Source organism: Engystomops pustulosus, chromosome 4 (genome assembly GCF_040894005.1).
Source record: "Engystomops pustulosus chromosome 4, aEngPut4.maternal, whole genome shotgun sequence".
Taxonomy (NCBI): domain Eukaryota; kingdom Metazoa; phylum Chordata; class Amphibia; order Anura; family Leptodactylidae; genus Engystomops; species Engystomops pustulosus.
The window spans coordinates 89,972,393-90,044,481 of NC_092414.1; the positions used below are offsets into that span (position 1 = coordinate 89,972,393).

General features: G+C 42.4%; 3 protein-coding genes across 7 annotated transcripts in view; all 3 read left to right on the plus strand.

Moving 5' to 3' along the window:
- The first annotated feature begins 19,138 nt into the window (after positions 1-19,138).
- Positions 19,139-55,196, plus strand: FRS2 (fibroblast growth factor receptor substrate 2). Of its 5 annotated transcripts, XM_072146690.1 has the most exons (8): positions 19,139-19,323; positions 22,677-22,760; positions 44,098-44,199; positions 45,599-45,690; positions 47,443-47,629; positions 50,811-50,966; positions 51,584-51,747; positions 52,461-55,196. In XM_072146690.1, exons 4-8 carry the CDS (start codon positions 45,625-45,627, stop codon positions 53,415-53,417), a joined length of 1,530 nt encoding a protein of 509 aa, XP_072002791.1. In that variant the 5' UTR covers positions 19,139-19,323; positions 22,677-22,760; positions 44,098-44,199; positions 45,599-45,624; the 3' UTR covers positions 53,418-55,196. The 5 variants fall into 5 exon arrangements, with proteins under 5 accessions (XP_072002791.1, XP_072002790.1, XP_072002792.1 ...); XM_072146689.1 differs by lacking the exon at positions 22,677-22,760; XM_072146691.1 differs by lacking the exons at positions 19,139-19,323; positions 22,677-22,760 and adding an exon at positions 22,790-22,895.
- On the plus strand, positions 32,499-35,690 carry LOC140126812 (uncharacterized). Its single transcript, XM_072146688.1, has 2 exons — positions 32,499-34,608; positions 34,875-35,690. The coding sequence occupies exon 1, from the start codon at positions 32,499-32,501 to the stop codon at positions 34,347-34,349; it is 1,851 nt and encodes a 616-aa protein (XP_072002789.1). The 3' UTR covers positions 34,350-34,608; positions 34,875-35,690.
- A 6,533-nt stretch (positions 55,197-61,729) lies between the features above and the next one.
- The window catches only part of CCT2 (chaperonin containing TCP1 subunit 2), an 18,308-nt gene continuing 7,948 nt past the window's right edge, over positions 61,730-72,089 (plus strand). The window contains exons 1-9 of the mRNA XM_072146694.1: positions 61,730-61,885; positions 63,853-63,927; positions 68,105-68,170; positions 68,392-68,503; positions 68,593-68,669; positions 70,001-70,113; positions 70,844-71,046; positions 71,307-71,407; positions 71,491-71,618. Of these exons, the coding sequence (XP_072002795.1) occupies positions 61,883-61,885; positions 63,853-63,927; positions 68,105-68,170; positions 68,392-68,503; positions 68,593-68,669; positions 70,001-70,113; positions 70,844-71,046; positions 71,307-71,407; positions 71,491-71,618 (878 nt within the window). The 5' untranslated portion in view covers positions 61,730-61,882. The remainder of the gene's footprint in view (positions 61,886-63,852; positions 63,928-68,104; positions 68,171-68,391; positions 68,504-68,592; positions 68,670-70,000; positions 70,114-70,843; positions 71,047-71,306; positions 71,408-71,490; positions 71,619-72,089) is intronic.

A 72,089-nucleotide genomic window follows, 5' to 3' on the forward strand; every position in this document is an offset into this window, starting at 1 on the left:
GCGGAAAACTGTCTGGTCGCAGAGATTACACTAAGCGGAGAACTGTCTGGTCGCAAAGATTACACTAAGCGGAGAACTGACTGGTCGCAGAGATTACAGTAAGCGGAGAACTGACTGGTGGCAGCGATAACACTAAGCAGAAAACTGACTGGTGGCAGTGATTACACTAAGTGGAGAACTGACTGGCGGTAGACATTACATTAATTGGAGAACTGAATTATGGTAGAGATTATACTAAGCTGACAACAGACTTGGGGCAGCGATTACACTAAGCAGAGAACTGACTGGTGGCAGCAATTACACTAAGCGGAAAACTTAGTGGTGGCAGCGATTACACTAAGCGGAGAACTTAGTGGTGGCAGCGATTACACGAAGCAGAGAACAAAATGGTGGCAGCGATTTCACTAAGCAGAAAACTGACTGGTGGCAGCGATTTAACTAAGCAGAGAACTGGCTGGTGGTAGAGATTACACTTATCAGAGAACTGACTAGTGCTGGCGATTAGACTAAGTGGAGAACAGACTTGTGACAGCGATAAGACTAACCGGAGAACTGACTGGTGGCAGTGATTACACTAAGTGGAGAACTGACTGGCGGTAGGCATTACATTAATTGGAGAACTGAATTGTGGTAGAGATTATACTAAGCTGACAACAGACTTGGGGCAGCGATTACACTAAGCAGAGAACTGACTGCTGGCAGCGATTACACTAAGCGGAGAACTTACTGATGGCAGCGATTACACGAAGCGGAGAACAAAATGGTGGCAGCGATATCACTAAGCAGAGAACTGACTGGTGGCAGCGATTTCACTAAGCAGAGAACTAACTGGTGACAGCGATTATACTAAGCGGAAAACTGACTGTGGGAATGATTTCACTAAACGGAGAGCTGACTGGTGGTTGAGATTACACTAATCAGAGAACTGACAGGTGGCAGGGATTACACTAAGCGGAGAACTGACTGGTGGCACCGATTACACTTAGCAGAAAACTGACTGGTGGCAGTGATTACACTAAGCGGAGAACTGACTGGTGGCAGCGATTACACTAAGCAGAGAACTGACTGGTGGCAGCGATTACGCGAAGCAGAGAACTGACTGGTGGCAGTGATTTCACTAAGCGGAGAACTGACTGGTGGCAGCGATTACACTAATCAGAGAACATACTGGTGACAGCGATTACACTAAGCGGAGAACTGACTGGTGGCAGCGATTACACTAATCAGAGAACATACTGGTGACAGCGATTACACTAAGCAGAGAACTGACTGGTGGCAGCGATTACACTAAGTGGAGAATTACTGGCGGTTGACTTTACACTAAGTGGAGAACTAACTGGTTGTAGATATTACACTAAGCAGAGGACTGAATGGTGTTAGAAATTATACTAAGCAGAGAACTGACTGGTGGCAGTAGTTATACTAAGCAGAGATCTGATTGGTGGTAGAGATTACACTAAGCAGAGAACTGACTTGTGGCAGCGATTACGCTAAGCGAGGTATGTGAAAGATAGTAGAGATTACACTAAATGGTACAATGACTGAGTATTGGCTGTTGATTATACTTAACGGAGAACTAATTTACACTGGACTGTGGACTGACCGACAATGATGTACAAGATTGTGAAATAGCTGAGGCACATGGTTGATGTTGGAGCTATGTTATGTAGGCCACAAGATACTTTAGAACTAGAGATGAGCGAACATACTCGTCCGAGCTTGATGCTCGTTCGAGCATTAGCGTACTCGAAACTGCTCGTTGCTCGGACGAATACTTCGCCCGCTCGAGAAAATGGCATCTCCCGCCGTTTTGCTTTTTGGCGGCCAGAAACAGAGCCAATCACAAGCCAGGAGACTCTGCACTCCACCCAGCATGACGTGGTACCCTTACACGTCGATAGCAGTGGTTGGCTGGCCAGATCAGGTGACCCTGGAATAGACTAGCCCCTGCCCGCGCTGCTCGGATCATTCTGTGTCTGGATGCCGCTAGGGAGAAAGCTGCTGCTGGTCAGGGAAAGCGTTAGGGTGTTCTATTAGAATAGTGTTAGGCAGGAGTGATTCTACAAGAACCCAACAGCCCTTCTTAGGGCTACAATAACGTTATACATTTTTTTTTTTTATTTGCTTGTGGCTGGGCTTGCTGGCACTAGTAGTGCAGCTACTACCATATTGTGAGGAATTTGCTGGGAGACCTGCGACCGTTGTGTTTAGCTCTTAGTGACACACATATCCACCTCAAACACCGAAGTGGGACAATTTATTAGGGGTTTGATTAGAATTAGGCAGAGTCTGCTGATTTATTTTTTTTTTACCTTTATTTCATTTTATAGCTCAAACTCATCTTGCAAAGCAGTGTGCTTTCATTGTAGGCTACAAAATAGCCATAGGAGAACCCCAACGGCTTACTTAGGCCTACAATAGCGTTATATTTTCCTTTTTTTTGTTTGCTTGTGGCTGGGCTTGCTGGCATTAGTAGTGCAGCTAGTACCATATTGTGAGGAATTTGCTGGGAGACCTGCGACCGTTGTGTTTAGCTCTTAGTGACACGCATATCCACCTCAAACACCGAAGTGGGACAATTTATTAGGGGTTTGATTAGAATTAGGCAGAGTCTGCTGATTTATTTATTTTTTACCTTTATTTTATTTTATAGCTCAAAGTCATCAGGCACAGCACAAAATCCAGTTGTGTGCTGTCAGTGTAGGTTAGAAACTAGCCATAGCAATAGGATAGCATCTTTTTGTTAAAAAAAAATTTAAAAAAATAAACACAAAAAAAAAAAAAATTAAAAGTTTACACTTTAATTTGGAAAATGTTTAACCCGAGGGCTAGGGGTAGAGGACGAGGGCGTGGACGTGGGCGTCCAACTACTGCAGGGGTCAGAGGCCGTGGTCCTGGGCGGGGTGAGACACCACCTGCTGATGAGGGAGTAGGGGAACGCCGCAGAGCTACACTCCCTAGGTTCATCATGTCTCAAGTTACTGGGACTCGTGGTAGAGCACTGTTGAGGCCAGAACAGTGCGAAGAGGTGATGTTGTGGATTGCGGACAATGCTTCTAGCCATTTGTCCACCAGTCAGTCTTCCACGCAGTCCACCCATGTCACCGAAATCAGCACTCCTCCAGCTCCTCCACCTCAGCCGCCTTCCCCCCAGTCTGCCCCCTCCCAGCAAAATTTGGCATTTGAACCGGCATACTCTGAGGAACTGTTTTCTGGACCCTTCCCACAGTCACAAACCACTTGTCCGGTTGCTGCTGAGCAATTTTCCGTTGCCCAGGTTTTCCACCAGTCGCAGTCTGTGGGTGATGATGACATTATTGACGTAGTGGAAGAAGTGTGTAAATAGGTGTCGGACGATGAGGAGACACGGTTGTCAGACAGTGGTGAAGTCAGGGCATGAAGTCCGACGGGGGAGCAGACTGAGGGATCGGAGGATGACGAGGTGACAGACCCAAGCTGGGTTGATAGGCCGGGTGAACACAGTGCTTCTGAGACGGAGGCGAGTCCTATAGCAGAACAGGTTGGAAGAGGCAGTGGTGGGGCCAGACGGAGAGGCAGGGCCAGAGCTGGTGCATCAGCGCCAAATGTTGCCCGTAGTCAAGCTCCCGTGGCGAGGGCTAGATTTTCAGAAGTCTGGAGGTTCTTTAAAGAAACACCGGATGACCGACGGACTGTGGTGTGCAACCTTTGCCAAACCAGGATCAGCAGGGGTTCCACCACTACTAGCTTAACTACCATCAGTATGCGCAGGCATATGAATGCTAAACACCCCACTCAATGGCATCAAGCCCGTTCACCTCCGGCCGGCCACACCACTGCTCCTTCCCCTGTGTCATCTGCTAGTAAGCCCCCTGCCCAGGACCACGGCCCAAACACCTCCCGTGCGAAAACCCCATCTTCGCCTCCACGATCCTCCACAGCATCCACCAGCGTTCAGCTCTCCATACCCCAGACGCTGGAGCGCAAAAGGAAGTATAGCGCAACCCACCCACACGCCCAAGCCCTCAACGTCCACATCTCCAAGTTGCTTAGCCTGGAGATGCTGCCCTATAGGCTGGTAGAGACCGAGGCCTTTCGAAACCTCATGGCGGCGGCCGCCCCTCGGTATTCGGTCCCCAGCCGCCACTACTTTTCCCGATGTGCCATCCCAGCACTGCACAAGCACGTGTCAGAGAACATCATCCGTGCCCTGACCAACGCCGTTTCTGACAAGGTCCACCTGACCACGGACACGTGGACGAGTGCTGCCGGGCAGGGCCACTATATATCGCTGATGGCACATTGGGTTAACTTGGTGGAGGCTGGGACCGAGTCTGACCCTGGGGCTGCTCATATACTGCCGACACCGAGGATTGCGGGGCCTACCTCGGTCCAGGTCTCAAAGGCCTACTATGCCTCCTCCTCCACCTCCTCCTCCTCCGAATTACCATCCGTGGGCATGGCGCCATCAGTCGGTAGCTCTAGGCACAGCAGCAGTGCCATCGCTAAGCGACAGCAGGCGGTGCTCAAACTGCTGAGCCTAGGCGATAAAAGGCACACCGCCCAAGAGCTATTACAGGTCATCACGGCGCAGACTGATCTGTGGCTGGCACCGCTGAACCTGAAGCCAGGCATGGTTGTGTGTGACAACGGCCGTAACCTGGTGGGGGCTCTGCAACTCGGCAGACTGACACATGTGCCATGCCTGGCCCATGTGTTAAATCTCATAGTTCAGCGTTTCCTCAAGACATACCCCAATCTGTCTGATTTGCTCACGAAGGTGCGCCGCATCTGTGCGCATTTCAGGAAGTCCAGCACAGATGCTGCCACTCTCAGGGCAGCGCAGCGCCGCCTCCAACTGCCCGCTCACCGACTGTTGTGCGACGTGCCCACGAGGTGGAATTCAACATTAACCATGTTATCCAGAGTTTACCTGCAGCGCAGAGCGATTGTAGACTGCCAGATGTCAACTTCCACCAGAACTGGTAGTCAGGTCAGTCAGCTTCCTCAAGTCTACAATGAGGAGTGGACGTGGATATCTGTCAGGTGCTGAGTAACTTTGAGGAGTCAACACAGATGGTCAGTGGCGATGCCGCCATCATCAGCCTCACCATCCCGCTGCTTGGCCTGTTGAAAAACTCTCTGGTCAGCATGAAGTCGGAAGCGTTGCGCTCGTCACAAGAGACGGGGGAAGAAGATTCCCTTGTTGATAGCCAAAGCACCCTTAGGTCTGTTTCTCAGCGCATATCGGAGGAGGTGGAGGAGGAAGAGGAGGAGAATGTTGGTGAGACAGAAGAGGGGACCATTGTTCAGTCCTTCACTGTTCAGCGTGTATGGGCAGAAGAAGAGGAGTTGGAGGAGGAGGAAATGGGCAGTCAGGCCAGTGAGGGGAGTGAATTCTTGCGCGTTGGGACTCTGGCACATATGGCAGATTTCATGCTAGGCTGCCTATCCCGTGACCCTCGCGTTCAAAGAATTTATTCCAGCACCGATTACTGGGTATTCACTCTCCTGGACCCACGGTACAAGCAAAATCTTTCCACTCTCATCCCTGGAGAGGAAAGGAGTGTGAGAATGCATGAATACCAGCAGGCCCTGGTGCACAAGCTGAAACAGTATTTCCCTTCTGACGGCGCTAGCAGCAGAGGGTGTACTTCTGCGGGACAAGTAGCGAGGGAGAGTAGGCGAGCAGGCAGCTTTTCCAGCACTGGCAGGGGTACGCTTTACAAGGCCTTTGCCAGTTTTATGTCACCCCAGCAAGACACTGTCACCTGTCCCCAGTCTCGGCAGAGTAGGGCTGATCTTTACAGAAAGATGGTGAGGGAGTACGTAGCTGACCATACCATCGTCCTAAATGATCACACAGCTCCCTACAACTACTGGGTTTCAAAGCTGGACATGTGGCACGAACTGGCGCTGTACGCCTTGGAGGTTCTTGCCTGCCCTGCCGCTAGCGTGTTGTCCGAGCGGGTTTTCAGTGCAGCTGGTGGCATCATCACCGATAAGCGTACACGCCTGTCGACTGACAGGCTGACGCTTATCAAGATGAATAAAGCCTGGATTTCTCCGGATTTTCATTCTCCACCAGGTGAAAGAAGCTCAACCTGAATAATGTATGCACTCCTCCTCCTCATTGTCCTCCTTCTCCTCCTCTTTGTACACTAAAGCATAGGAAACTGGCTATTTTTTGCCAGGGCCAACTGGCTCTAGCTATAATACTCTATGTATTTAATTTTTCTGGAGGGCCACCTACCCGGTCCTCTGTTTTAAGCAATTTTTGGGAGTGCCACATACAGGCACTCAATCTATTTAATTTTTCTGGAGGACCACCTACCTGCTCCTCTGGTTTGAAAAATTTTTTGGACTGCCACATACAGGCACTCAATTTATTTTATTTTTCTGGAGGACCACCTACCTGCTCCTCTGGTTTGAAAACTTTTTTGGACTGCCACATACAGGCACTATCCAAATTAAATTGTCTCCATAGCAGCCTCCACATGTCGTCTTTTTAGCTGGCTCCACACGTTGTCTCCATTGCTACCTCCACACGTCATCGCCATAGCTGCCTCCAAAAGTCGTCCATATAGCTGCCTCCATACATTGTCTCCTTATCAAACGAACTGTGTCAGGCAGAATTTTGGGTTGTTTTCATGGCTTCCACATCAAACTTGTTAACTTTGTCGCCACCCTGCTGTGTAATCCACAAAATATACTGGCAAACTTTTATCATTTACCAATATTATTTCAGCGCTTCTTGCACATCTGTTTACATTCCCCTCACCCGCTATATCTTAAACTTATAAGAACGCTACTACACTTGATCTTATACAAAAGGTTCTTAGAAGTGCTGTTTGGGGAGTAGCCTAGAGACAGGGGCTTGGATTGGCGAAAGCTCGCCTGGCAGCGGAGCGCCAGCTCCATCTCAAAATCCAACTAACATAGTTTTAACTGCAGCACCTTTAATCTACTACTAGTTCACTGCCTCCATACATCGTCCCCTTATCAAACGAGCTGTGTCGGGCAGAATTTTCAGGTGTTTCACCAGATACATAGTGGAACTCAGCCCATCTGTCGCCGCCATGCTGGAGACCTGAAGTTGCAATCATAGCAGCGCAATATGGATGCCCCATACTGTCGCTCTTAATCATGGAACCATTTCCGTAAAACAATTAAAAATAGAACCACTATGCTATTCCATTATTCCTAGGTGAAATATTCAAACGACCCGGCCTGATTTGAAAATTATAATTTTTTCAAAGTAAACGCTTCTGGCCCCCAGGCCCATTTTGGGTGGGGAGGAGCCGAGAGACAGGGGCTTGGACAGGCGAAAGCTCGCCTGGCAGTGGACCGCCAGCTCCATCCCAAGATTAGGCAGTCTCAGAGGCATCCATGCATGCTGCCCCTGCTGTTTCCTGCCCATTTTGCCTCCACGATCCTCCACAGCGTCCACCAATGTCTCATTTCAACTCTCTATACCCCAGACGCTGGAGCACAAGAGGATATGCAGCACATCATCCCCTTATCAAACGAGCTGTGTCAGGCAGAATTTTCAGTGGAACTTGGCTCATCTGTCGCCGCCATGCTGGAGACCTGAAGTTGCAATCATAGCAGCGCAATATGAATGCCCCATACTGTCGCTCTTAATCATGGAAGTCGTCTCCATGGCTGCCTCCACATGTCGTCCCCTTATCAAAAGAGCTGTGTCAGGCTCATTTTTCGGGTGTTTCACCAGATACGTTATGGAAACTTGGTCACTATGTCGCCACCATGCTGTGTTATCGACTAAATATACCGTCAACCTTTTGTTCACATAGGAAATCATTTCACCTCCGTTGATGAAACCTGAGTCCATTTAGGGTATGTCGCCATGAGACTCTCTAGCCTGCCACTGCTGCCGCTGCCTCTGCATGCCGTCCCCTATAGTGTCAGGGTCAATTATTGGATGTTTTAGATGCTATCTAGCTTCATTCTGTCACTCTGTCATGGCCATGCTGTTGCCCATAATTTTGGCATAATGGTGCATTTAAGCAGCCTCAGAGGCATCCATGCATGCTGCCCCTGCTGTTTCCTGTCCATTTCCGTGGTGTTTCCATCCTTTTCTGAGGTTCCCAGGTGTTTGGCCAAGCTTCCCTGTGCAGAGCCTTGGTCCCCTTGAAAAATGCTCGAGTCTCCCATTGACTTCAATGGGGCTCGTTATTCGAGACGAGCACTCGAGCATCGGGAAAAGTTTGTCTCGAATAACGAGTACCCGAGCATTTTAGTGCTCGCTCATCTCTATTTAGAACCCCTCTTTATAGGACTCCAGAACCACAGAATGGATTTTTGCTTCCCAGTGTAGGTGGTGCAATAACATCACACTTTTGAAACCAAGACATTGAGGGGACACTTTTACCACTGTACTGTATTACACAAATATTAACTGGGGGTGCCCGCTTAAATGTTCTTTGCTCCCACTGTGCTGAACCCCTAGCTACTAACCCCTGTCCCCACCCCAATGATTTATGCAGAGAACGCTGTCCTTAATTCCCATGCTCCAGTGCTCCCCACGGCTTCTTCTCCCCAGGCTTTCAATGTTGCAGTTTAAGCAGAAGCATATCAGGCAGACCACACTTTTGTATACCTGTGCCTCTCTTGTCATGAATTGCCTGTGTCTTAAAACATGTAATTGTCTCTCCCTCTACTGTGGGCTGGCGGGTGCTGGCCCCCTTCATCTCCTAGCATTTTTGAACTCCTGTGACCGAGGTCTGTACGCCCATGGGTTTACAGCCGAGTGTTGTGAGATTCTGTCAAGAGTTAGACACAAATCCTGTGCATAATTCTTGTCCTGAACATGTTTTTTCTCTTTAGGATGTAGGCTATTCACACCTACACAACAGTATATGTTGCCAGAAATAAGAAAAAACATAATTTGCTAACATAGTCAGTTAACCTCTTTGAGAAGCAGGGGATTCATAGTTAATCTGTTGGCAATACTAACTAGTCATCCGTTTTTTTAGAGAGACTCCTGTGTACTGTATTACCAGTTTTTTCAGCGAGTCCCTTTATGCCAACATTTTTACACATAAAAAGGGAATGTATGCAGAGGCGGTGACTGTAATCTGCTGTGTGGCCTCAGGCAAAGATTAAATTCAAGCTGTTCCCTAGATCCCAGAAAAGTGTAGGTGTATAAGAAACTGGCAGTGAGATTCAGAGAAAAAGAATCGAAATGCTCAGCAGTTTTTTTTTACCACCCTCCTCACAGTTAAACTACAGTAAAATGTCATGAAGATGTTATATAGGAAAAGTACAACTGCAGGAACGTATACCCTACAGCAGGGGTGAGGAATCTCTGGCCCGTGAGTCACTTTCTGCTCTTTTGATGCCTGCATGTGGCTCGCAGGCTCCCTCCCCCTGTGGGCCGCAGAGCACAGGAGCCAGTCTCAAATGTGCCCTTCTGCAAAGAGAGACCAAGTGGAAAGTGATGCTCAGTACACACTTTCCTTTTGGTCTCAGTGAATCTGTGAGTTTTAGACCATTTTTGCGAATTTTCTTTGTGAATTTTTTTAGAGCTCCATTCCTAATTTGTGCTATATTCTTTATAACTTTTGGTATTTTTATATTTTTTCGGAAGCCTATGTTTTGTTTTTTGTATGTTGATATTTTGTGTCTCTTTATTAGGTTGTTCTTTTTCTATCTGGGACATGCAATGATTTTTGTGATGTATAAGACAACTTCTAGATCCAGAGAATCCCTGGAATGAGAGATGCCTATGAACAAATAGATAACGAGGAGGATTAACACGTTTTAAGAAGTATCACTGTTGTAGTTATAATCATTTTTTATCATAGTATGATCACATGTTGCACAATAATATACCACTTTATGCACTATATTGCACTTTAATTGTACTATAACATGTTTGCATATAATGAATTGTTGTTAAGTATTAGCTATATATGGAATTGTCTGTATAAGTACACAGTTTTATTAATCTTTATATTGTATTAATTGTGATGATGCTTTCACGTATCACTTAGTCCTTTTCACATGTATTAATGGTTAGGTGTGCTATAATCTTTATATTCCCATGTAGGAAAGAGAGGCATATTATTTTGCCCTTTCCTCTCTTTGTTTCGGGTATCCAATTTTAGGGCTCCACATTTATTGTAACACATATCACACATTTGCTGTCTTGTAGTAACACTAACCTATGTTGGGGTCGAGCGCGCTCCCCACGTTTGCCCGATGCCGGGTCTTGTGTCTGCGCCACTTACTAGTGTTGCCAGGTTACACCTGGTGACGTCACCCAGAGGCCGGCTCTTGGTCCGGTCATGAGCGCGGTCATGTAACTGGGCTCAAACATCACAGCGGAAGTGCGCCATCACATCCCAGCACAGGTGTAGTGTATCCACCAGTTTATTCAGTATATATGCTTCCGATTTTATCTTTAACCCCTTAAGGACGGAGGGTTTTTCGCCTCATTTCTCGCTCTCCAACTTCAAAAATCCATAACTTTTTCATTTTTCCGTGTACAGACCTGTGTGAGGACTTATTTTGTGCGTAACAAATTTTAGTTTCCCGTAATGTTATTTATTTTAACATGCCGTGTACTGCGAAGCTGAAAAAAAATTCCAAATGTGGAAAAATTGAAAAAAAAACGCACGTGCGTCACGTTCTTGTGGGCTCAGTTTTTACGACTTTCACTCTTCGCTCCAAATAACACGCCTACTTTATTCTTTGGTTCGGTGCGATCGCGGTGATACCAAATTTATATAGGTTTTATTGTGTTTTAATACATTTTCAAAAATTAAACGAATGTGTACAAAAAAGAAAAAAATTTTTTTGCCATCTTCTGACGCTAATAACTTTTTCATACTTTGGCGCACGGAGATGTGTGAGGGGTCATTTTTTGCGAAATGAGGCAACGTTTTCATTGCTACCGTTTTGAGGTCTGTGCGACATTTTGATCATTTTTTATTTCATTTTTTATGTTATGTAAAAAGGTGTAAAAGTCGCATTTCGGACATTTGGGCGCCATTTCCCGCCTCGGAGGTCACCGCCGGCCGTAACCGTTTTTATATTTTGATAGATCGGGCATTTTGGGACGCGGCGATACCTAATATGTCTGTGATTTTTACTGTTTGTTATGTTTTATATCCGTTCTAGGGAAAGGGGGGTGATTTGAACTTTTAATATTTTATTAATTTTTTTTATTTTTTAAACTTTTTTTTTTCTTTTTTTTTTCACTATCTTTTAGACCATCTAGGGTACATTAACCCTAGATGGTCAGATCACTGCTACCATATACTGCAATACTTCTGTATTGCAATATATGGCATTTTTGCAGCACATTCATTACAATGAGCCACTGGCTCATTGTAACGAATATGCAGCTGCCAGATAGCCTCGTGTCAAAAGAAGACACGAGGCTACCATGGCAACTGATCGCCGCCCCCCGATGACGTTCGGGGGCGTGGCGATCGAAAAAAAGATGGCGGCGCCCACGCGCCGCCGTCTTTTAAACGCCGCCGGCGACTTTGCCGGCGGCGTTTAGGGGGTTAATAGCCGCGATCGGTGCAAGCACCGACCGCGGTTATTAGCGGTGGGGGTTTTGTGCAAAATGCAAAAACCCCCACCTCTGTATGAAGAGGACTCAGCCCGTGAGCCCTCTTCATACATCCCTTATACCTCTGCGCCGTAGAGCTACGGCGCAGAGCGTTAAGGGGTTAATACAAAAACTGCCTGACAAAGCCGTAGAGTGAAATGTACGTCGAGGTGTTCTTGACCGCGGCGTGTCTGTGTTCTTACTGGCAGGATAACGCAAGGTATACATAGGACTGGATTATGCGTTTTTGGGTGGATTATGTGACTTTTTGGGTGTATTTTCTTATATAGAGATCTCCCTCTTTTCTTGGTTCCAGCAAATATGATAAAAATACAGCTTTCTGGATATTATGTATACAATATAGAAATATCATAGATGCTAGTAGTTATGTATTTTATCATCTTATGATGCCTATGTTTCATCCTTTGGCCATCGCTACTTTCCTATATTTAACCCATTCATGGTGAGTGTAAACCTTTTTATTTTCAATCTGCACGGTGGGGTCGCTGATACTACTGGGAGCATGACTTCAGGCTACTGGGTATAATACTTCTGGCTACTAGGGGTATGCTTTCTGGCTACTGGGGATAATACTACTGGCTACTAGGGGCATGACTTCTGGCTAATGGAGATAATACTACTGGCTACTAGGGGCATGACTTCTGGCTACTGGGGATATTACTACAGTCTACTAGGGGCATAACTGCTGCCTACAGTGGATATGACTACTAGCTACTAGGGGCATGACTACTGGATACTGGGGATATTACTTCTGGCTACTAGGGGGATGACTGCTGGCTACTGGGGACATTATTGTGGCTACAGCGAACATCACTGTGACTACTGGGGGCATTATTGTGGCTAGTGGGGGCATCTCTGTGACTCCTGGGAACATTATTGTGGCTACAGTGGGCATCACTGTGACTAAAATGTACTGGGGGCAACACTGTGACAAATGGCTACTGGGGACATCACTGTGACTAATGGCTACTCTGGACATTACCAATGACTACTGGGGGCAGGCACTGTGGCTAGTGGGGACATCACTGTGACTAATGGCTACTGGAGACATCACTGTGACTAATGCCTACTGGAGGCATCACTGTGACTAATGGCTACTCAAGACATCACCATGACTACTGAGGGCAGGCACTGTGGCTATTGGGGACATCACTGTGACTAAGGGCTACTGGCCACATTTCTGTGACTTATGGCTACTGGTGGCATCACTGTAACTAATAGCTACTCGGGAGACCTACTATATTTTTTAAACATCATCAGATTCTATATAAACTATACAGTTATTGGATGCCACATAAAAGGATTTAAGTCTACCACAAATGCCAACACTTTTATATGGTGACCACTTGAACTCATGGCACGCCTGGGAATCAGATGAAAATCTGTTCACAGTAGGGTAACTCGGGGCAATAGGATTACAGAAACTTTGCTTACTAACCTGTATTACCAGTTCCTTTGTGTCTCTGAAACGGACCAGTATTTTATCACAATGGTTTAGAAAAAGTGCCATAGACATTATTTATTCAATAGAACAATTATTTTGTATCCACAGATAATAATGCAATAAGCATTACATATACTGTGCAGCAGAATGATCAATCATACCGTGCATTTCATCATTTTATGCCTGTAGGCTACTTAGCAAAAACTATTTGCCAACAAGTGTAAACAGAACTCAGCGGCGGCAGAGTGGTAAAAAGCTGCCAAGACACACATATTCCTGACAGGATCAGACCATAAAAGGTGCATCCTATTGCACTAGAATTTCTCTAGCAGTCCCAGACAGAGACGGCATCATTTGCAAATTAATTATACCATACAGACTGTCTGCAACATATGACCACCCCCTCAATAATCAAGAATATTCCTGTAAGGTGAAGAGGGAGCAAGAATATACTGTACTGCTGCGACCTGATTTTATAATGTCTAATAATATCTAATTTTCTCTGGACAAATTATATTGTATATTGATGACATATGTAATTATGAAATAAATTTCACTCATCCATTGCCTTTAAAGGAAGTCACTCGTAAGCTAAAAGGTCTTCTCAATAGACCCATTACAGTTAATGACCCAGAACAAAGGGTCTCTGCCAGTTGCGACAATTGATATCAAAGGACACAATTTTATCTGATGATAAAATTGTTACTAAATATGAAGTAGCTATCTCTGAGCACTATTGACTCTACAACTACTGTATTATGCACAGTCAATCCCTCAGTGTCCGTCCTCAAAAATCGGAGCAGTATTTGAAAATAAATGCTAAAATGACCCATTTGGCAGGGAAACAATCTCACTGTTATACTCTATTTTCAATGTTCCTCCACTTGACGTCAAATCTCGCTTTATGGATCAGTGGGAGTTCCATATAGGTTGACAACTCTCATTAGGAAACTTGAGACACTGTTGCAACACATTGGCAAAGGGTAGCCAACGGGTTTTATTAACGGACATCTCCTTTGGGTTACTATAGGGAGCTTATTATGTTCCCACCCGCATAGCTAATATGTACCCACCAATTGCAATTGGCTATAACGTGTTGGGCGACATTTGGTCCACATTTAGTGGCGTTGCGCTATTGTAGAGTCTCTCTGGAAAATGTGAAATCCCTTAAAGGCTCTGTGCTGGGAAGCACAGTACCGGTGACCCCTGAGGTGCTCCCACTAGAAGACAAACCAGCCACAGTACACAATAGGGTATGCCCCCTGGTTCAGTTGTCCAGTTCATAGCCTTAGCAACCAGTATTCACATAGCAGCAAAATGGAAAACAGCAGACCTATCTTTACAGTGGTTAAATATTGGATTACCCGCTTATTCGATAGACTAGGATGGACACACGCCTGCTAATGGAAAGAATTTGGAACCGGTAGATTGTTTAACAAGGGTCACCGGTTCTTGCAAGGACCTTGGTACTATCGTTCTGAACCCACTATTGTTCTGAACTTGGCCATGATCTCCCCCCCCCCCCCCCAACTATTTTGAATTGTTATCACTGCTGCACTACTTGTATCAATTGTTACAATTATTGTCATTTCATTTTCCCTTGCTCTATTGTAAGGCACTATCCACTTTTAAAACATTAAAACTTTTGTAGAAACTAAAGTAAATGGCCCAGATATATTATTGTGTTTGCTCCAGTTGTTTGTCCATGTTTGCATGAAAAAAAGGGTCTTTGGAGCTTGCACATGTATGTACTATGTCAGTGCACCACAATTGTGTCCCAGTTGGATTTTTGAAAACTGTGCACCTAAAGGGACGTGTTGGAGTGTGTTCCTAGTTTGTGCCACATTTATTACTGTGACTCAACACAATTGTGTTGCAAAAGCATGAGGTAAAGTGCACCATGAAAAAAACTATCCACACATCCTGAAAACACTGATTTGGCAAGCTCTGTGTAGCGCTGCATAATCTGTGTGTGCTTTATATATAAAGGAACTATTCTTATTAAAACAGACCAGATTTACTAAGAGTGGTGACTCTATTTATCCCATTCAAGCTCCACGCCGTACATATACAGTGCAGAGGTGCGGGGCCTGTATGAAGAAGGCCCACGGGCTGGGCCCTCTTAATACAGAGGTGGGGCTTGCTGCATATTGCAGCAAACACCCACCGCTAATACCCACGGTCGGAACTAGAACCAATAGCGGGTATTAAAGGGGTATTCTCGTCTGGGCACTCAGATTCAGTTTCATTAATCTGCCATATAAACATTTCTTCAATTGGATGTTATTAAAAAAAATGTTCCTGTGTGAAGATAATTTCTCATAAATGTAGTCATTTTGTCCCTTAGAAACGAGATGGCTTCCTCGGATACGGCCACCTCTACTGGAGGGATTGCACAAAGACACAAAAAGTTTCTGTATATGAAATGTCTGGGAGTTACTGCATGTCCCGAAGCCGTCCTGTGGTAATGATCGCTGAATCCTGTTGGTCCGGCAGAACTCTATAGCGCAAGTCTGGCCACCGCTGCCAGAGTGTGACGTGGTCGTATCCGAGGAAGCTATCTCATTTCTAAGGGACAACATGGCTACATTTATAGGAAATTATCTGCACACAGGAACATTTTTTTTATTAACATCCAATTGAAGAAATGTTTACGTATGGCAAATGAATTTAATTAAATGTAAATGCCCTGATGGGAATACCCCTTTAACCCCACCGATGCCGCTGGTGGCATTTAAAAGACGGCAGCAAGTGTGCAGAATGTCATCAGTGAGCGGCGATTGGTTGCCATGACAGCTATCAAAATATAAAAATGTTTATTGTCGGCGGTGAACCCCATAACGTAAAATAGAGCCCAAATAGATAGATAAAAACTTTATCTATCAAAAAAGGGAAATTGTATTTAACACAACAAAGAAAACATATATATATACACACACACACACACACCAGTTTTAACCCCTTAACGCTTATTTAACACCAGCTCAGAGGTATAAGGGATGTATGAAGAGGGCTCACGGGCTGAGTCCTCTTCATACAGAGGTGGGGGTTTTTGCATTTTGCAGAAAACCCCCACCGCTAATAACCGCGGTCGGTGCTTGCACCGATCGTGGCTATTAACCATGTGATTGCCGCCGGCCCGAGGCTACCATGGCAACCGATCGCCGCGCCCCCGAACGTCATCGGGGGGGGCGGCGATCAGTTGCCATGGTAGCCTCGGGTCTTCTTTTGACACGAGGCTACATGGCTTCTGCAGATTCGTTACAATGAGCCAGTGGCTCATTGTAATGAATGTGCTGCAAAAATGCCATATATTGCTATACAGAAGTATTGCAGTATATGGTAGAAGCGATCTGACTATCTAGGGTTAATGTACCCTAGATGGTCTAAAAAATAGTGAAAAAAAAAAGTTTAAAAAATAAAAAAAATTAATAAAATATTAAAAATTCAAATCACCCCCCCTTTCCCTAGAACGGATATAAAACATAATAAACAGTAAAAATCACAAACATATTAGGTATAGCCGCGTCCCAAAATGCCCGATCTATCAAAATATAAAAACTGTTACGGGCGGCGGTGACCTCCGAGGCAGGAAATGGCGCCCAAATGTCCGAAATGCAACTTTTACACCTTTTTACATAACATAAAAAATGAAATTAAAAATGATCAAAATGTCGCACAGACCTCAAAATGGAAGCAATGAAAACGTCGCCTCATTTCGCAAAAAATGACCCCTCACACATCTCCGTGCGCCAAAGTATGAAAAAGTTATTAGCGTCAGAAGATGGCAAAAAATGTTTTTTCTTTTTTGTACACATTCGTTTAATTTTTGAAAATGTATTAAAACACAATAAAACCTATATAAATTTGGTATCACAGCGATCGCACCGAACCAAAGAATAAAGTAGGCATGTTATTTGGAGCGAAGAGTGAAAGTCGTAAAAACTGAGCCCACAAGAACGTGACGTTTTTTTCAATTTTTCCACATTTGGAATTTATTTTCAGCTTCGCAGTACACGGCATGTTAAAATAAATAACATCACGGGAAAGTAAAATTTGTTACGCACAAAATAAGCCCTCACACAGGTCTGTACACGTAAAAATGAAAAAGTTATGGATTTTTGAAGTTGGAGAGCGAGAAATGAGCCGAAAAACCCTGCGTCCTTAAGGGGTTAATACACCTGGAGCAATGTGGTAATGTTAAGGCCGCTGCTCTCTCTCGGATGTTTAGGTCTGAAGAGCTTGGATATTGTTGGGGAAGATCCTGCTCCCAGAAATATCATTCCTCCTGAACGGTTTGTTCTTGCTGCTCCAGTGGACCTTCGGCAACTTCCTCCTGGTAAGATTTATGTCCGACCTGCCCTCCGCAAAAGGATACTGACTTGGGGACATTGTTCTCGTGTGTCTGGGCACCCTGGGGTGCACCGCTCTGTTGCCCTCATTTCCCGTTTCTATTGGTGGCCAGATCTGGTCAAGGATGTACGGGATTTTGTGGGCTCCTGCACTTCCTGTGCCCAATCAAGCCATCTCATCTTAAATGGTTATCTTGGTTCCCATCTCTGTGCATTCAACTACAAGTGAAGCTGGACTTCTTATCTGCATACCATCCACAGTCCAATGGACAAGTCGAGAGGGTTAATCAGACTCTGGGCTGCTATCTCCACCATTTTGTCTCCGCCCGACCGGACGACTGGTCCACCCTGCTGCCATGGCTGGAATTCTCGTACAACTCTATGGACACTGAATCTGCTGGCTTCGCACCATTTTTTATTGTGTATGGACTACATCCTCTCCATTTTGCTGAGAGCTCTAATGTTCCTACCGTAGAGGAATTAGTCTGAGATCTCAGAACCATCTGGGAGCAAACACATTAATTTTTACTTTGGGTATCTGCCCACCCCAGAACCCAGGTGGACAAGAAGCGCAGGTCTCCTCCAGTCTTCTCTCCAGAAGACAAATTATGGCTATATCCTTACTAACACCAAAGGTGCAGCCACCTGTCACAGACCTTGGGGCTGAAGATCTCGCCATCTACTGGAAAGATAAAATTGACTTCATCCGTCAGGAAATAATTGCTCGATCCACTCACCCCACTAATCCCTTTCCCTCTGGTACCCTAGCTTGTGCGCTCTCTTCCTTTGAGCCAGTCACAGAGGAAAAAGTGTCCAGGCTCCTTTCTTCTGCTGGAACCACTACCTGTATCAGTGACTTCACATTGGGTACAGTCTCTCTCCCCAGCAGTCACTTCTCACCTCACTTAAATCTTTAAGCTCTCTCTCTATTCTGGTGTTGTTTCCTTTTCTTTCAAGCATGTGGTTGTTACCCCATTACTAAAGAAAGCTTTCCTGGACCCACCCAGTGCTAACTACCGACCAGTTTCTCACCCCCCTATCATCTCCAAACTCCTGGAACGCCTGGTCCATTCTCGAATAACCTGCTATCTCTCATCTAACTCTCTCTTTGACTCCCTACAATCTGATTTTTGCTCTATCCACTCCACTGAAACTGTTCTTTCTAAAGTCTCCAATGATCTCCTCACTGCTAAATCCAATGGTAAGCCATTCGTTCCTCTTTCTTCTGGATCTATCGGCAGGAACATGTGGCAGAGCTGCTGCCTGAATCTATTGTATGATAACATTTCTTATGTGTATTTCCTTGGCTGGCCCAGACATTTTGTCAAGGTTTGTGTATTGAGCCTGGATTGTTGGAGCATTGTCATTTTAATTAGGTGTACAGAATGACTGATTTGTTTCTCACATCCGACTCTTGTTTTAATTTTCTTTGCCCTTAGATTCTGTGGAGTTATTTGCAACATTTTGCAGTATATTTAGTCCTTTCTGCAACATTTGACAAAAAGTAGCAAAAAAGGGGATTAATGGGACCAACAAATAAACCTACTTTGATAAATATGGCTGGGGAAAAAACCACAAATAAGCACCAGACAAAAGTCCCCCAATATCTTGAGGGGTTTTTTTGCGCTCCCTCCACTAGTTCACACACGGCGGCTTCTGACATCACAGACCGTCTTACACTGTAACTTTAAGAAACTTGCGGCAGGCGGTCGCTCTCGCGCCTTCCTACGTCTCGGCCGGTGACGTCACAATGCGAGCGCGCACGTCCCTGCGTTGTTCTCAGCTGGTCTGTGCGCGTCCCCGCGGCCGGTGTTCGTGTGACCCGGAAGCAGTAACGTTCGGAATCTGCGCACAGCGAGCAGCGTCGGTCCAGCTGGCGGCCTGGAGCCCGGGGAGCGAGTCCCGGCTGTGAACGCAGCCTCCCCGGTCCCCGATGGAGAGCCGTAAGTAACTTTGGGAGAGAGAACGAGCGGGCCGGATTACTCCTCCTATCGTGTAGCCTGCACTAGGGAGACACGGTGGGGAGGGGGAACATGGCTGCCCTGTGCACTCCTGCTATCACCAGTGCAGCCTGTGGGCAGTGCTGGGAGTGGTGAGGGCGAAATTTCGCTGGTTTTGCTGCCCATGGGCGCCGAATGCCTGATGAGCTCATCCACGAGCTACAAGCTTACATCTGGCGGTCAATTATGACGTCATCAGTGTGTATTTGCGTCACTGTTATAAGACCTTGGCTGCTTCTGGTTATATTTTCTATCATCTACTTTCAATTATTGGAATTTTAGGAAATGTTGGGGTTATTTACAAGGGTGAGGAGACACGTAGCTAGAGCTGAGGCAAAGGCTTTAATAACAAAATTGTTGCACTCTGAAGTCATCATTAATCTGCAGTAGATATACCAGCATGTGTGTGCATGCAGCTGATATCCCCCCTTCATTGTATAGTGGTAAATGGGCATCTAACACACTGATTGTCCTTATAGGTGTGATAGATTATAGATTGATGGTACATGCAGCGATTGCTATTGGATGCTGTACTGATGTGTGCTTCTTATAAGGGAATGTATGACTTTTGTTGTGCTCCTGGGGATCCACAAGCCCATGTGCTTCTGTTGCTACCTTGTGGCTGGCTCGTAAAGTCCAGTTTTCAGTACAAACCTTGGCAATGTTGTCATTGTGCAATCTATAGATTTTGGCATGCTTGCTCTGCTTGGCCTCACCCTGATCACCTATAGGGCTGGGTTCATGTGTGGACAGTCATTGCAAAAAGTTGTATCATGAATAGGCAATGCATCCTTTGCTACACGCATGATTTTATGGTGTTTTTTTTTTTTTTTTTAACCTGAGGTTTTTGGTAAAACCACCACAGTGTTTGTTTCAAAACATGCCCTGGTTAAACACAAAATTCTGGAAATGTCTAAAACTACTCCTAAAACCAATGGACAGTGTGTTGTGCAATTCATATGTAAAATATCACACAAATGCCCAGTGGGCATTTGATGACCTTTTTTCATCTGACAAATAATTTCTAGTGCTATGGGCAGTGATGTATTCCTACTGGATCTTCCAAGAGTTTTGCATAGTGACATTTTTGTTGCTGTGTTGAACACTGTAGTGTGGTGTATAGTGGCACTTGGCAAGTGATTTTTTTTTACCTCAGTGAATCTCTGTATCATTGCCGAATTTTAGAGCTGTACTGTAGCAATTTATGCAATGCAGACCTTTTCTGTATCCAGCTGGCAAAACTTTAAGGGGTTTTCCGTGAATATAATGTAACAACTCATAATGCTGTAAATAATTGAATACAACAAAACTCATGTCGTTAATCACAAAGCGAAGTTTAAAAAGTTTGCTTTTAAGATATACAAAATGTTATGGCTGTTCTAAAGTAGGCAGTTATCTACAAGTCCCATGATCCCTCAGTTCTCAGTAACAGCTCCTTCCTCTCAGGCTTTGCTAACAGTGATGTTGTAACAGACTCTCCAGCTCTGTTACTGAGAAATGATGTGTAACCCCCATCACCACACACTGGCCATATTGGATGCGTTCCAGAGTTCAATTCCCATCCAGGTCAACATCTGCAAAGAGTTTGTATGTTCTCTCCATGTTTACGTGGGTTTCTTCCTGTTTCCTTCCACACTCCCAAACATACTGGTAGGTTGATTAGATTGTGAGCCCCAAGGCGAACAGGGGCCGATTTTGGCAATCTCTGTGCAGCGCTGTGTAATCTGTGTGCACTATATAAATAATAATAATTATTAACTGCAACCAACAGAATGCAACCAAACATAGTGATGATCATATGACCTGCCCAGGCAGGTGCAGGACATGTGATGTGGACACCTGACCAGCGGCCATCTTCTGTCCTGTGTTTCCTACACGGGGACAAAGTCACAGGACTGATTAAAGGGCCAGTAGCATTTTAATTCTTAGAGTGTATGTCTATAAAATTTTTCTGCTAAGTTGCAAAGTAACCCTGGAGAACTGAAACCATACAATATACTCAAATGAGGTATGTAGCAGTAGGACTTAAAGCCCAGTGATATCTCTTCAGAAACCTGCTACAAGACTAATCCGCTCTTCTCTGAGTAATTGCTGTCATATTCAGTTAGATGGCTGCTATAGCACAAAGTGTCTCATCCATCATGATGGAGCTGCTCGGCTGTCAATGGATAGGTGATGGGTGAGGAGCGCTCATTTCCCCTTCCTTCTCCACCTGGCCGTGTGCTAGTCGTGAATCTGGTCCGGCCAAGCACATGCCCAAGTTAAAGAGGTCTTAGGCTGAGATCTCACAGAACAGCAATATAAGCTTAATATTCAGCTACAATCCTGGAATGTTACAGTATTTTTCGGACTAAAAGGCGCACCAGAGTATATGATGGTGCCATCAATAAATGCCTGCTAAAGTGTCTAGGTGCATATATAAGGCGCACCGGATTATAAGGATAAATGACCAGCAGGTGGCAGACTTGTGCACTGTTCAAGGCAGCTGTTGTCTGTAAGTACGGTTTATATAGAAGGCGCACTGGACTATTAGGCTCACCTTTGATTTCTGAGCAAATCAAAGGATTTTTAGAGCGCCTTATAGTCCGAAAAATACGGTAATGCATTTTCCACGCCCTGCTGCTTTTTACAAATTAGACAAAAGTATGGTTACACATCCCTCTAGGAACAATATGTAACCCTATGGACAAAACTATTAGCAAACTCCCTTTAAACTGTGAATAGTTGCAGTGATGGCTGGTCACTTCCAGGTTTTGAAAGCTGACGGGTCCCAACATCTACTTAGAGATGTCTGTATTATAAACAGTACATGGTAGGTGGTCGGGCTACTCTACAGATTTTGCTCTGGGAGCGTAACATTACACCCTCTGATAAACGTGGATGATAATTAATGGAGGTAGTTTCTATGATTTTTTTTTTTTTTAATATATATAATATACGTATATACCTGGCACTCCACATATTGGCGAGGATGCTCTATGTGTAGTTAAAACTTAAATATTTGACTTCATTCACGCTTATTTTGGTCAATGTGTTGCTTGAATTTGTGTGTCAAAACCAGGAGTGGCTGCAAATCATGAGTTGTGCAGCTTTCTATTATACCTTTTCTGTAGCTAGAAAAAAAATACCTTTCTTTAGCTGCATAAAATATATTTAGAAACTGTTATGCAACTAATTGACAGTATACAATACAGGAGATAAATGTCACCATCGGTAAATAACAGGTTTTTAGGATACATCCTAAGTATTGTGGGGAGCCCGCACTGCACTAACAAGGTCTGCTTTCTATTTTTTAGGCTTGTGACATCATGTCCATGCTGCTGCTTGGCCCCATTCAAGTTAATAGCATTGAGATGCAATGCTAAGCACAGCCATAAGTAGTAAGTGCTGCAGCCGTACTGACAATTGAGCCCCACCAATTCCTTTTCCGATATTGGTCACCTATCCTTATAGTCTCTTCAATCTGCGATGGCTTACAGGGCACAATAACTGTTCTGCTCCACAGCAGTTGAAAGGTAAAATGCATTTATTGTTTAAGCCATCCTATAATCAGAATCATCATAGATAATTAGAGGCCTCTTAAAGATGAAGCCTCTAATCGGTGAGATAAGGAGCCACTGTGGCACATTATTAAAGGCATTCTCGCATTATAGAAAATAAACTTACAAAGGAAACTAATTTAAGTGCTCAAATATTTGAATGGATTTACTTACTCCAGACAACTCCTGCCCTTGTTACCTATTGAGAGTTGTTGTCTGCTTTACATGACTGTATGTGAACAGCTCACTGTATCTCACCATTCATTTAAATGACCCTATGTTATAGTGTATGTTGCTTGTGGCACCCGCATGTAGTTGGAATGCTTGGCTTAAGACCTGATAAAACTATACTTGGTAAGTGGCCTGTTAATGATGAACAGATCTGCCATTTACTTCACTGATAACGTTTTATATTGATTGATTTTTCATTGACGAGGGAATGTGTTTTATGGCTTTTATGGGTTATCAAAATAGCTGTCCATTTATTGTTTTATACAAGAGTCACTACAGGGTGAATGTTGGTGAGCTAGTGCAATTTCCCGTTTTGGATTTAGGCCGGATCTGCCTGCTTTTCTCTTGTAATGTAGTGCAAGCTGCTTCTTTTTTTATTCACAAGTGAAGACCCCAAAGCATGTTAGTTATTGCTGCAGATTTGGGTAGCGGAATTTAACCTTTGCACCACATCCATGGTTCTTCACCCAAGTCATGGCGGAAGCCAACAGTTACATATCCTCTATGGGTTATACTGCTGGTTACTGTCCTAATACTTGGTAAGATTTAGTTTATGCAGAATTAATTCTTAAATTTCTACTTTTTAGAAAGAGAGTGAAATACTAAATAATTCCAAGTGTTTTCAATTGTATAATTCTGTAACGTAATCCTGCTGGATTGGTTTGTCACACTGCCCTTATTATAGGTTTACAATGATTGTTATGATAACTGTTACCACAAATCACAGAGATTTCTGTGACTTGTGGTGCTTGGGGATAATTTCAACCCACCACCACCAACTTTTTTTTTTTTTTTTTGTAGTGGGCTATTTGTGGTTTGCTACTCTACAAGGGTGCATTGCCTTTTGTGATTATTGGAATGTCATTGTTGCGTGGACCCTCTGATCTTGGTTAGCTGGAGCTTGAACTAATCCCTTGATTTACATTACAGTAGTTTAGAAACGTATTGTTGTGCTGTCCATCGCATTCCAGCATAAATTTGTTTTCCACAGATATGTTAAAATGCACATTTTGTTCTATGTTTTGTAAAGATATCATCAGAATTTCCCCAAAATATAGTTGTTTACATCCTAAAATGGTTCTGGTCTGCCTAAACCTTTTGGTTGTCAGGTTATGAACACAGGTTTAGCTTATTAGAAGTTGTGTCATTTTGTCTATTTACATGTCGTCTTGTGTACGCTGTAGAAATGGGACAATTCACTGATGCTTTATAAAGGTTATAAAGTAAAGAGCTGGGATAGTCTGTCTTTAAAGGAAACCTACCATTTCAAATCGTCGGTGTAAGCTGTAAACACCGAGCACCAGCTCAGGGTGAGCTGGTGCCGGTGCTTAGTTTCGTTAGTGCTAGCGCGCAACGCCTGCGGCATTTCCTATGTAGGCGCACGCAGCGCCGAAGCAGTTCCTGCTTTAAAGTTTAAAAAGTGTTAAAACCGCGATACCGCGGTTTATAACACTAACGAAACTAAGCACCGGCACCAGCTCATCCTGAGCTTACAGCTTACACCGACGATTTGAAATGGTAGGTTTCCTTTAAATGAGCTACATGTATCAGCGTGCTGCTGGATGATCAAACTGTAAACACCAGGTAATAGGGCAAAATGCTAGCCCATTTTGTTACACGGTGGCATAACCTAAGTCACACAAGTTTTTTCCAACCATTGAAGGGAAGTTTCTTTAGATACAAGTCATGTAATCTAGTGGTCTCCAACCACGGGCCGAGGCCGTGGAACATCAGGTCCTGGGCCAAGGTAAAAAAAAAAACATGGTACTTACCTCAGGTGCTCTTTTTCACCCCGTGGCTCCGGTATCTTTTCATCTCAGATTCTTGGCAGTGTGGCAGAGTCATGTCTATGCTCTCTGTCTGCGTGCACCCGCTATGTTGTAATCAGCCGGTGACACGACCAGCATGGCCAGTTTAGTCACGAGGGAGGCTGCAGCTGGCCAGTTTAGTCACGAGGGAGGCTGCAGCTGGCCAGTTTAGTCACGAGGGAGGCTGCAGCTGGCCAGTTTAGTCACGAGGGAGGCTGCAGCTGGCCAGTTTAGTCACGAGGGAGGCTGCAGCTGGCCAGTTTTTTTTAGTGGTAAAATTAGTTGCCTTGGTGTATACTCGGGTTGGCTTATACTTATATGTAGTATGTGTGTGTATATATGTGCATATATGTGGTATGTATATAAAGGCCAAAGACAATAGAAAAGCGTTATTATAATGTCCCCTTTTGTGTAGCCCCTCCTTATCAAGACATTGAGAAGAGCTACAGAAAAAGGGGAACTATAGAGGGGGCTACAGAAAAGGGGGCATTTAAGACCGTGGGCTGCAGGAAATTGGACATTATATGGGTTGGAGTTAGAAATGAAGTATATGCGAGGCACACAATTTTTTGGTGAAAATGTTTTGGATGCAGCTGGTTCTCGGATCCAAAATGGTTGGGGAACACTGAAGTAATCGATGTGATACAAGGCATGTTAGTTATTGTAGCATTTTATAGGATCTGGTCACTTCTTGCAATCTTTGGTGGTACCTTGTTTGGACTATGCACAGTTTCTTCCACCTGAGCAGCAGTATGACGATGACTTGTGCAGTAGATCTCTTTATTAGTAGCCATCATATATGCAGAGCCAGGCTTGTAGTTGGCCACACTGACATACTGAATGGAAGCTAGCCAGGCGGCCCCCTGACAATGGGCTCTCCTGCAGAGTGCCACAGCGCTTTTATATAAAGATGTGCAACGCTCCATTGAGCATGAGCTTCAAGAAGAGTTTATCAAAAGTTATTCAGGGACCAAGTGTTTCCTAGCTGTTAGACGATTTTCCAGCATTTAATCAATAGCTTCAGCACTGGGACATGCATAATTTATTACAACTTTGCTCATTATCTGCAAATAATTCTCAATGCTAAACCATTTCTTTTCAGATTGCAGTCCCTCCTTTTCTTGCTTGCACTATTTTAATATTAAAGACATTGTGAAAATGCAAGAGTAAGCAAGCACACAAGGGAACATCTTAATACTATGCGTTCTGTTTTACAAGGATTAATATTTTTCTATTTTCTGATAATTGTGAAATTTTTGATTCTCTCAAACCAGTCAGTTAAAGGCAATCTAGTCAATTAAAAATGGACAAAGTTTATTTCTGCGTAAGAAATTGTACTTCTTAGTGATGGTATCTATTATTCCATGCTTTGTACTGGGAAGCCGAAATATACTTCCAGATGCTGTGAAATTGGTGAAAAAGCACATAACGAATTTCACAATGAGCTCCATATAACACCTCCAATTTCATTCTTTGGTTTGGTAAGATCACAGGGATGATAAACTTATACAGGTCTTATTGTATTTTAATACATTTTAAAAAATTAAAACCTTGTGTAAGAATTTATTTTTATTTTTTTGCCATCTTCTGGCACAAATAACTTTTCATACTTCAGTTTACGGAGTTGTATGAGGTGTCATTTTTCTGCAAGATGAGATGACTTTTTATTGCTACCATTTTAAGGACTGTACATTTTTAGGTTTTATTTTTTCAAATCCTTTTAACCCTAGGTATTCTGCTTGATCCTACCATATAGTGCCATACTTCAGTTTCTAAATCATTTGTTACAGTGAAAGAATGTTTTCTTTTATTTTCCTCCAGACCATCAAAGTGATATGAAGTTCCTTACATTTCTTGAGCTTGTAGCCTGGGCTTCTGGAGTAGTTACTTAAATTTAATGCCTCATGCGTAGGAATGTATATTGGGGATTTGTGATAGCTGATGGTTTTTGGGACTAGCACATGTCCCTATATATTTATTTATATAGGCTCATGCCCGCAGCTATGGTTTCCATAGTGCCATTGAGCATTCTGGTGTTCCAAGCCAAAAAACTCATGGAAGGTTTTCTTACTGCCAAAATTTGTGGCTTGGGTAATCTCTTCTCCTCTCATCGGTGTGTGAGCCGACCTCACATGCCAATGACGCCTGTCGCTAATAACAGACCATGGGCCTATTGTTTGTGGCTTATGTAATGCACACATATGTGCGAATATGGTCCCTTTTATAGCCATAGTGCATGAATTGGACCTGCATCTTTTATTTGAAAACCCATAGAAGGGCAGTTTACAACTTTAATGGATGGAGCGGGACATGATGTCCTAGATGTGCTCAATTGGGTTCAGGCCTGGGAAAAGAGCGGGCCAGTCCATAGCTTCAATGCCTTCATCTTGCAGGAACTGCTGACACACCCCGACCACATGAGGTCTAGCATTGTCCTGCATTAGGAGGAACCCAGCATATAGTCTCACAAGGAGTCTGAGGATCTCATTTTGGTACCTAATGGCAGTCGGGCTACGTCTGGCAAAGCACATGGAGGGCTGTGCAGTCCTATAAAGAAATGCCACCCCACACAATTACTGACCCACTGCCAAACCAGTCATGCTGAAGGATGTTACAGATTGCTCTCCACAGCGTCTCCAGACTCTCAGGTCTGTCACATGTGCTCAGTGTGTACCTGCATTCACCTGTGTAGCACACAGGGTGCCAGTGGAGAATTGGCCAATCCTGGTATTCTCTGGCAAATGCCAAGCTTGGTGTTGGGCTGTGAGTACAACCCCATGTGTGGATGTCAGGCCCTCATACCAACCTCATGAAGTCCATTTCTAACCATTTGTGCAGACACATGGACATTGGTGGCTGCTGGAGGTCATTTTGCAGGACTCTGGCCGTGTTCCTCCTTGCACAAAAGCGGAGGTAGCAGTTTTACTGCTGGGTTGTTGCCCTCCTACGGCCCCCTCCACATCCTCTGGTGAACTGGACTGTCTCTTGGTAGATCCTCCAGCCTCTGGACACTACAGAACAGACACAACAAGCCTTCCTGCCACAGCTCGCATTGATGTGCTATCCTGGGTGAGCTGCACTACCTGAGCCACTTGTGTGGGAGTCCATCTCATATTAGCACTTGTGTATCCCCAGTTCCTATCAATTAGGCTCATGTTGAACAGTGTGGTTATTATCTGCATAGTATAATAATACATCTCTATCTCCTGGAATGTTTAATGTGTTGTTGTGGAATGGCTGGTGCATAGTTAACATACCTCTGCTATTATTCCACATTAGCAAAGTAAACAGAATTTTGGGTTTTACAAAAGCATATATTGCCCAGACCTGTCCCTACTTTCACAATGATTTATTTATTAAATTAGCTAATCAAACCATGCAAAGTGCAACCCTGCTCTGTAATCCATAGCAACAAGACTTCTGGCATACTCTGCCTGTATACCATGTTATATTGTGATTGGTGGAGGAAATGTCTACATATGTTTCATAACTTCCTTGCATACTCTACCAATATGTCTGACCACTGTGAAGTGCCATGGCTTTAAGGGTACAGTGATGGCCCCTCCTGATAAAAATTCTTGTCCATGGAGGTGACCTGGCATGTGTGTATATTTCTTGAATATGTGGTAGGCATCACTTATTATTTTTACTCTTTTTGGCCCGTTTAAAAAAAAAAAAATCTCCAGATAATCCCTGCAAAGTGCATCAGACTACGCATGGAAAAATTGATGTAGATGATTGGCGGGGGTCCAGCAGTTGGACTGTAATAGCACATCCTATGAAACGTACATGTGGGTAGTGTTGTGGCCTACCTAGCCGAGCATACCGGTATCTGTACATCTAACTGCATGGGGTAGTCTTCGCAGTACAGTTTGTAGGGTAAAAAATGCTCTTACTTGTCAGGTTTATCAGTTTGTGAGCAGCAGAATGTATTCTTGCCTTTAGTGTCTTCCTTGATCAGAGTTTTATGTGAGGCCACTCCTTGTGGAATCTCAATCAACGTTAACGTTTATTTTTGTTTTAGTTAAAATTAAAAAGGTGTTTTTTGCCCATGGTATCTGGGTTCAATGTATTAACTACAACAGAGGAAAGCTATGTTTTGTCAAGCCTTTATTTATTCACATGACCTCATAGGCTTTCAGTTCTGTCAGCTGTATATTTATCTTGAACACAGCCACGCAGGTCAGCATTTATCTGGGGGGCTGATAGGTGAAAATGGGCCTCATACCTGCCCCTTCCATCTGTAACACGCACAGCTCCTTCAAAATGTCATGGTTTGGACATATCCCAGGAGCAGCAAAGAATGTGAGCTTTTCATATGGCATGTGATGTGAAACCTTCCCAACGGCCGGGGGATAAGTGAGACTCTGTATTTTCTGGGCTTATTTAAACACTCAGCCCTTAGACTTACTCGGTGCCAAATGTGTTTCTCAAGTGGCGCAGAGCTGGAACAATTCGCAGATTGTAACTGCCAGAAGCCGCTGGCTCTCTTGACCTTTTTGGTGTGAGTTCTAGGAATAAACATAAACGTGAGTTAAAGAAGCCTTGGGGGTGAAGTAGTAATTAACCGGAGTGATGGACCTGGAGCTAGGATTTTACAGATGCTTTTCAGCATAGAAGAAATGATTCCTTTAGTATTTGCTTAGACTACCTATGTATTTAAGAAGAGACTTAAATGGTTACTAGACTGCATTGTTTAGAACAGAAGTAAAATAAAGTCTGCACATTTCTATGGGATTCACTGAGCCTTGTGTGGCAGTACACATTGATTTTAGCTGTTCCTGAAATCTTGTGACACTGGAAATTCTATTTGTGATAATATTGATGAACTTTGTTTGGATGTGTGACTACTATGACTACTTTTTTTCACCATTCAAGTGAATAAGACAAAGCTGTAGTACCACTGATGCTTCTAAGTTGGTGTGCAGATCGATGACTTTGCTGTAGCCACTTAAAATATCTGCTTGGCTTGGATGCTGATTTGGAGTCCTTTTGAGACAGGTGCACAGAACAAGACCTGAGATGGTGGGTACTGGCACCAGCTGATGCCAGCTTCTGCTATCAAAGCTTATTCCTATCCCAGTTCAGCTACCCTGGTGCATTTATCTATTCTTACTCTAGTGTTTAGAGGGTTTTGTTTTTAAAATACTTCAATCCTTCTCCTGCTGCCGGCTGGGGAACAAGGAGCAAGCACATGCCCCACTCTCTCCATGCCGCGAATCTGACATCACCAGCCAGGGGTGTGCATAAATTAAAACCCAGGGAAGCTGAGAGGCACTTGGGCGCTGTCTGCCTGAGCACCTCGGGTTGTTTTAGAAAGTTAATATTTCGTTATTAAAGATGCCGGAAAAAATGTTAAAAAACAGTCCCCACATCCCCTAGATGTAACGAGCAGCCTAATTAGGACACTCTAAACCGTAAACTGGTGGTAGATGTCCTTTAAAACCCAAAATAAAAACCGATTATTTTATAAGCATGTCAAAATCTAATTTTCCAATACGTCCCCCATGACGCCCACTTGGAGGATGCCCCTTGACCTCTGTAGGGACAGGAAGCGGAGAGGTTAAAAGCCTCCCACCCGCATCCTCCCGCCAGTGTCTTCCTGTCCCTACAGGGGATAGGTCAGAGAGGCTCCTCTCCTCCTAAGGGGGGGGGGGGACGCATGTTCTTTTTTTAGAGAAGAAACTTACCGGGGTTACGCCGGCCTATTGCAGGTCGTAGTTCCCCTCCGGATCGGGTCCGCGGCCGGGTCCTCCCTCCCTGGTCCCTCGATGATCCGGACAGCGGTCCTCTCCAGCAGCCGAATGGGGCCTACGCGAGGCCGCGCGGGAAGCTCCGTTCCCAAGAGTTCTTTGCGGCCGATGACGACTTCGGCCGCGACCGGAAGTGACGTCAGACGCGCCTCGGAGCGAACGAGCGCAGCAGAGCCACCAGCTAGGGGGATGGGCTCCCCGTTAAGGTATAAAGTTTAGCTCTATCAGAGAAATGGTGTCTGTTTTGGAGCATATACCGTTCGGTGGCCTGGCCGTCCCAGACATCTTTTGACATGGCTGATGAGGCAGACTTGGGCCTACTCCACCCCCTTGGTTACGTAAGTGGTGCTGTATGGCATGTTCTAGTAGTATATCATATTAGAACTCCAAGTTAGTTATTCCTTACCTTTCTCCCTTAGGATAAGGATCAAGGGACTAAGGGGAAAGGTAAAGAGGACAGACCTGAAAAATCTGAAAAAGCTAGCAAACCTGCTAAGAGCAGAAGTACTGCTAAGAAATGCAATATGTGTTTTCGCACTATGCCCGAGGCTTACCAGAAGCCCATTTGTAAAACCTGTATAGAAGAGTTTATGCGAGAGGAAAAAACTTCATTTATGGATGAACTAAAATCCTTTATTGAGGAGAAAGTAGTGGCTTCAGTGGCTTCGGCAACACAGAAGGAACCCCCTCCAAAAAAACCAAGATTAGCGGACATCTCCTCCTCTGAGGAGGAAAATTATGATTCTGAAGTCCCTTCCTACTCCTTGGTGGACACAGAAGAAATCGATTCCCAGGATGTAGGTCAAAAGACTGACCCACGTCACCTCTTTCAGTTGGATGAGTTAGATAATCTACTGAAGGCCATTCGCGAAACTCTAGACATTGAAGAGGAAGTCCCCTGCACATCTAGAGAGGACGAATTGTTTGGAGGACTGAGAGCCAAAAAACAACGCGTTTTCCCAGTTAACGATACCCTTTTGGGGTTAATTACAGAAGAATGGAAGGACCCAGAGAAGAAGATCACAACTTCCAAGGGGTTTAGACGACATCTATTCTTTGATCAGGAAGTCTCCAAAGTTTGGGACTCTGTTCCTAAAATGGATGTGCAGGTGACAAAGGTTGTCAAGAAAACAGACTTACCGTTTGAAGACTCGGCGCAACTCAAAGACCCTATGGACCGAAAGGCAGATGCCCTTCTTAAAAGGGCCTGGGAAACATCCATGACAAGCCTGAAGTCAAATTTATCGGCTACCTCAGTTGCCAGAACCCTCTTCTTCTGGTTAAACCAATTGGAATCCCACATCAGAGAAGGCACCCCTAGAGCTTCTCTGTTAGGAAGTATTCCTCTTCTTAAATCTGCCACTGCCTTTCTAGCCGATGCTTCAGCTGAAGGCGTCCGTTTTGCGGCCAAAGAAGGGGCTCTAACAAATGCCACAAGGAGAGCCTTGTGGTTAAAACAATGGGGCGGTGACATTCGTTCTAAAACGAAGCTATGCAGCATCCCGTTTGCTGGAGATTTCGTCTTCGGTCCAGAGTTGGACGCCATATTAGAAAGAGCCTCTGATAAGAAGGGGTTTCCGGAGAACAAAGCACCTTCCAAGAAACCTTCATTTCGTCCCTTCTGGAACACCAAGGAGACCTTTCGGGGCAAAGGTAAACAGGGTCGCTGGAGTTACCCTAAAGGCGGCAGAGGTCGGGGGTTTCTATTCTCAAATTCCCCTGACAACTCCGGAGGGAAGAGACAGTGACGCCAGAGTGGGGGGGCGTCTTCTAGGGTTTGTCAACCAATGGTCTCGTATTACCTCAAACCCTTGGGTCCTGAATATCATCAACTCGGGATACAGGATAGAATTCAGTACCCCCCCACCATCAAGATTTATGCCTCCCTTATTATCTACCTCTTCCTCTACCCATTCTCTCATCTGGCAGGAAGTCTCATCTCTCATTCTCGCAGGAGTGATCTCCCGGGTCCCTCAAGATCAAGAAAAGACGGGCTTCTATTCTCCCCTCTTCCTGGTCAAAAAACCAAACGGGTCAAACCGGATGATAATAAACTTAAAGGCCTTGAACAAGTTCATCACTTACAGACGTTTCCACATGGAATCGGTAAGATCTGCGACCCAAATCATTTACACCGGTTACTGCATGTGCACAATAGATCTGCAAGACGCCTATTATCACGTCCCAATTCACCCATCATCTCAAAAATTCTTAAGATTTTCTGTCCTCTCTCCAGAGGGTTCTGTCCTACACTTTCAGTTTCGGGCTCTCCCCTTTGGGATTTCATCAGCTCCAAGAGTGTTTACAAAGATCATGGCGGAGGTGGTTGCTTTTCTGAGACTTCAGGGAGCATCTATCATCCCTTATTTAGACGACCTGCTGATTGTGGGAAAAGACAGTTCAGATCTCATTATAGCAAGAGATCTTACGATATACAAGCTTTCAGAGTTGGGATGGTTAATAAACACCCCAAAGTCAGATCTTTCTCCCTCCACCCTCAAGAAATTCCTTGGTGTAATGTTAGATTCCACTCATCTGATGTCCTTTCTTCCTCAGGGGAAAGCGGAAGATCTGAGACAACACGTTCGCTCCTTCAGAATGAAGATTTCTATATCAATCCGAGGAGCCATGAAGATCTTAGGACTCCTTACAGCCTGTCTCCCATCAGTGGCCTGGAGTCAAAATCATTCTCGCATCCTACAGAATTGGATTCTGAGCAGTTGGGATCGAAGACCCTCAGGTTTGGACAAGAAGGTCATCATCCCATCCTCAGTAAAAAGAAGTTTACAGTGGTGGTTACAGAGAAAGAACCTGGAGAACGGGGTCCACTGGCACTGTCTTCCGCGTCTCACAATTGCGACCGACGCAAGCAGTGTGGGCTGGGGAGCGGTCTTCCCTTCCCATTACGCCCAAGGTCTATGGACGCCTTCCCAATCCCGGAAGCCATCAAACTATCGAGAGCTACGGGCCATCTGGGAAGCCCTAAGGCTAAATACACCTCTCCTGAAAAACCACCATGTACACATTTTATCAGACAACACCACAGCGGTGTCTTAAGAAGACAGGGGGGGACAAGATCGACAACTCTTTCCACCTTAACACATACGATCTTCTCCTGGGCAGAGGAGAACGTGCTCTCCCTCTCCGCAACTCACCTGAGAGGAGTTCTAAACAAGGAGGCAGACTACCTCAGCAGGGAACAAATTTCTCCCAACGAATGGAGCATCAATCCAGAGGTCTTCATCTATTTGACAAGTCTGTGGGGAATTCCTCAAATCGATCTCTTCGCCACAAAGAAGAATACGGTATGCCATCGATACTACACTCTGGAGGCAGGAGCACCGAAGGATCGACTGGATGCTTTCAGCCACCGATGGGTCGAACCTCTTTCCTATGCCTTTCCCCCTATTCCCTTAGTGGCAAGGGTCCTCAGAAAAATCCTTACGGACCAGGCAAGGGTGATACTGATCTGTCCAAATTGGCCAAAGAAGAACTGGTATCCCCTGTTGACATCTCTGACCCAGCAGCAACCAGTGATACTACCCTCACGGAGAGACCTGTTACACCAGGGACCGATTCTACATCCCGACCCTGGACGGCTTCAGCTAACAGCTTGGATCCTGAGTCCGAATTCCTGACATCGCGGGGTCTTTCAATGGCTGTAGTAACAACTCTTAAGGCAAGTAGGAAGAAGGTTACGTTCGCAATTTATCACAAAATTTGGAAAAAATTTGCAACATTTTGTGGAGATAATCCTCCATCTCAATCTAACCCCAATATCTTACAGATTTTGGACTTTCTACAGAAAGGCCTGGAACAGGGCCTTTCTACTAGCACCTTAAAGGTCCAGGTCTCGGCCCTTGGCGCCTTCTGCGATCGTCCACTGGCGGAGCACAGGTGGGTCAAAAGGTTTATCCTAGCCTCCTCCAGAATCAGACCCCAGATTCTCAGGAGAGTTCCTACATGGGACCTAAAACCGGTCCTAGACGCACTTTCCAGACCACCATTTGAACCTCTGGATAGCGCCAACATAAAGAACTTAACGTTAAAAACTACCCTTCTTGTTGCTGTCACTACAGCTAGAAGATTGGGTGAAATTCAGGCTATCTCAATCAAAGAGCCTTATATGCGAGTTTTGTCTGATCGTATAATTCTTACTTTAGATCCAGGCTTCATTCCCAAGGTGACATCCAGATTTCACAGAACTCAAGAAATCACACTACCATCCTTTTGCGAAAACCCCTCCACTAGTAGGGAAGCTTCGTGGCACCTTCTAGACGTAAGAAGAATTGTACTAGCTTATATAAAGGCTACAGAGTCCTGGCGTTTAGACAATAACTTGTTTATTCAATTCCAGCGAAAAAACAAAGGGAGAAAAGCCTCAAAAACATCAATAGCAAGATGGCTAAAGTTAGCTATCTCCACCTGTTATACGCAACAAGGGAAGGAGACCCCAACGGACCTAAAAGCCCATTCCACCAGGGCTATGTCCACTTCCTGGGCTGAAAAAAGAGGTGCATCATTAGAGCAGATTTGCAAGGCCGCTACCTGGGCCTCATCATCCACCTTCATAAAACACTACAGACTGGATTTGCCTTGTTCTCAAGATCTTTCCTTTGGCAGGAAAGTTCTACAAGCTGTCATCCCACCCTAAAAACTTCTACTTATCTGGTAGATCTCCAAGTGGGCCGTCATGGGGGACGTATTGGAAATATAGAATTAGACTCACCGGTAATTCACTTTCCATCTAGTCCTCCATGACGGCCTATATATATTCCCTCCCTGACTTATTCTGTATGTATGTGAATGTTTAACATACAAAATAAAATTTTGTTGTACCTTCCACCGGTGTAGTTATTTGGTAGACACTGGCGGGAGGATGCGGGTGGGAGGCTTTTAACCTCTCTGCTTCCTGTCCCTACAGAGGTCAAGGGGCATCCTCCAAGTGGGCCGTCATGGAGGACTAGATGGAAAGTGAATTACCGGTGAGTCTAATTCTATATTTTTGTTTTTTTTTAAAAGGCAGTTATCCTGCAAAAGTTCATGTCACAGATAAAAAAAGGTAAACTGGATAAAAGGAATAAAGATACTTTGACTACAACTTGGGAAACTTGGGTAAGAGCTAGTGCAGTAGCAGTGAACCTAAGGCATTGGTGGCACTCAGCCCTTTCTTTAGGCACCCAAGCCATCACCACAGCACAGTCTCTCCCTGGTCATGCAGCACTAATTTAAAGTGGTTTGCTCATGTAAAAGAGTTCTGAAATTTTAATCCACTGGTCATGTTTATACAATAATGATGATTTTTAACCCCTTATTTAGCAACTTGTCACTTATTGCTGTTTTAGCTCTTATAACTGAATGATGGTCAGCGTAAAATTTAACAGTGTGGACGGGGACTCCCTGAGCAGACACTTCATGATCCCTCTGTGCTATGAGATGCTGTGTGTTGGCAATGTGCTTAGATTATCAGGGTACAGGGTTTATCTACACTTTTATTTAGCTTCCGAACATTCTGCTAGAATCTGAGACATAGAAAAAGAGAGATGAGACTGATCAGAATCATGAGATGGCTATAAGACTGCTACCTTACCCAATCAATAAAACACAGTCAGCACTGCCATGCCCCCATGCAGTAGAAGAGAAGCTATTAATGCCAGAGAAATCTGCCTGACCATAGTCAGGAGTTTATCAGGACTGTTGGACAGGTTCGAATTATATATGTAAAATGCTGTATTTTTGTTAATAACAGTGAATTTTATTTTGTTATCCTGAGTACATTTAACCTTCTAAGGACTTGGCCCCTTTTTTTTGTATTTTCATTTCTATTTTTCAAATTTTTTCATACATTTTACAAAAATTAAAACCTCCTATACAAACATTTTTTTTTCAGATTTTGCCATCTTCTGGCGCTAATAAGTTTTTCATACTTCGGTGTAATTAGCACATAGTAATGAATGGACTTAATCCAGAGCGACAACTTCTCTTTTTGAAGCCACCGGCAGTAATGTAAAACGGTGCTAGCACCGATCACGGGTGTTACCGGTTTGCTGCGATATGCAACAAAGACTTATCAGCTATGGAGAGGGCTCAGCCAGTGAGCCCTCTCCATGCAGCCGACCCGTGATGTGCTATTACCTCCCGGGTCGTGAAAGGATTAAGAATCTTGTCTTCATGTGAATTGTGGAAGTTGTGGCAGAGCAGTTGGCTATAAATTACTTTAAAAACTTCTGTGTTGGCACTTTGCGTTTAAATAAGTAGGTTTTGGTGTAGTTTGAGTACTCAATCTCTAAACGGTTTACCATAACTGGGCTAGAGCAATGTATGCTGCACTGTACGAGGCCAGAAGCAAAATGCACCACCCACTGTAGAGCATGGAATTTGTTTGAAAACTAAGTGGGAGTCTGGAAAACCCCTTCTAGGCAAAATACCTTAGTTGTTGGACACAATTGTGATAACTTAAATGACACACTTCTTTTGGTCTTTTGATCTAGAAATAAGTTTGGTACATGGAAACCACTCCAGTGGGAACCTGCAAGGTTGTCGAAAATAAATGGGTTAGATGCTTTCTGTTCTTTATACAGGCTCCCGCACACTGCAGAGGTTGTCCTGTGCAGTATCCTGTTCCACGGACTTGCCTCTGTGCATCACAATAACATATGATGCAGAGATTCCCTGCTTCCTGGCTTAACAGCTGCGCCAAATTGTAACTAGGGTGATTGGAGTCCCCTCCTCTGCACTGTGGTCTGTCTGTGCAATAGGACACCGGGCGATCTGTGATGCGCTGAGCGACCATGGCAGTGTAAAACTGCACTAATACGGTTTTCTCCGGCATTCTCTTACTAACTGATTTTAAGTTACCAAGTAGATGTTTATCTTTTCCCAAATCTTGTATGGTTAAATACATAATTTATTCCGTTCCAACGTTAAAACTGATATTAAAGCGTTGTTTCTATTGGAAAACGCCCCAATGCTCCACGAAATCTTTCAGCTGATAACACTTTTTACCTGGGCCCGGAGGCTGGATAGCTAATCCTGTGCTTTATAGGCTTGTATCACTTGGAAAGATGTTGATGACTATTAGAGACTGCTTGCTTGTCTATATCACATATTCTTGGTTCTACATTAAATCCCTGTACAACTTAGTGACTGTTTCTTGGCAGAGAGCGAACATTGACACAGTAGAAACAATTATATTGGGTGTAGGCGTGTGAAAACTTTGACTTTTTTTGGCAGAAGATGTGGTATAATTTTATAGGGGAAAATTCTAAATCTGAGCAGGGCATATACAGCTAGCTACACTGTGCTACGATACTCCATATGGCTGTGTACTTCAATAATGTTTATTACAATATTTCAATAATTGACCCATTTGCCACCAATTCTAGTGACTTGTACCATCAAATCTATCCCCTTAAACCCACTGTTCTATCTGCTGCATGTCACTGAATACCCGTTGGCTAAAGCTACTAGGAAGCTGATCTTGAACATCGTCACATCGACCCGATGCTTGATGACATCACATTTTGATGGCTAGGATTCGGGAGGTGTGGAGTATGGAAACCCTGACAGCCGCCATGAATAACCGGAGGGACCTAATTGATAAAGTCTGGAGACCGTGGGGTGCCTACTGGATATCCACCTTGCCGGGGACGGCATCATGATCCCCCAAGTATAGGGAGGCCTTTTGTATATTTCTGTCCCCTCTTCCCTCCTGAAACTGTCCTGTTTTGTCTTAGATTTATAGTTTAGTATTTACTTGAGATGCACCTTGAGGTTTCTATACCTATGAACCCTCACACAACGCCAGTGAATATGGCAGAGAGCTTATTGTATAGTTCTGTTACAGTTAGAACAGGTATACATTTCCGGAGAAGAATTGGCTAGGAGTAAACGTCATTGATGAATCGGCTAATGTATCTGTCTTTATAGATGTTAAATGTTGTATGACCTGTAAAACTTAAAGAATCAAACAATCTACTATGGTATATTACTATGGTATACTATGGAGAGCCTTTTGCTTATTAGGTAATGTCAGTAAATGAGTGCAATGTATTTTCTGTATGAGCTGCTTGTCGCTGTGACTTGAGACTCCTCACAGTGCAGTGTCTTTACACATTGTACAGAGTGAGGGCTTGATACAGCTCTGCTGCTCTGAATGACGCCTGAATAGCTCACAGTTCTCTTTTCTTGGGCTTGCAGGAGCAGTTCCTTTCCCTTATGCACAAGAGCTTGTGTGGTCTTCTTTGTGTGGTGGGTGGTCAGTAAACGCATGAATTGGCCCAATCATTATGGGAGTGTGCACTGACTGAATGCAATGTGCAGCCCAGGACTTGGGTGTCATATTGTAGAAAATATGTATGCATTCTCTGTAGGTGTACCACAGATGCCACCTTATAGAAGTGAATGTCTCAGATCGTAGCATCTAGGCTAGATGTAATACAATGTTAAAATCCTATTTCACCTAACTGCAAGTCAACCTATTGCCCTATTCCAATAAGTCATTAAAGAAAATCTACCATCAAAACCATAAACCAGGGATACTTACTCATAGAGCCATCCCCGGTGACTGTGCTAATCTTTATATTTGTTATACTTGCCCTTCTTCTTTCTAGAATAGACTTTTTAAATTCCGCTCATGAGCCATAAGTGCTCTAGGGTCTTTACCAGAGCCCCTCAGTGCTCGAGATTCACACACTGTTACAGTGAGCAGAACATTTCTCCCCCTGATCTCTCCTTTCTCCGTCTGACTGTGTAATCTAGCAGCAGCAGGAATTGCAGGGCTGTGATATACCACACAACAGTAACCTTTGCAGCCATACAAAGATTGCCTTGGTTATCTTTTTTTAAAAGCAAACTTTACCATTCACCAGGAATGCCATTTTTAGCTTGTGACCTATGCCATTCTGATTTTTAAAATGCCTTAGTCAGCGTTCTGAATAATTTCAGTAGTTAAAAGTTTAATTTGCATTACCTGTTTTCCTGCCAGCAGCATGTGGTGAGTCTCTGGGATAGGCAGCTGCAGCATCTGTGTGTGCCTGTATCAGTCTCCTCAGCACTCATTCCGCTCACTTCCTGTTAAGTGCATTGAACAGGTAGGAAAGGGCTGCATCTGCCCCTCCCCTGGGACTCGCACCACACACTGCTGGTGATAAGATTCCGAATAATATGGTTCAGAGGCTATTGGAACCTGTCACCAGCTTAAAATAACATTCTTGATGACAGGTGTGCTTTAATTCTTTAGTTTTACATTTTTTCACACAAAACAGGAAGAATATAGAGCAGGGTGATGAGGGGTGTTATACTTGGTGTCTATACTGACCTATTACATCAGGTACATAGTTTCTCCACAGATATCCACCTTTTTTCCCTAAGAGAGGTTTGTTGCATACAATTGAATATTTGTTTTGTTTATCTAATGCGGCTTAAAGAGGACCTGTCACCCATAATTTCGCCACTAGGAGCTGCTTACTAAAGTAAGGGGTGTGGTTACGGGCGGTGACTGCCGCATGACGCGTGGCAGTCGCCGCCAGCCTATGGAGCAAGCGGGGTGGTCCGGGGAAGAGGCAGCACCTCGGACCGCCCCTTCATTAATACATTGGACAGCTTTGCGAGCGGTCCGACATTTACATTGTACCCCGCCGCCAGAGGTTTCTGGTAACGCTATCCTTCTAACACTGCGTTTGTTCAAGGACTAGGAACTGCTTACTTTAGTAAGCAGCTCCTAGTGCCGAAATTATGGGTGAAAGGTCCTCTTTAAGGGAAAGCACATGGATTTTTGCAGGGCCCATTTTAATTTTTTTTTTTATAAAATCCGTATCTTTGTTTGCAATGGGGCTCCTCTTGCCAAACTGATTCCTTGTTATGGAGTATAAATCAGAATTTAATAATTGTAATGTTTAACTCTTTACTGAACCTTCCCTTTGAGGAGCAGTCCAATTTAGTAAATGTTATGTAATGGACATGGAGATTACTTGTAAGCCATCAATAACCTTGTGTTATTTTTGCACAGTAAGATGTACCTGTTAGACTCTGCAAGCAGCAAATAAAGCTGCCGCTTTAGCCAAGGTTAAGAGAAATACAAGAGCGTGGGCACTGATCCCCCAAGCTGTTAAAGAGCCTATAAAACATCACTTGTCCTTTTATAAAGAAGTCCACAAGTAAACGGGTGAACAATATTGGAGCAATCCCTTGTGCAGAATGGAGGCAGACTTCATTGGTTCTGAACTGTACTTGGCATAAAGGGTGGCACCGATTAAGCAGATGTAAGTTATATGTTATGAATTATAGGCATAAGTGGGTGAAATCATGGGAATTGCTTTCCCTAAATTGTCAGTATTTTAGCTGGTTAGGAACAAAGGATCTCATCTATAATAAGAATGAAGCTTTCTCTCCATATGCATGTGCGTTTTGGTTTCTCATTTCTTTCTTTTTGAAGAAGTGCCTTAAAGGGAACCTGTCCGCATATTGTCTTATAGGTGAATTCTCTTTTGATTATAAGCATAATTTTGTAGATAAAATGTGTCACCCTGATGCAGAGGAAACTTTTTTTAATTAATATGCAAATGTAACATGTACATTTCTTGCATTTTAAATGTTCCGCACCTCCTGTGCGTGTTGATTGAGGTGCCCTGCTCCCCCTGTAAAATTGTGGATGAGAAGAGAGGATGCTTCGAACCTTAGAGAGCTTTGCCATTTCAACAAATTAATGTCATTGTTTGTATGATGAAAAGTTAAAGAATTTGTTTAAATTCCTCTGTTTTTTTTATTCTTTTCTTGCTGTCATTCTATAGAAAGCTTCTATGTTTACTTCCAGTGGACAGAAATCTGACCGTGGTCACACAGGTGCGCATATCAGAGTAATTGGAGCTGTGATATAACGCGCCGCGCACCTGTGTGACCACGGTCAGATTTCTGTCCACTGGAATTAAACCTAGAAGCTTTCTATAGCAGGACAGCAAGCAGAGATCTAGAAAACCGTGAGGTGCTCAGTAATTTTATTTGCATTCAGACCACAGATTTTCCAAAGTAAGACATTTTTATGATGCTGGAGGCTTCACCTCTGATATACCTCTGTCATATCCTTATCTGGCCAAGAGGATCTGGCCAATAAACATGTACTTACCACTGCGGTCCTCCCGGTGTCCCGCACCTCCATCTCTCCAGCCAGTAACCCTGTTTGTTTACAGGGGCACAGAAACTTCCAACCAACCAGGCACTGCCCACCCCTAAATTTTTCCATGTTTCCTTTAAAATGTTACCAATGGCCAATAACAAGTATACCCCCTTTCCCAATTGCTTGCCTCTTCTAGATCCCCTGTATCCGTGTGCAGATGAGACCAGAACACCTTACATTACTGCTTGAGGGGCTGGGTGTAAGAGCGCATTCACATGCTGCGTTGCGTTTTGAACGCATTCCACTGACTTCAGCCGTGATTACATGCTAAGGTTACATTGCGTTTTAGCAGATGCAATGGCAACGCTCCTTTGTGATGGCAGGTTTTCTTTAAAACCATAGCATCACATGATCTATCCACAGCCATATCGCCCGCCCATACGTTGCATTTACACTATGTTAACAGTACATTTTACATTGTGTTTGCTGTTATCGCAATGTGTGAATGCAGCCAAGGAGTGCACATAAAATAGCGTTCTATCTATAGTGCTTGATGAGAGTTGCTGTATTATTTTTTCGTATCATGCAATCGTCTGTAGTTTTCCATGGAAAAATGAATGAGGTTGATTCCTTTTTTTTCCTCTTCCTCTTTTCAAAAATGCTGGTGGATTAAAAAATTAGGAGTTTGTTTTGCTGGTGTTTAGTTTTTTTTAAATAAATGAAGCATTTGCCTAATGTTTTTTTTTTTTATTATTATTATGTGATGCTAGTCGTACAAGTGACCCCTCCGTTTCTCTCCTATAGCGCGACTACTTTCTTTGTATGAGTGGGATCTGTCTTTGATGTGGACCTTCTGTCCCTTTTCCTCCTCCCTGCACAAATATTGCTTGAAGTTTGCCATAAGTAGTGTGGGAGTTACAGAGAAAGACCTTTCCCACTTTTAAAAAAGAGAGGGAGACATTTCTGTTGCCAAGGAACCTCTTAAACAGACTTTGTGCCCATATAAAAAGCGGCGTGTTGCCAGGGTTACTTGCACTGTGGGGGAAGAATGTAGTGTGGACTTTGAGAATATGAGGCACAGAAGGCTTGTAATCCATGTGGGGATAGACGGATCATTACTTCATGGGCATCATATTATCTGTATTGCCCAGGTAAAGAGAACCCGGCATTTTTATGTCTTCACTAGGGCTACACAAAAGATTAGACCACTATTGTCATCACGTGGCTATGCAACGTCTCAGCCTTATGTATGCGATGAGGGTGAAGGCAACACCCAAAATACCAACTTACTGGCCCTGTATTTCATACATGATGGGTAATAAAGTGGGTGCAGCTTTTTCTTCTCTCTGATTTTAGCTTTCAGAGATGAGCACTTTCTCCATTGCCGCTCCTTTCATATGTCAGTATTTGCATAGGATAACATGACATTTGTGGGTGTCATGTACAGTCCTTACTGACTCATCCCTTTAGTTTATTAATGGTTAATCTCTGTCCTATATGGTTTACTATTCTCTAGCTCCTTTTGTTTAGTTGCCAGCACATTTCTTCTACTTCCTGGCAGCGGTTTAATGAGTGCCCCGCTTTATGGTATTTACACAGGCTGCACTTTTGGCATTGAGCGGGCTTCTTTGTATATCAGATTTTTAAATGGCTCCGGTTTAGGTGTGCCTCCTATCTATCTACTGTTAATTTGTGTTCCTGATTTTGTTGAGGTGTTGTGTAATATCCCTTTAAGCAGAGTGAACAGACAAGCCAGTGTGTGTCTCTAGGCTGTGTCCCAGGGAATGTTTACTCATGTGTAGGTGGATGAATATTTTCTTGCTGAGTGATTTCATGCATAGGACTATCAGGTTTTGATTTCATGTATTTATTGTTTTTCTATGCTTTTTTTTTTTTCTCCATTGATATTTCATTGTTTGTTGTTTTTCCATACATTTTTCCTCTACATATAGTTCTGTGTTTTATGTTTCTTTTTGGGATGATCACACATTTTTCTTTCTGTATTGAGATGTTGCCTAAAATCCTCACACCTGTACAAGGAGGGGAAGCTGCTGCTATAGGAAATATCTGTTAAATGATTCCTCACATAGGATTTCTGAGAACTTGAAGAGCCTGGGAATTTGTGTGTGGGTTGGCAGGGAGATGGCGGGGAAGTGACATGCAGAGGATTTTTGGAACATGCCACTAACGTGCTTCCTTGGATCATGTTTAATGTAAAGCAAGTTGCCAGTAGTCTGCAAAGCACTGATTTTCTTATGTTTTTTTTTTTTCAGGATAAAAAGCTGCTTAAGAAGTCAATACGGTATGATATCATGGTACGAGACTGACGTCCTAATGCTGCAGCAGAGGCTAGAAAGATTCATGGCCAGATCTATGTAAGTCTTGTATTTTCTGGGAATTATTGTAATGGTAAATATTGTCATCATTTTTAGTTGGATTTTATTTCATACTGCTTTAGCTGTGTATATTTAGCGGATATATACGTGCTGGAAAGCATCAGGTCAAGTACATGAAATGTATCCATAGGCTTATTTTCTGCTGTCCTTTTGGTCTCCACATGGCTGCAAAACACCAGTATGTCATCTTTATGATTGGCTAAAGTTTTTTTTTTTTTTTTTTTAACCTGCATGTACAGCATATACACCAGTGAAGCCCCTGCCGTACACGCTAAAGCTGTCTATAGACTTATACTGTCGAACAGAAGCCCCATCTGGTCAGTACTGCGTGAAACAAAGGAGACTATAGTAGCCAACAGGATGAACTAGCATAAAGTTTATACTTTGAGAGATGTCCTACCATGTGCCTATACAATAGGACACTTTTCTAGTTTTCGATGTTAGAATAGGGCAAAAATGTAAGCTGAAAGCAAGACATGAACAGAGCTTGAAGGCCACATGTACACATTTCCTTCTATTAGATCTATAAATGGACAACATCTTTTTTTACCAATGGGATCTATCTAAGGGGTTTATCACATATAAAGTCTTCCAGTGTTGGTACAGTACCCTAATAGGGTCTCTTATGTTTTGCCTATTCCGGTAAACTTTACTTCCTGCTCGAAGGAGTCTCGGTAGCTGTTTTCAGGATGTCCTGCAGATGCCATGAATACCACTCCCAGGTCACTGGTGGGAGGACTGCGCCTAGGACCTCTGCATTTAGTAGAAAGTTCTGAAAGTGGCTGCAGGCAACTCGCATGATGCCACATGGATGACTAAATTGACTGTAATAGATTGTAGACTTTTCCTTCTTAGGCCTAATGCACACGACTGTGTACTGGCTCGAACCGATCCCTGGTTTTAGCAAACACCTGGTTGGAGGAGGACAGAAAGGCAAGTGGCCTTGCACAGTCACCGTGTATTGTGACACCATAGATCACAGCTATCGCAGACCCCATATGGTCATGTGCATGAGGCCTCAAATGTTACACAACTTACTGGTCACATGTTTACATTAACATACAATATATAGCATAAATGACTTTAAAATATGGGTGGAAAAAAGTTGAATTATCTGTGCATGACACAACAGGTCATTGAAACTGAGCTCTGTCCGTCCCTAGATGCTGATATTTATGCAGTAGCAAAATGTGGCAAATATAAGGAAAAAAGTAAGATTTCCTGGAGTAAAATGTAACTTTTTCCTTATTATTTGCTAACTGTGTTTTTATTTTAAAGTAAAAAAAAATATTTGAATATATTAAATATATTGAAAATATTGAATGTGTAAGAAAAATGGCATAACCTGTAATAATGATTTTCTTCCTTGTCTCCCTAGTGATCCCATGGTCTTCTAAAGAAGCAATGGGTAGCTGTTGTAGCTGTCCAGATAAAGAAACTATACCAGATAACCACCAAAACAGGTTTAAGGTAACGCCACATTTACATCTCCTCTTGTGGCACCCCTGACTGAAAATAGTTGATGTCTGAAATCAAATCGACACTCTGTATGTTTCAGTTTAGAATCAATTCACATTTCAGTTATTGTTTACCATGACCAGATATAATGTAGAGGTCTGCACTTGTTCTGTTTGTTCAACCACTTATGGTTTTTGTTTGCAATAACTGATGCAAAAACAGAGGTCCAACTCCATTCTAATATTGGCAGGTCCCAGTTGAATCATAGCCAGTACATTTCTAGATATGTAACATATATCTAGTTAACATAGAGACGTTTCTCTAGCTTGTAAAAATAATCTTTAAAGGAAATACTACCACTGGCCCCAGGTAGTTTTTAGTTAATCGGACTTACATGCCGATGGAATAATCATGAAACAGGATCTTCTCTTCAGTAACACTGAAAATCGATTTATAAAAATATGGAAATCAAGCTTGGGCGCTCCTGTGAGCATCATCCAAGCTGCTTGCCGTTCCGTCGACTTCACTAGGTCCTTGGGCAGGAGCATGGGAGGAAGAGTACCAACTTGTCGTTTGTCAGCTTATTCAAGCCTCTGGCGTTATATTTCCTCCCTCCTAACTTCTACCAGAGACCTTGTGATATCAGGCAGTAGGAGGCAATAAGCGGCAGCAGAGGGGTAAGTTATTATAAGCCGATGGAGCTCCAAGCAGCTTGGATGATGCTTGCAGGATTGACAAAGCTTAATTGACATATTTTTACGTTATATTTTGATGGGTACATCAAAATAGTTAGGGGTGTGCAACTGTCTCGGAATCCAACCTCAATAACGTCAAAGAAATAATACTTTGCTTCACTTGGGTATGATGCAATAAAGATGTGTTTTTTATTGACAAGGCAGTGTATCAGAAATGGTTGTTTTGGGCCTTTGTTAACACACTGTGACGTGTGTCCAATGTATGGAACACATAGTCATACCTAGTCAATGTATGGAACACTTGGTCATACACTATGCATTCCATACACTGGACACACATCACAGTGTGTTGACAAAGGCCCAGTGGGCCGAAACATTCATTATTGATGCACTACCTTTTCAATAAAAAAAAACATATCTTTATTGCATCATACCCAAGTGAATCAGTTTGTTATTTCTTTTACATATTTTTATAAGTTGATTATCTCCAGATTTTCAGGGGTTTTTTTTAGCATTACTGAGGAAAAGATCCTGTTTCGGGATCTTACTATTGGCATGTAAATCTGATTAGCTAAAATCTACCTGGGGCCAGTGGTAGATTTCCTTTAAGATGTTAATGAAATCATGTCGAAATAGATATTTATATCCTTTTTGTTATGTGATAAAAAAACTATTATGGCTCCCATTGTGAGCTGTCATGGGGTTGTTTATTGTCATTTTTTTAATGCAAATTTACTTTTTTATTGCAAGTAAACAGTGCTTAATAAAAAAAAAATTGCAGTCATTTTGGTAAAAAAAAAGTGTTTACACCACAACACATAAGAACCCCCAACACATTAGTCTCTTTATAAAGCTATAATGGCTTGTATGAGCTGGCGAAGGAAAATGCCTGCAGGAGGTAAATGATTTGCTTCCGTAATGTTGTAGAAATGGGTTAATCGGGGAAATATTGGCGAATGCACCAGTGCTACAATGCATGCTGGGCCCTGCCAGATGATTGAGGCAGGTTCTGACATGTGGTGAATTTAGGCAGAGCTAATGCCTCTTTGTTGTTTCTTGGTTTCCACAGGTTATTAATGTGGATGATGATGGTAATGAACTGGGCACTGGCGTAATGGAGCTAACAGAAAATGAGCTCATCTTGTATACACGGAAGCGGGACTCTGTTAAATGGCCTTACCTTTGCCTGCGTCGATATGGATATGATTCCAATCTTTTCTCTTTTGAAAGTGGACGGCGCTGTCAGACTGGACAAGGTTAGTGATGGGCTGAAGAGTTCTCAACAAGAATTATTCTACATTAAATCCATTATTCTGACAGGATTCCATAGTTCTGTTATAATTTTGTAAATGAAAAATAATAAAGTGCCAATCTAGTCAAAGGGCTGGACAGTCATGCTATGCTGGTGTTTATACATTGACAGTCTCCAGCTCTCCTAGAATGATCCCTAGAATGGATTAGGCATTGTATTAGATATTAGGAAGTGCTTTCTCCAGCAATGCAGTTTGCTTTTTTCATTTACACTGTGCCAAACCCTAATGGCAAAGCATCAGAACGGTGTGAGGAGTTCCTATATTGCCACTGCAGGAAAATGGAAGCCACAATTTATCCATATATAAAAACGTTATTTAATTTGTAATTATGATTTTAGACTTTCTGCACACAGGACGTGCTGTTATATGAGACATAGACAGCGATACTGCGGACTGTATTCTGCGTGTCACCGGTGTGTCAGTGACGCTCATGCACTGGTGACAAGTAAAGAGAACTGTACAGGCCACAGTATGGGCAAGGGGTTGGACCTGCTGTATCTTTTCAGTTTTGGGCGGTCTGCTCATTCAGGGCGCTGTGATATCCAAAGAGCCTTTAGAAGTGAATGGGGACACTAGCACATTTTCGTAGTGTGTGTGAACCCAATCCTTACAGCACCGATTGGACAAATGATCCAGTAGATCAGAGGTCGCCCTAAATACCGGGTGGTGCGCGGGCATGGGTGTTATACATGGTGAAGGGGATAGACATTATACAGTGGGATAGATGCTGGTTTTACAAAAACCATATACCGTACAACAGCTGACACAAACTTTTATTCCTACATCAAACATGTGAATAAACATGACATCACACATGCACACATAGCACAGTACACAGAAACATCAGACACATTTCCTATGCATACTTCTCAGTGTTGTTTCTGATGTAGATGAGGCCACTGACTACAGGGCTGAGTAGCAGCCTCTCCAGGCATCCCACGCTTCCCTGCTCCTTCCCGCACCTTTTCCGATTGATGTAGCAGAGCACAGTACACACAAGCAGGGAAAGAGCTGCTACAGCAACACATATATCAGCAGGAAGCTTCTCCCTCAGATGTGGCTGATGTTGCTGAGTGCCGAAGCCCCTGTCCTCTCAGTACTGGCTGCCTACTGCATCAATGGGGCACATTTACTTATCCGGTCCCTGCACGATCCCTGATCTGGACTGTCCGACGAGGATGAACTCTGCCGCGATTCACTACAAGTGTGCGCCCGATATCCTGCATGTGTCGCTTCCCCGCTCAGGTCCGCCGGAGTTCACCTTCTTCCTCCTGGTGCATGTAAGCGCTTGGCTTGCGACACAAATCTAAATGTTAAATCCCGCGGTTAGTTCGGCCCGCCCCCCGATTTCTGTTGAAAGCCGGCGCCGATGCGCCAAAATACGATCGCGTGCGACACAATCCCGGAAAAGTCGGAAAACCTGATGAAAATGCGGCTGTTGGACCCTTCGTAAATAAGCCCCAATGTCTCCACTGCTTTAGGTCATGTGATTGGAGCCTGTAGCTGAGCTCTGATCACATGGCCTATATCGGGTGGGTTGCTATAGCAGTAGAGACACATGAAGAGGTTGCAGCTCCCGGTGCGGACATAGGCTATTTTGAAGGGGTAAAACTGCCTCTACATGTGTCAGAGATGGTTGTAGAGGTGTGAACGCGGTATTTGCTGTAGATATTATGTCATTCCATATGGAACCTTTTTTTTTTTTTTTAAATTTAGTAATTTAGGTAATTGGATACATTTGCTGTCAATGGACAGTGACCAATGGAACTAAGAGTAAGGCCTAATAAAACCGGGTTTTTGTTTTGTTTTTGTTGTTTTGTTATCGAGCTATAATATCATGGTAAACATACAAAACAATCCAAGTCTTAAGAAATAAAGATCTAGCTTCTTAAATAACACTCTGCATCAGTCACGGCAATTACTGTTCCACCCATAAAACAACATCAGTAATGTAAATATTAATTTTAACTTAATGCTTGCAAAAGGAAGAGCAATCCAATGCTGGGACATCACTTGGTAGTCTTTGCTGGTACTGGTAAGTTGGGCTCCCTCTGCTGTCCAGAGAGGCAATGTGCAAAATGCCTCCTTCGTACTGTCTGTCTTTTCCTATCCCATTGTTCCTAGAGGCCTGTACAAAGACAGGGTCAGATGCTTTTTTTCCCCCCTTTTTAAAGATGCATAATTGAGGTGTTTTTGTTTTGGGGGGGGTTGGGGACATTCTTTGACAAATTGTGTGGTGTTTCCATATTGGGACACAATAAAAAGTCATCTGGTCCCTTAAAATGAGGTAACTACAACCTGAAATGAACAACACATAACAGATTCCACCGCCTCATTATTTATTTGACAAAAATGAAGCCAAAATGGAAAAGCAGTGTGTGAAAAATGCTGCACAATATCTTGTATAACCACCATTATAAGCATTTATTTAAAGGATTGGGCCACAAAAATTTATTAAGGTAAGTACAAGATGCTAATATAGTCACTCATATTGTACTTGTCCTGGTAAAGTCTGTGATGAGCTGCAGGACACGTGACATACAGAGAGCAGAATTTGGGACTGCTTGTCCTACTTCCTTTCAGCAAATGTAGGGGGACGTGCAGACACTATTGATAACCATTCCCTTCTCATTGCTAAGAGCAATGCCCCTAAAAACGCTGGTGAAAGAAAGGAATGTCTGTACGCCCTCTCCATACACCAGAAGGAAACGGGACACAGGGTGTCACAGGCAGTCCTGAGTACTACTACAGGTGGGACACCTGATGTATAACTTGTACAACAGATTTCACATGAATGCCCAAATGTCTCACAAGTGACAAAATTATCACAAAATTAAGTCTAGTAATAACTTGACTCATTTCATTTAAAAAAGCTTCACAATAGTAACAGTAAAGCAATCAGATTGTACTTCATTGATTACACACTGCTCCTACATGTTGGCTTCATTATTGATAAATAAACAAATCCCCCTCAATCCTCATGGTAGTTTTTGCATCCTCCTGTATTTTACAGCCTGTACCTTGTGTTAGTGGTTTTCTGATGCAGGAAAGTTTAGTGTTTTTTTTTTATTTTCCGCTTTTCACTTTTAAATTAATGCTTGGTTGTGTTTTTTTTTATTTTAAGGAATATTTGCTTTTAAATGTGCTCGAGCTGAAGAGCTATTCAATATGTTGCAAGAAATCATGCAAAACAATAGTATAAGTGTTGTGGAAGAGCCCGTGGTTGAAAGAAATCCTCAGACAGAGCTGGACGTGCCAAGAACCCCACGCACTCCGACAAGTAGGTTTTCTTTTCACTAACATCTGACCTGGGTAAAATGCTCCCATCATTCAGAAGGATTTATCCATCATTTTATCCATATTGTTTAGACACCCAATTGTGCTGCATTTGTAAACTACTAGCTTTTATCTCCTTTCTGAAATGTGGACATAGAGTAAGCTGGGTTGGGGAAAGAAGCCACTGCTAGACACCTTGCCGGACAAGCAGATTATTTACCTTTAGAGCAAATGGGTCGCACATGGACCATCAGGGAAAACTCCTACACATTAACTATGTGGTCAGTTTGCCTTTGGCTTTCCGTCCACGTGCCCAGTTACATGTCTTGTAGTGAGCCACGCTACAGTCACAGCACTGCTGTACTGGTATAATCTGTGATATTGGTAGAATAGTGCCTAACTATTCCAGACCTTCCTACAGTAAGTTCAGTTTTCAAGATGGACCATTGTTTTGAGAATGCATACTTTTTTCGATGGATCCTGTGAAACCGGTGTAAAGCATATGTCACATATTGATGATGCACCATTATTACTTTTTCTGTCTTTCTTATGATGTTGTATAATTGGAAGGCATACATGTATTATAATAATTCTACCAAAAACTTTTTTTTTCTCTTCTAGCCCCTGGCTTTAGTGCTACAAATGTACCCAACGGATATCCCCGTTACCCATCTTTTGGCGACGCATCTTCTCACCCATCTAGCAGACATCCATCAGTGGGCAGTACACGTCTTCCTTCTGTAGGAGAGGAGTCTACCCATCCTCTGCTTGTTCCTGAAGACCATGTAAGTTTATTCACAACTTGTGAAATGTGTGTACACATAAAAGGTTAGCAAGAAAGTTCTCCTGATGGCGTCCCTCACTCTTGTGGCACGAGTCGCCTTTTAGGCAATCATGATGATATTGATCGCTTTCATTCTGTTCTGTGGGTTTTTTTAACATCAAAACCAAGCCAGATAAGATAATGATTATGACAATATAAATATAATCAAATCTACTTCTGATTGAGTACGCTATGACCATGAGGCTGCTGTAAAGCAAGCTGACTCATAATCCTGGACAAAAAATTAAAAATTACAACTAGAAAATAAAAATTGATTAGAAAAATTGCTGATGTTAGTGATAGTTGTGTGGTTTTAACAGGATCATTAAAATTTGGTGACACATTTGCTTTATGAAACATCATTGATATATCAGATATGATCACACGAGGCATTAATCTATGTAACAGATAAAAGCTAATCTATACATTGAGTTGTAGTCCTGTATAAAGTCCTTGTCACAAGTTCAGCCAAACCCTCTTTTGATTTGGATGTTCTCAATTTGTAGATTTTACTTTTTCATGTGGGTTATTAACTTAAATGAAATGTGTGGCAGGTGTATTAAGACCTCTCCTGCATTGTGAGGTATATAGTATAGAGATATTGCCCAGGGACAACACTTACAGGCTATAATTATAATATAATATAATTTTTTTATTTATTTTGTCCCTTTTCAGGTGCACACATATGTGAACACTTCTGGTGTGCAGGAGGACCCAAGGCCAAGCGCACCAGTGCCGCTTGAACAACGTCTCTCCAATGCGGAAGGTGGTGCAGACCAAGCAGATCCCATTTCCGTTCCTGACAAAGACCCCCAAGTTATTCTAGAGCCAGAAGGTGTGAAGTTTGTTTTAGGACCAACTCCTGTTCAGAGACAATTAATGGAAAAAAAGAAACTGGAGAAACTTGAGGAGCAAGAAAGCAGTGGAAAGGGTGGCAGCAATAGCTGTCCAAACAGCACAGAGTGGGACACTGGTTATGACAGTGATGAACGCCGAGATACACCTTCAGGCAATAAGATGGTATATGAAAATGTTAATGGTTTGTCAATTCATTCGTCTGGGCCAAGAAGGGGACGTGTTCCACCGCCCATCTCAACAGATGTACAAAACGTCAATAACTCTGCCCAGAGGAGGACTGCATTAATAAATTATGAAAATTTACCATCTCTCCCTCCTGTGTGGGAGGCCCGAAAGCCAAGTAAGGAGGATGACGACTCATTAGGACCAAAGACACCATCTCTTAATGGTTTTCATAATAACCTAGACCCAATGCATAACTATGTGAACACCGAGAATGTGACTGTTCCACTAAGTGCTCACAAAATTGAGTTTTCTAGACGTCGGGACTGCACACCAACAGTTTTTAATTTCGATATTAGACGCCCAAGTTTAGAACACAGGCAGCTGAATTATATTCAAGTTGATTTAGAAGGTGGTAGTGACTCTGACAACCCTCAGACACCTAAGACCCCAACCACTCCACTCCCTCAAACTCCTACAAGACGCACAGAGCTGTATGCTGTAATAGACATTGAAAGGACTGCTGCTATGTCTAACCTGCAGAAAGCACTGCCACGTGATGACGGTACTTCTAGAAAGACTAGGCACAACAGTACCGATTTACCCATGTGAGCCTCAGTCATTTGCACCTTTTTGCATATTTCTCTTTAAAAAAAAAACACACTTAAAGGGAACCTTTCTGGCACATCTAGGACCCACAAATCGAAGTCCTACCTCATATTTTTTTTTTTTTTTTTAGTGAGATGCTCTGCATGATGATGATGAAATGAGTCAGCGGCTCCTGAGAATTCTACAATAACCCCCTACACTCAGCATTGTAAGGGACATGTTTACCAGAGGACAAGGGAGGAAGAGGTGCTGCAGCCTGACTCAATTCACAGGATCACAATGCAGAGCGGGGGGGTTCATTTTATAATTCACAGGAACCACTGACTCATTTAAATATTTAGAATGTGTGGTAGGACCTTTTGGTTTGGGGGGCCAGATGTGCCTTACAGGTTCTCTTTAAGAAAAATGCAGAAATAAAAGGATCACAGCTTAAACACTAACACGTTTTCATAGATTTAATGTTTTCCATGTGCTTTTGTCTAAAGGGAATTCATGTAGAGCAGGTACTCCTAAAATAATGGTCACTCTACAGTAGTAGAAGGTACTGTACAGCTGCGGAGCTGTATTACTTCTTATAACTATTTAATGGGTTTGCAGTGAAATGCCAGTTTTGCTCTTGACATACGCATTTGCTGACTTTTTGCATCTAGACTGTTGTCATTTGAAGTTCAGAGAAATTTTTATTTTTGGGATGTAATTTACAGTACGAATGTGTGAAGTTATATACGAGTATGTATTTTTATACTAACTTTTTATGATTCCAGAAATTTGCCAAATTTTTTGTCGCACCAGCATTTTGAACTGGGGACATTGGTACGACTGTGTTAAAGTGTGCTGGATTACAGCCTTACAACATGCTACTCCCACACTGGCATGTTGCTTTTTGCACATTAAGCACTATTCAGGCTATTTTTCCAAAAAATATCTGCCTGCATTGTACTTTCTACTGCAGGGGGTTGATTATATATGGAAAATAGTTCTGTGCGTGGGGATTTGGTGTTTTAAGTTACAATATGTCAGGGTTGCATTTATTTAATGCAGACATATATATAAATATATATACATTTTGTATAAAGGCCAAAAACTATTTCCCCTTTTTATCACATTGTATGATATTGTAAGATTATTGTATGTTCCTAATTTGCATTATAAATTTAATTTTTTTTCATACTTAAAAGTATATAAATAGTAACTTTGTATAAAGGTAGAATAGACAATTTGGAATTGTTTCCTTTTTTTTTTCTTTTCTTTTTTTTTTTTTTTTAAAGACGTTATGTAGATGTGCATTGCCAAACTTTTCATGACATTTTTTTAAAACGATACCTTAGATTTCTATGTGCACTAAACATTCCATGATACTGTCTTGAACTGTGACCCTTCTAATGCTCAGAAGTTTGTAGCATGGTAAAGGCCGGCCTGTGTTATAGCGGTGCTTACTGAAGTACACCTGACACTAAGCCATCCAATTGCTAAAGGTTGGCCACCCTCTGGTGTAACACAGTGCAATGCCACCTGCTGCTGTTTTCTCCTCTCTTTGCACTGAAGGGTTCAAGAAAAGTGATACTATGCAGAAAACATGGTTTTTAAGGAAAATAAAACTGTGCTCCATTCTGATAACTAGTGTTTAATTTAAAATTTGGTGTGCACCAGGTACTGTGTCAAGTACTGATATTGCTCATCTGATGTTCATTAAAATATATATTTTTTGATATTGACAGCATTGTCATTTCATTGGTGCCAACATCATTTTGTAGCATGGCAATAAAATACTGATTATACACAGCTTTTTTGTCACTTTTATTTATTGAAAACATTGCAAATCTGAAATGTACTTGTCAATTGTATTATGTATTCCCTTGTTAACTGGAGGGTAATATCATTGTTTGGATATGCTGACTTATACAAATATGGCCAGGTCTCATGATAGCGCTGGGACTTCCATTGTCCTGCTCTGTTAAGGGAGAAGGAACCTCCCAAGAGAGCCCAAAGAGACTGCATTGACTATAATGGAGTCTGTTAGGTTTAGTGTTGAAAATTTTGATAGGTAACTTTTAACAGAATCCCAACAGGTTCCCATAGAAGTTTTCTCATTGTTTTCTCATTTCGTTTTTATTATAAAATCCATAGGTTATGTCTTTATTAAATTAATTTAAAAAATAGCTGGCATCTTGCCAGAAGTCACAATGGGTGTTTTTTTTTTATCTCTCTCATTCCCCCTCCCTCAGGAATGTCTCTTCAGCACAGGCTTGGCCCAAGTCTTCCTCAATTTCTATCATTAACTGTCCCCATTTCCTAAGGTAGTGGGAAATTTATGGAGATGGTGAGAAACTGTAAGACAACTTCTGTTGAACCCTGCATACTGGATATTCTCAATCCTGCTTCTTCGTTAAATCAAACATGCAAATGTAGCCTAACTAAAGTAGCCTAATTTGTTTAATATGACAAGATTTAATGAAAACAGGTGTTTGCCATCCTTTTTATTTTCAAAGCATGCAACAGTACAGACGGGTAAGCCTCCCAATTTCTAGTGAAGTGATGCTCACCAGTTGGTGATGTGGTCTCCTGGATATGAGTAGAGAAATATTTGGAGAGTCCGCTAATATTCTGTAGGGCTCTCAGACTGATTATGTCTTTCGAGGGGGCGGGCATAGCAGTGCTGAGTGTTTTATTGGTTGGGTGAGATAACAGAGCTGAGTGTGTCATTGTGTCTTATCCAGCTCATGACTCTCATCTGTCTCCTCTTTTATGTTTCAGATATTAGTAGAATCTTAAAGGACACCTGTCATCAGGTCTGTGTCACTTGTCCTGACACCTCTACCATCCCAGCCTTTATCTAGTTATTTCATACATGAATCATTGTAAAATCATCTTTTCTTTATTATGTAAATGAGGCTGGTCACATGGTCAGAGGCAGTGATGTCACCCCTGTTCCCCCTCCCCTCTCCTCCCCCTGCTCATGTCTGTGTGTAATGTATAGTAAAGTATTGCTGGTATCTGTGCTGCATCTGCTGACATGCTGCATCCTCCTAATATACAGGAGAGAGACACAGACATCAGCTACACATGAATCTGACATGTTCTGCTGTAACATGGCTGCAGCCTGGAGCTAAACACACACACACATGCACACACAGGCTGCAGGGGGCGTGGCCACCAGCACCAGGAAGCACATCATTATACAGCCTCACATCATTATACAGGCTGTCAGTCATGCACTGGGGGTGTGGCTGTGCCTCCCACTCATGAATAGAGTGGACAGCTTGAATATGCTAATGCTTCATTGGACATTTCACAGGTCATTTGCATACAGCTTTAGGACCTCATTGCTTAGGTTTACAGGCATGTAGAGGGACAATAAAGGGATAGAGGCAATGCTCTCTAATGGCAGTTTATGAAAATATATTTAGTTTAGGGGGTTATTTTGCATGACGGGTTCTCTTTAAGAACCTAAATGAAAGTGATAATCTAAGCATACAACATTTTCCACGCATTTTACGGTGATTTATTTCCGCTAGGCTACATTTATAAAACGAACTTGAGGTTTTTAATTACATTTTGATCAAATTGCATAGGTTCAATAACCCATTCAAGGTGACCTCCTTATAGTAACCCATAGGCCCATTAAACCACTAAGGTGACCTTATTGTAGTGCGTACCTACGCTATTAAGTGCGGCATCACATGGCATCCACCTCCGTAACACAGCAGGGACCAAAACCAAGTTGCCCCCGAGCACCCATACTGGCAACCATAGCCCCCATAGCTCCGGGTCCCCAACAGCACCACACCACAGAAGCAACAGACGCCATGCAACAACGAACCATGTGAACATGACTTAAATGCCTGAAGTATGTGAACAGGTCTTTAATACTCACTGTTCCATGTGATCTCAGACACTAGCTGAGAGGAACTAGGTGGCCACTATATGCAGTCTCCTGAGTTGAATGGGGCGGAGTGCTGGTACCAGGAGAAAAAAAACAATGAGGGGATAGAATAAAATGAAACAAACATTGTGTCCCTGCTGGCGCTGTGTTGCGGCGGTGGATGCAATGTGGTGCCGCACCTAGTGGCGTAGGGACCCACTACAGCGAGGACCCTATGAAGTGGTTAGTGGGCTTATACAATTTGATCAAAATGTAACCAAGAACCTTGAGTTTGTTTTGTAAATGTAGCCTAGCAGCAATTGTATAAAGTGTGGATGTGCGGTTCAGTTGTGTTTTTTGCCTTTGTTAGTCTAATCTGTCTCCATGAAAGCCTCAGTTCTTTGTAAGACCCGAGGCGGCATAGTTTTTGAACATTTGTTACAATGTGTCAGTGGCACATTGGTAACAGATGATCTATAAAATCCACATGTACAATCAGGATCAATCAGACAACCTAGGGCAGTGGTGGCGAACCTATGGCACGGGTGCCAGAGGTGGCACTCAGAGCCCTTTCTGTGGGCACCCAGGCCTTCACCCCAACACAGAGTTTGTCAGCAAGGACTAAAGGCTTTCTCCTGTGATTCAATACAGCCCAGGACATGCCATGCTCAGCTCTATTTGGCTGCCAGGACTAAAGGAGAAGCAAGAAGGTGTGGATAGAGATGGATTGTTATTGGACCTCCTGCTCTGGGTCCCCTGAACCTTTCTCATCAGGGACCCTGGTGGGAAGCTACAATCCAAATTTCTCTATCATCTTTCTATTGTATTGGTGAACTCAGGACGCCAATACGATTAAAACCTATGATACAGCAGGGATCAATCAGTTACTGCTTTAATTGTGATGTTGGCACTTTGCGACATATAAGTGAGTTTTGGTTGCAGCTTGGGCACTCTGTCTCCAAAAGGTTCGCCATCACTGACCTAGGGTTAAAGTACCCTAGGGGGTCTGAAAAAATTGTAAAACAAAAACATAAATTTAAAAAAAAAAAACTTACAATTCAAATTATCCCCCTTTTCCATAACTGATAAAAATAAATTTGACAGTAAAAATCATAAACATGTTGGGTATTGCCACTCTATCATAATATGGCGGCCAATTATTCAAAGCTTCACTTTTTCAGCATTATGCAACATAGGTAGAAAATGTTATAAAAAGTGATTGAAAAGTCATATAGTTCCCAAAAAATGACACCTCACATAGCTCCAAAGAGTTAAGTCCTTCACGCCAGGAGATGGCGAAATGAATTTTTTTTTCTTCATACAAAAGGCTTTAATTTTTTTAAATGTATCAAAACGCTATAAACCCATGTAAATTTGATATCCCTGTATAGAGGTCAGGCCCTACTGCTCATGCGGAAGTAGACGACATCAGACTCTCTACCGGCCATTAGAATGCTGTAGGAGAGAGTTCTTATTGGATAGAGGTAAAGGTGCTTTGGGGAAGTTGAGTGACCTTAAATTTTTTTGGTTACTGTGTACTTACAATATAATTGTGCTGGTCAATATGCTCTGTGTTGTAATTCAGTAACCAATATGCACCAATCAGGCTGGATTCACACAATGTTTTGTGTCATATGTTGTAAGGATTCCGACATGCCCTTACAACTTATGGCACAGATGCATCCCACTGTATGCCTACACATCGCCTTTGGGAAACCTCGCTTGGGACACCCCTTCCTCCCTGAATGTGGGGGGGAGGAGTATCCTCCAGTGATGTCCCGTCACTCGGCAGTGCTGGGGGAAGCACGTAGGTTGTTCAGGTGGAGGCTGCAAGATGAAAAGACATAACGTGGTACGTCTTTCCATCCTGCTTTCTTTGGCGGACAGGATGTATAGTGGCCAGACAGAGGCAATGACTGTACATTCGTCTGCCACTATTTGTCAATGTATACACTAAGCCTATGCATTCGGTGCTTTCCCAATGTATAGGCTTAGTATATACATAAAATGTGGTGTGAACCCAGGCTTAGATAGTATGCACAATATGAAATTGGATGCTTACAATCTTCGCAATATGGTAGCCTGAAAATGACCCAATATTGAACCCACACTCTCTTAAGATGTCAGCTTTTCATGGAGTGCAATGTTCTGGAATCCAATCAAATCCATTTGTCTGGAATATGATTAATAATCCCGTAGTCCAGGAGCAAACTAAATGCATAACATGGATTATACGATATCACAATTACCTTGGTAGCATTAAATGGTTCACAGCACTACTCAGTCCTTCAATGTACAAGCAAAATACTACAGCATAGTAAAGTTCTTATTACAGCCAGATGCGTTTCAGAGACTACAATGCTTCTTCCTTAGTGACTACAAATTGAGTAAATGACTGCATGACCCTTATTCAGTGCTTATATACTCCCAAAAATATACTCATTAGGGTGGAGTTTTGATCTTTTTGGGTTATACATAATATCCAAAATGGAGTTTTGATCTTTTTGGGTTATACATTTCAAAACCCTATGCACCTGGAAAAACATTAGGATTTATAAATTGTATTAGTGTTTATTAAAGGTGATGTCTACATATTAAGAGGCAGCTCTGATGAGGTATGGCTGTCAGAACACATACAGTTAAAATTACAGTACCATTTTCCACTCATGATTTTAAAAGTGGAGTATTAAAATGAAGTACTATGATGCCAATGTACCCCAAATGATGCCATAATTATTTAGCATATTCTTTTCAAAGATCAAGCTGTGAATTGTGAAGCATAAATCGAGTCATGTTTGGGTAGAGCTACATTATACCATCACAACAATGTGTCTCAAAACACAGGAAATCATATGACATGCACATATGCAGGAATATTACTGTAATTATTGTGAATCAGTGATAAAAAGCAACGAGGACTGTGACTAACAGAATATCTGAAAATCTCGGAAATAAAATTTATTGATTTATGAAAGATTGTTATATCAATTATAGGGGATATTCAGGAAATATCAGTATCTGATTGTACTTACACCTGGGCCCCACAGGTGAAATTATCACCTTGATCCCTGTAGTGGTGAGAAGGTGTGACTACAACCACAGCTCCTTTTTTATAGTACTGTAGCTCTATTATTACAAAAAAGGCCTCACTGAGACCCATTGTTCACTTTAAAAACATAACTTTCATTGTGCATGTATCATGTAGTATACTAGTTGGTTGATTTTTTTTTATTCTCATGCCAATAGTTTGGTGATAATGGACAATTACAGAGGAAGAGATTATCTTCAGATACTAGGGGTCACTGTTTCATTTTACACAAAAAGAGTAGCACGCTTAGGAGCTAATTAATACATTGTCACAATAATTTACCGTATATAATCGTGTATAATCCGAGTTTTTCAGCACAAAAAATGTGCTGAAAAACCTCAACTCAGCTTATACACGAGTCAATACTTAAAAAAAAAGAAGCTTACGTACTCACCCTCCGGTGGCCCCGATGCGCAGCGCTCCTCGCGGCTCCTCTTCTTTCTTCTGTAACAGGCGGCAGGACGCGGCCATGTTATCTCACTACCGTCAGGTGCCTATACGCCTGCCGGCAGATAACATGGCCGCGTATTTTGAAAAATATAAAAAATTATCAAAAGGCCGTACAGTAGCATGGTTATGGATCATTTAAAAAAATAGTAGCATTGAAAATGTCATCAAAAGTTGCAAAAAATGACACCACCCACAGCTCCGTACACCAAAGTATGAAACCGTTATGGCAAAATGAAGATTTTTTTTTTTTTTTTGTCCAAGAGGTTTTATTTTTTGTAAATGTATGAAAACTTATAAAACCTATACAAATTTGGTATCCCTGTGATTGGACAGACCCCAAGAATAAAGTAGACATGGCATTTGGGCGTTTTTTTTCCCTATTTTCATTGCATTTGAAATTGTTTTCCCACTTCCCAGTACACGGCATTGAATAATAAATATCGTCACTATGAAGTGCAATTTGTTAGGCAGAAAACAAGCTCTCACACAGCTCTTTACGTGAAAAAAAAGTTATAGATTTTTAAAGCTGGGGAGTAAAAATTGAAACAAAAAAGGGCCTCCGTGGGAAGGGGTTAATGGCAGGGCTTTATAGCTGGAACACAATAGCTTCTGTTTAGGTTTCTTTAAAAAGTTATGTGCCCTGCCTCTCTCTATCAAGTTTCCTAGCTACAACATCGTGCCTATTACAGCCCTATAAGGAAATACTCTCCTCCGCTATAGTGGAACTAGTATTACATTGCTGTTCGGGCAGCCATCTTTGAAACTGGCAATAACAGCGCGATTTCCAGGAGACCTCATTTATCCGTTAAATAACTATTAGATAGGTATGTTATCAAGAAAAGCCTTACATTTACACCCATTACTTTGTCTAAAGTGTTACTTCTAGCTCGTATAAGATTAAGTTTTCCCATATCAAAGATGGCCGCTAGAGTAGCATGAAGAGCCACAGCCCACAGTCTAGTGTGTTCTGCGGCCTCCTCCTTGTCGTTAGCTGCGTCACTTCCTATATACAACCGGCGTCTGGAGCGGCAGCGTGTTCTCCTCCATTGTACGCCCAGCGGTCTCATCATGGTGAGTTATAGAGCAGGGACCCCATGATTGTGCCCGCTGCGCGGCAGGGTGAGCGTGCACTTGTCGCCGTCAGCACAGGCTGCTGAGTGTGCATGTAAGGCCGAGGCCAGCACCATCTAGGCACATGGTGGGCGAGTATGGTCTCCTCCGGGCCTAGTGCACGGGGTATCTTACTAGCTAAATCCTGGGCTCTGTACTGCTAACATACTATAAAGTAGTGATCGACCAGTCCGTACTAGAAACCAACATGACATGGCTGCTAACAGAGAACAATAGCTCACTGGTGGAGCCTTGTAGAGGCCAGTGACACTATGGTGTAACCAGACACAACATGAGATTCATCTATAGGTCATGGAATAATACCTGTATCTAATGTATGCACAGTGCTGAAGCTGCTCATTCTGGGGATTAGCCAGGGAGTGAGGTGGAAGAACCTTGTATCCCATACTCTGATGAATGTTCTGAAGTAACATTCTTTTTTTACATTCTGTTAGTATTATAAAAACTTGTACTATTACATGAAAATATATTATATAAAAATAGTCATTGGCCTGAACACTGAATTAGCTTTCTTATGTTTATACAAATTAGCATTTTGGTGCACCATGGGTGTGGCCTAGAGGTCTGGCGTGCACTTGTGCTCGTTCTCACTGCTTCGCACCTCCAAATAAGCTTTGACAATGGCACTGGGGAAGGGAGTCCAGCTGACTTTGTTGCTCACTGAAAATGCTGAATAATTATCAAAATGTGTTTTAGAGTGTCCCCTACATCGCCTTATTTTTAGTTTGTGTCCCTTGAGATGAGATTCACTTTCACAAAAGTTTTTTTCTGGTGTAAAGATATGCAGATTTTTATTTCTATAGTCTATGGGTGAAAAGAAATTTACATTTTTAGAGTAAGTCCTCCCCTCTGTTTATTTACATTGGTTCAGCATCTATTCTAAAAAGCATCACCTCTGCGGCAGGTCACTGACCTCCATAGTCAGCTGGTGCGTAGGGCAGTGCTTTACATGTGGAGAAAAGGTTTAAGGTAAAGAACTGGTATTCTATAGATTTTCTATACAATATATGGGCAATATTTATCAGAAGTATCTGAGAGCAGGACTGTTCTAGTTGCCCATAACAACCAGAGTCCAGCTTTCATTTTCCATAAAAGCTGAGCTCTGATTGGTTACCACTTCTGTAAGGTACTTTAGATTAATCTCCCCCGTTTGCAGTTACAGATTTCACACCGATACACCCCTGTGTTATAAAACAAAACCATTACATACTATAAGATTGAATTCACATGTTCCTTTTGCATTAGGCTACAATCACACGGACGTATGAAAACGGCCGTATCCGTGCCGTACCGTTTTTTACGGATTACATATGGCCACATTCATTTCAATGTCCTATTTTCTCCCTTATTTCAGTTCCGTATGCCCTAGAAGTCTATGGGGACGTATAAAATATGGGTTACATACGTGCTGCATACGGATGAAAAACGTCACGTATATACGGCCCGTAAATACGGGACTGGAGAAATCATACGATCGTGTGAATGTAGCCTTATGTTTATAAACTAAAGGGCTGGGGCAGTGGCGTAACTTGAAGCTGATGGGCCCCAGTGCAAAGTTTGTGCCAGGCCCCCGATAATGTGGGTTTTATGGTACTAGGCTTTTCCTATAGGAAAGTGACAACTCATGGGCCCAATTGCGACCGCACCCTCTGCACCCCCTAAAGTTACGCCCCTGGCTGGGGGGGGTGGCTCGGCCTGATACCATACATATGCTTCTATTGAGACAAATATGATTGGTCTAGAAATTGCTAAATGCAATACAAACAGAACATGTTAATGCAACCTAAAAGACCCCCTTGTGTCTGGACCCCATCTACTTTGCCCTTCTGGATCTAGTGGCTACATCTGACTCGGGGAGTGGTCACTTTGGTACACGTGTATTAATCCTTGCTACTTATCACTTCTAGGCTTCCCTCTCACTTGCACCGGTGAACATCTTCAAACAAGGAGCTGATGAAGAAAGAGCAGAGACTGCCCGTCTGGTAAGGGTTAACTTTGCCTCTTGTACCTCTTTGCGGATACAGTACAGGGGTTTATTTTGCTGCAACATGGCATCAGGAAAATTAGTGGAGAATATTTGTCGCTTCACTCTTTACCAGTCCTGTTCAGGTCTGCTCAATTTTGCTCTGTAATCTAGTTAGTAAATTCCTCCCCAAGAAATTGTGAACATATAGGAATTTGCTCGTTTTTTTTTAGGTGCAAACTTCTTGTACGGCTATTTAACCCCTACGGGACACAGCATCTTTTGGCCTAAAGGACGCGGACCCATTTTTCAAATCTGACCTGTGTCACTATAAGTGGTTATAGCTTTGGAACGCTATGAGAAATCCAGGGGATTTTGAGATTGTTTTCTCGTGACATATTGTACTTCAAATTAGTTTAAAAATTTGGATGAAATCTTTTGCGTTTAGTTATGAAAAAAAACAAAATTTGGCAAAAAATTGGAAAAATTCTATATTTTCAACGTTCTAAATTCTCTACTTTTGATGCAGATAGTCATAGCACCCAAATAAATTCATAACTTACATTTCCCAAATGTCTGCTTTATGTTGGCATGGTTTTTTTAAGATTCCACATATTTTACTAGAATGTTATGAGGCTCAGAATTTAGGTATCATTTTTCACATTTTTTGTAAAATCACCAAAACCCGTATTTAGATGGACCTGCTCAACTTCTAATTGACACTGAGAGGCCTAAATAATAGCTAGACTCATAAATTACCCCATTGTGGAAACTACACCCCTCAACGTATGAAAAACCACTTTTAAGAAGTTTGTTAACCCTTTAGGTGTTTTATAGGGGTTAAAACAAAACGGAGGTGCAGTCTGAAAATTGTAATATTTTTTCACAATACACTCATTTTGGGTGGAAAATTAAACATTTACAATGGATTAAATGAAAAAAGGCTCCACAAAGTTTGTTACCCAATTTCTCCCGAGTACACCGATACCCTATATGTGGTGGTAACCTGCTGTATGGGCGCACGCCTGGGCATAGGAGGGAAGGAGGCGCCATCCAGATCCGATTTGCTATGTCACATTGTACAGGCTATAATTTTTTTCTTTTTTTATTGAGGACCTATAGGGGCTTATTTCTTTTGCCACATGAGATGCACTTTTCTGGTACATAATTTTGGGGCATCTATAGCTAATTGGTGAGATTTAATTAAAGCTTTGTTGGTGGAGGAAATGAAAATCGTCAATTTTTAGGAACATTTTTATGTGTTTTTTTTTGGCCGTTAACCATACCATAAAAATAGTATATTATTTTTATTCTATGGGTCGCCACGATTACAAAAATACTTCATTTATATATATTTTTTATTTTTTCCCATTTTTACTGAATAAAAAGTAATTTGGCAAAATTGTTGTTAATTTTAGCATCACCGTCTTTCATATGCATAACTTTTTTATTTTTCACCTCACAAATCTGTTTAAGGGCTTATTTTTTGCGAGAAGGATTGTTCTTTTTAGTGGTCTTATTTTAGACTGCGTAACTTTTTTAAATCACTTTTTAGAGCATTTTTAAAGGGCATTAATAAAAAATCATCTTTTTTTCAGAGAGAGTTTTTTGAGGTTGTTTTTTACGGGGTTCACTTTGCGGATCTAATAACGATTCTGTTTTATTATGCAGATTGTTACGGACGCAGGGATACCAAATATGTGGGGGTTTTGTGTATTTTATTCAATTGTACTGAATAAAAACTAATTTGGAGAAAATCTTATTCATTTTAGCATCACCATCTATTCATATGCATAACTTTTTTATATTTTGGCTGACAAATCTGGTTAGGGGCTTATTTTTTGCGAGAACAGTTGTTCTTTTTAGTGGGCTTATTTTAGAGTGCATAAAATTTTTTAAATCACTTTTTAGAGCATTTTTTATAGGGTATTAATTAAAAATTATCTTTTTTTCGGAACTTTTTTGCGTTTTTTTCCTCCGGCGTTTACCGTGCGGGTCCAGTAATGATTCTGTTTTATTATGCAGATTGTTACGGACGCGGCAATACCAAACATGCGGGGGTTTTTTGTGTTTTTATGTTTTTTATACTTTATTAAGTGTTTTTATGGGAAAGTGACATTTTAGGGGCTTATATTTTTATGTATTTATTTTTTATTTATTATAATGTGTAGTGTTAAGTGTTTTTGCATAATTTTACTTCTACATACTTGAACTTAAACCAGTGATACTCTGATCACTGGTTTAAGTTCAATACACTGCTCTACAATACTATTTTATTGTAGAGCAGTGTAAACTGTCTAAGCATGCTTGCGCATGCTCAGACAGTTTACAGCCAGACCCGGAAGGGTTCTGGCTGCCATGGAAACCGGGCAGCTCCGGGGCACATGCCAGTCCTCGGAGCTGCCCAGGAGAGGATCGGATCCCCCGGTAAGCGGCACGGGGGATCCGATCCATAGGGGGAAGACCCTTACACGCCGCGGTCATGCTTGACCGCGGCGTGTAAGGGGTTAACACCCGCGATCGGAGTCGGCTCCGATCGCGGGTGTTAGCGCAGGCTGTCAGCTGTACTAGACAGCTGACAGCCGCTGCTTCTGGTACCGGCTCCGTTCGTGAGCCGGTGCCAGAAGCAGGACGTTATAGTGCGTCCTGGTGCGCTAAGTATCTAGCCACCGGGACGTACTATAACGTCCTGGTGCGCCTAGGGGTTAAGAAGTGACTGCACCACAAAGTTCGTGCAGTCTGTCGGGGCATTGCAGGGAGTGCCAGGTTCACGTAGAAAGGGTGCAGAAATCCTGAATCTGGCGCCTTCTACTAACTACACTGGCAAACTGCAATTGGTGCAGTTTGCCCTGTTCTTAGTTATTAACACCGGTTAAAAATTAAGCATCTTTTGTACATAGATTTCCAAGTTCTGAAAGAGAATAGAAAGCGGATGTCCAAAACGAAAATTCTCAATTCATATATTCGAATCAAATAAAGTTTTTATTGAAAACCAAACAGTTTTCCATTTTTTACATTTATACAGTAAATGAACAGTAAACCAAAATCAACCCAAACCTCATTCCCCCTCCCCCCTCCCTTTCCCCTGCTTGGTGGATGAAATGTCCATATAGTACACATTCGCATATACCTCATAGCTGGTGTCCTTCATCTGGGAGTATAGGTTTTGCGAAAAAGTCCTTAATTCTGGTAGACTGTATATGTTACATCATATCACTTGGAGCAAACAATGGCACATATAGACATAGAGCAAACAATATTGGTAGAAGATCAATTACTATTATATATATATTGTCTTGTCTCAATTCATATATTCACTGAATATTCGTTTTGAACATCCGCTTTCTATTTTCTTTCATATGATTAATAGGATGTTTTAAATATTATTTAAGACCCTGACTCTTAAGTATAAGAGATTTCCAAGTTCTACTTCATTGTAATATTATTAACCCCTTTCTGACCAGACCTTAAACGGCTTTAATGATTGGGGCAATTTTAGCAAATTATCATGCTTATTGGTTTAAGGGCCATAACTTCCACTTTTTTTGCAAAATGGCCATTATAAATGAATTCCCTAGTGCAGTGATGGCGAATTTAAGCAGTAAATTATTTTACCCTGTTCTTTAACAACCTTCAATCGTATCAGCCTCCTGAGGATCCTGAGGCCTCCAGTTAGAAGGAGGAGAGTAAATTTGTCTATTGTTAGAAGAAGATTCTGCATAATGATTCTTTGAGTCCTGTCTGGTGAGCTTCATGTTGGGGTGATGGCCAGGGTGCCCACAGAAAGGGCTCAGAGTGCCGCCTTTGGCACTCGTGCCTAGGTTCGCCACCACTGCCCTGGTGTGTGTAAAATGACAGTTGCTTTGCTATATAATATGTATAGTCTCAGGCAAACGGGCCGACTATGGTCTTTTTTTTTTGTAAGAGGAGGAATTTTACTTTTTTATTGGGAAATTTTGACCCATTAACGACCAGGCCCTTTTTCCTTTTTGCGTTTTTATTTTTCACTCCCAAACATCCCAAAAAACTCGGTGACTGTAGGAGCTGGACAGAAAATTTCAACTGTGTCATAGTTGCTGGAGTGGCACCTAATAAAAGATGTGGATAGATGGAGGTGATGAAAAGAAGGTCCTCTGTGAGGAAAAAAACTTGAATGATACATAACATGGTTTCACATGGAACGTTTCTTGTTGTAGTCTTCCTTTGTTGGGGCCATTGCAATTGGAGACTTGGTGAAAAGCACCCTAGGACCAAAAGGCATGGTAAGTATTGAGCTCTTGGACTTCCATATGTAATGCTGTCATGAGTTCTGCTGAGATTTGTCCTGGGTCCGCAGACTTGTAGGACCCTTTCTGTATGGCCACCCCTTGTTATGGTTTTTAATTGTAACAATGTGAAAACGTCTGCAATTGACAGGCCGGGACCCTGCATGTACAAAGCCTTGTCAAATTTACTGATAACATTTGTTTGGCCTTGTGAACAGGACAAGATCCTCCTAAGTAGTGGCAGAGACAGCAGTGTTACTGTGACTAATGATGGAGCCACCATTCTAAAGGCTATTGGAATTGACAATCCTGCTGCTCAAGTATTAGTAGGTAAGGTTTATCATCGCTCAAGAGAACAGTTTACTTTCAGGGTTTAAAGCTACCAGTTTTCATTTCTTCTTTGTCTGTCTTCCTTTTAGATATGTCCAAAGTCCAGGATGATGAAGTAGGTGATGGAACAACATCAGTGACTGTACTTGCAGCTGAGTTACTTAGAGTAAGATCTGTTTATAATTACTAGTAGTGTTCTGTATCATTCATTTATTGGTAGAAAACACAACCAAATCATCCAGTGCAGAGATTGCATTAAAAGCTATATCAGCATCCGCTTATATAGGCATTTTTATGCCTCCAAAAAAGCTGCAGCATCTAAAAGTGCTCACACTTTCCATGTACTTTCCCTGATATGAGGATGAGGCAACCTCTGCATTATAGATCGTGCAGCTCCTGACATCTCATCACACACGGACACTAAAGAGGAGCTCTGGTTTGGTTGCCTCTGTGCTGTAGGTTCCCTGTATGCCTTGGCAGTGTATGGACATAGCTCCCTCTGACCTCCTCCAGGCACCATACTGTTGGGTCATGATTGGGTAGGTATGATAACCCATGAATGCTGATGTCTCAGGACTAATATATCCATCTTTTGTTCTTGGAGCAGGCAGTCGGCTTGGTTCACCATGTCTTGAGCGAGCCCATTGCAATGTAATGTGGCTGTGAGTTATCTGGAAAAAGAAACTGCTAGCTAAGGGTCCCATAGGAGGAATAGGATTTATACATTCAATTCATATTCTTTAACAACCTGCAGCAAAGCAGACTCCGCTGCAAGTTTTGAATCTGAAGTTTGATGATTATCGCTCAGTGATTCCAACCCGCTGACCTTAACCTCCATGCTCACAAACAAGCCAATTGCCACCCAAAGGAAAATGATGTTGATATCTGTTTCTCTCGACTGATCTGTATGCTTCTGCCATCAGTTTTTCATGGATTCTCAAGAGTTGTATTTGCAGTGATTAGTGGAAAACCGTTCAGATTAGGATATCCTCATTTAAATAACAGCCATTAAATATTGCATTTAATGCAGCCTAGTGCCATACTTTAAAAGCAATGAATGGCACTTGGAGCTGCTGGTAATATACTGAATAGATCGGTCATGTTACTACAAATTTTAGTGCACTTCAAGTAAAAATACTCTAACGCTAGGAGGAGTATTTTTATTCTGCCAGAAAAAAAGAGTGTGACTTCTGATCCAGTATATCGCTCCAGAATGTAAAAAATAACACATACGTGAAAGGATCGTCAAAGACTGAATATAATGTAATTATCTTATTGTAATGTAACAAGTAACTAAAGTGGTATTCTACATGACATGGTTCTGTGCTTTTTCTGCCCTCTGATGTTGAATAAGTCTTACGTTTCTGTATACAACAGCGTTGTTCCCTAGAAATCTAAGGCTGCAATTCCCCTTCTCTCAGGAGATTATATATGTTTGCCTATAAAGCACTATTTTTTCAGTGGCTATTTTATATATATTTTTTCTACCTTGTTTAGGAGGCTGAACTTTTGATTGCTAAGAAGCTTCATCCACAGACTATAATTTCTGGTTGGAGACAAGCTACTCAGGTTGCCAGAGAAGCACTGCTTAAAGCAGCATTGGATCATGGGTGAGTTGTCAAACCTGTCTTTATTGTTCCCATTACTACTAGACCTTTTGTACTATGTATGTACTTATGTATGTAGATAGAGATCTAAATGTTCATTTGAACATAAAATTCACTTTTGCAGGTTTTTTTAACCAACAAACTACAGTTGTGAACCGAAGAGAGTACACATTTAAGACAATGTGTTGCATAATTTTCCAAAATGAAGGTTATTGTGGCTTCTGGCCATATAATAATCTGTGTACTTTTCCATTTGTACAAGTACGACTTAAGCTACCAGCTTTCCCATTGTAATAAGTTTTATTTTTGCCATTAGAAAGTAGCAGAACTATCAATTCATCAGCACTTCCTATTTGTGATAATCTTTTTGTCTGGTCATTTGATCAGCAGACTGACTTTCTGATTCGCATGTTCTGTTTAGACCGGAAGTTATTTTCTCTATATAGGTTTGTGAGAGTCACACTTCTATAGAGAAAATTACTTCTGGTCCATATGTAGGATTACATGACTATAGGATTGGCTTTAATAGTCTACCTGTGTAACTGTGTGCCTCTAACTGGCCGCATATAACGGACCCGTGTGCAAGCACAAAAAATCTTTGTGTGTGCCGGAGACATACACAAAGGAAGTGCCAAGTGAGTAATTTCTCCATGCTGAAGTTTATGAGATGCCTGATGCCCTCTTAAACCTATTGTAATGGTGGGACATCTTACTTTCCTATATATTTTCACAGAAATGATAAAGAGAAGTTTGAGACTGATCTTCTGAATATTGCCAGAACAACACTGTCTTCTAAGCTCTTGACTCACCATAAAGATCACTTTTCAAAACTTGCTGTGGAAGCTGTTCTGAGGCTAAAGGGTTCTGGAAATCTGGAGGCTATACATGTCATTAAGAAGCTAGGAGGAAGTCTAACAGAGTCCTATTTGGATGAAGGTATTATATGGAAGTATGATTGCAAATGTAGAATATTAATCATTGTAATGGTCCTGTAACAGGTGACTATGTAATTGGCAAGGTAACTTTAGCAGACTTTAGTTGACCTTCGGAAATGAGGTGGAATCAGATTAGTTAAAAGGACATTGTGATGCTATGGTTTGTCTTCTCTACTTTTGATCAACGTGAACTAAGTGTATTTTTGCTGTACTTTACCATTGCTGTAACTAAAAATCTGTATGTAATGTATTATCTTTAAGGTTTCCTGTTGGACAAGAAAATTGGAGTAAACCAGCCAAAACGTATTGAAAATGCAAAGATACTTATTGCAAATACCGGAATGGACACTGACAAAATAAAGGTTGGTTCTATTATATTTAATAATCTCATCTGCCCGTTGCCTTAATTGCTTTCTTTGTTCCTAACAAATTCTGTCTTTTGCAGGTTTTTGGTTCACGTGTACGTGTGGACTCTACTGCAAAAGTGGCTGAAATCGAATTGGCAGAAAAAGAGAAGATGAAGGAGAAGGTGGAGCGTATTCTAAAACATGGCATCAACTGCTTCATTAACAGGTAAGGCCGTGTGCATGGAGTTTGACATGTGACGCAAAAGTTGCAAAAACTACTGACACATCCTTACTTGCAATGAATCCTAACATACCTTTATTACCAGAAATTTAGATTTTGTTCTTTATTATAAATTACTAAAAGCGTAACTGTGAAGTTACTGACAAAACATAATTTTACCACAGCTGGAGAGAGCCTTTGACGATTCCATACTGCTGGCTTCTTCCTAGTCTTACAGCCTGGTATATCTATCATCCTTTCTTATAAAATTACATTTGGATATTCCTGTAGTGGACGGGCACTTCCTGGTTGTGACATCGGTACTCTGGCCTCAGTGCCCTAAGCTAAGGGCTTTCACAGGACAGCATGTTTGTAATTGGAAGACCTGACACATGTGATGACTCCAGGTCCTGTTTTCTTGTACTCTACTTCTGCCCCATCCCAAAAAACATGGTTACCAGACAGCATGACAAAAGG

What these genes read in the sequence shown, in the direction of transcription:
- LOC140126812 (XM_072146688.1), top strand. Translation starts at nt 32,499, where the DNA reads ATGGTCTCGTATTACCTCAAACCCTTGGGTCCTGAATATCATCAACTC.
- FRS2 (XM_072146690.1), top strand. Translation starts at nt 45,625, where the DNA reads ATGGGTAGCTGTTGTAGCTGTCCAGATAAAGAAACTATACCAGATAAC. An exon ending in ACCACCAAAACAGGTTTAAG is followed by an intron (nt 45,691 to 47,442) that starts GTAACGCCACAT and finishes TGGTTTCCACAG; the next exon opens with GTTATTAATGTGGATGATGA. An exon ending in TGCTTGTTCCTGAAGACCAT is followed by an intron (nt 51,748 to 52,460) that starts GTAAGTTTATTC and finishes GTCCCTTTTCAG; the next exon opens with GTGCACACATATGTGAACAC.